The following is a 70000-nucleotide window of genomic DNA, read 5'->3' as shown; positions in this document are numbered from 1 at the left end:
AGTGAATAAAACCCATCCCCTATCCCCCCTCCCCCCACCCTCAATCCCCAGGACGGTTGAACTGTCAAAACAAAGTAAATAAATAATCAAAACAGTAAAGCAGAATAAATAATCAAAGCTTGCTGCGCACTGGGTTGGTCAAACAGGTAAGCGCCACACTACACCGTTTGAGTATTATGGTAGAACATCATAAAAGGGCTCCAGGTTTTATAAAATTTCTTTTCAGAGCCGGCAATTGAGAACCTCAACATTTCCAATTCCAGACGCATTCATGCATTTTGATGTTTTCTGTGCCAGTCCTTTATAGAGCACAGGCTTAGATTTTGATGATGGTGATGATGATGATGATGATGATGATGATGATGATGATGATGATGATGATGATGGAGAAGATGGACACAATCTAGGTGAATTATTTCTCTCTCAAGACCCTGAAATTGTTTCAAATGGATGGTTGAACTGCACACAGAACTCATCTGTTGAGTTCTTGTTTTCACCATGTTGCCGAGCTGCCTAGCAACATAGTGAAAAAGTTAATTGTGGAACATTCAAAATGGTCATCCTGTACAACCAACCATCCAATAATAATTTGTTACATTTATTTTTACATTGGAATATGGAATGTTCTCCAGGGGCCACAAGAAAGCTCTGCTGGGGCCACATTTGGCCCGCGGGCCGCCAGTTGAATATCACTGCTCTAGAGGATGTAATGACACAAAGAGAGAGAGAGCGACATTGGATTTTTCCACTGGCACAAATACTTTCCCCGGTAGATGTACATTTGTACTAATGGACAAACAGCATCTTATCACTTGTATGGACACACACACTCACACACACACACACACGCACGCACGCACGCACGCACACACACACACGCGCGCACACACACACAAAGCTCGGTATACCCTAAAGGTGTAATAAACAGTCCTTTTTCACAAACATTGCTGACATACTTCCGCTAGGACTTAATAGCATAAACATTGCCAGCAATATTGAGAAGCCAGTGTTCTATAATATTAGCTGATTGTGTCTGAGATCACTTAATGTGTGTTTCAGCATAGTGTTTGTATGCTCAGCGTTCGGTCAGTGTTCCAGAATCAGAGGCATGAAATAACAGCAGCAACTGTTATATAATACTATTTAAGATTACAGCAGTCGTCTCGTCAGTAGATTCTATACATTACAGCAGGGGTGGGCAATTATTTTTTCCATGGGGCCACATGAACAACAGAAAATATTATGGAGGGCCGGGCCAAAAGGCAGTGCTCCCCGCAAGATGTCCACCCCGCAAACTATACACACAGCTTTACCTCCGACTTCAGTTCAATTTTTGTTGAAAAGCCAGCTTTCGGCATCAACTTTTCTTTTTTGGCCACTTTGGCCATTTTTGATTGGTAAAGGTAAGGCAAGTCGTCTTGACGTGTGACCAGTCTGACCACCTGCTTGTTATTGAGACAACGATCCAGTGATCACACACATATGCTGATGTACGCTTTGCGTCCATATGTACGTGGATAAAAATCTTCAAAATAAACTAAATGCAGCTTTAGTCTATGCATGAGGTAAAATTTGAAAATGTGTTTATTTTGTAATTTGCCATTAACCCTACAAGGGCCGGTCAGAGTCAACCAAAGGGCCGCATATACGGCCCCTGGGCCGCACAATGCCCAGGTCTTCATTACAGTAAGAGCAATAGCTTAGGCATTTTCTCACAAAATAGGCCTACCAGTACAAAAGGGAATGACAATGTCACAGAAGCTCCAGTACTTTTCTTCACTGAGTAACGTAAAGGCTGTTTTTCCAAATAATTACAGCATGCTTAAGTTGTATAAGTTATAAGTTCAGTTGTTGTCATCAAAAGTTACATAACTCACTTTATAACGAAACTTCACTCCCTCTCTGTCACAGTCACATACGCACGCACGCACGCACGCACGCACGCACGCACGCACGCACTCTCTCTCTGTCTCCCTTCAGTGTATCATTTTTACAACAGATACAACAGACATAATCAATAGATATTGCATACTTTAGGAGGGTGCTTTTATTGTGCAATTTATGGCACCATGGGATGTGGATTAAATACATGTAATTTTGGCTATTGATATTATATATCAAAAAGCCTAATGGTCATTTACACTTACTGAAATAGCGAATTCAGGATACTCTGCACAGCATCTCACAACTCTGTACTGACGACTCCATTCGGGTTGTGCTGCCTGGAGGTGTCAGGTTCTTTCATCAGAACTGGCTTATTAGACCGTGATTGGCGGTCGAATTGAGCAAGATTGCTCTAGGCCTAGGTTACCCTTGCTCGCTCCTCAAAGCAGAAATCTGGGACGATCGTTGAATACTGAACTATAGTCTGCAAAATGTCTTTGACCAAAGTCAGATTAAACTGGTCTGTAAAGTTGTTGGCCTTGCTATGGTACACTACAGCCAAACTCCTCTTAGCACCAAATTGGCTCAAGGGTAGGTTTTATCAAAACTGCAAACATAATGGTGAAAATTACTTTTCAGTCAAAGCGATAATGTAGCTACAGTGCCACACATTTTCCATTTAAACATTTAGTTAGGCAGAGAGAGAGTCTTTTCTTACCACCGTTTGTGTAATGTAATAACATTGTGATGGACTATGTCAAACATTTAACACTTTTAACCACATTATATTGATGGCTGTTTATACTGTTAGCGCCTTGTAGAGCTGTGAGCAAATTGCTCTACGTATTGACTGACAGCATTAGGCAGGTAATTGGGTGGATTCCTACAGCCCACAAGCATTGTGTAATTTGTTCAATCTTTGCTGACAGGCATTCCAGCCACTTCGAGCATCAGAGAATAGCTGTTATAATTAATCCAAGGGGGATTCAGACGAGTCCTTTCAATCGTTCACCACTTATCCGGAATCAGGTCGCGGGGGTAGCAGTTCCCACTGAGATTTTCAGAGTTCCTTATCCTGAGCAACTTCCTCCACTCCCTCTGGGAGTATACAGAGGCGTTCCCAGGCCAGTTTGGAGATACAATCCTTCCATCTGGTCTTTGGTCTGCCACGAGGTCTCCTCCTAGTGGGACGTGCATCGAGAACCTTCCTATAGGAAGGCGCTCGGGGGGCATCCGTTCTAGATGCCCGAACCACCTAAGCTAGACTCATTTCCAAGTGTAGAAGCAACGGTTCTACTCCAAGTCTCTCACAGGTGACTGAACTTTTCACCCTATCTCTAAGAGAGATACCAGCCACCCGTCAGAGAAAACACATTTCGGCAGCTTGTAACTGCGACCTTATACAGCACCACCCATTAAAAACCCCAGTGTTCATTTAAAGAGGTGGTACCATAGTTTTGTACTTTTTAGTTAACATTACTCTAATAGACCCCCAGGTGTGGTTATAATATGCAAATATGTCTTCCCTTTGTATTTTTCGTTTCTTCCTGAAAGCTGAAGGCCCAATTAATAATGTTAATCTGCTTATTTCTCTTGCTCAAAATTATATATTTTTTTCAGTACATACCGTATCCATACATGGCAAAAAAATATATGAGCATAGGCCTATACTGATGACATCAGCGATCTCACAATTACAGTGTGTATGTTGTACATGTACCCACAGTCGCTTGATCAATATCTTTGTGTGACGCTCCCACATGCAAAGCAGTTAATTAATGTGTTAGGATCTAACTGGGCTTGCAAGAGGGAGAGGTGGTGATGACAGCTAAAACGAGTCCAGCCTCCTCGCCCCAGACTCCCTGGTGGACCAACGCTCCGTCACTCCGCCGACAGACACTCCATAACGTTGTTGTCGGGTGGAAACCTTGCATGTCCAAAACCGTTCGTTTTGTATTTATCATTTTGAAAAAGGATTTAAGGTAGTGAAAATAGCCGATCTACAAGCACACAACGCCTCGCGGCGCGAGCCGTTGTGTGCTTGTAGATCTGCTATTCTCACTAGTCTTGTGCGACAGTCTTGCATGATGAAGCAGGGCTTTACTTTCCGGAAAAAACGTACAAATTAGAAACTTGGAGATACAAGGTTTCTGTCCCCGACAGTGACAATCCCCACGGCATGGCTGCCTCGCTGCTCCCCTTACCCGCCTTGTCTGCTGCCTCCTCCCTCCCACCTGGAAGATTAGCCCTGCATCTCTAATTAGTTTCAATTTTTAATTTCCGAGTGGAAACATTTTTCACGGTGAGTTGCATCAACGCAACACTTGACCAGGCCATAGCTGAGCGCATGTCCTCCTCAAGTAGATTCTATCTGCCAAATTGCATAACGAATCAATTAAATGGAATTCAGGTGAAGGACTTCAAACCTTTATTTGAGAAGCAATTCACTTCTCACTTTTCTTAATTGCCTTGCCTTTATGTCACCAGCTGTTTTAATGTAAATACATTTATAATGGCAATATGGAGTCAATTTCCTCAAAGTATTCTAAATGTCTTTAGAGTGGAGACCAGCGCAGAATGGCTTTGCATGTACTGTAAGACAATTACAAAGCTGTATTATACGTATAAAGCAAAACAAACTGTTTTATGGGAATTCATTAGTCTCGCATGGCCAGCCCTCCATCTCTCGCTCCCCTTTCTTTCCAAGAAAGCAAGCCTGTGATCCGAAGTTAGTGATTAATAGACTCTTCTACCTCCCAAGCTGTTAAATGGCATCCCTCCTCTCAGTCAGGACTGCAGTGCATGCTCAGTCACCGCCCATTTTCTGCCGCAGTCTGAAAGGTTGCGTATTTTTGATAGATTCTAGTTAATAGTTAATAATATATGCCGAAGTATGTTGGTTACTTGTCCACAAACTTCCCACATATTTCACAACTTTCCGCATATATTTCACAATTTCGCAACTTTTCACATAATTTCACAAATTTCGGTATATTTTTCTAAACTTCCCGCAATTTCACAGCCTAAAATCACATAAAACCAATGAATTTTAGCCAGCATAATCAATGTAAAGGAAGTATTCGCACATCCACTTGATTTGGATGCAGTGAAAACTGAAGCAATCATGAAAAATTATTCCATGAACAAAGATCCCGCACACCGCTCTTGCTCAGCAGCTCCTTTTTATTTAAGTTGACAGACGTGTCACGTTTCGGTCCCACTGGACCTTCATCAAGAGTGACCTTCAGCATGACACTCTTGATGAAGTCAGTCTCAGAGCCACTGGCAACGGACTGCTAAAAAGGCTTCTTTCCCCATAGAATCTGGCACATGAACGATCTGAAAAAAATATAATAATAATAAAGTATTTAATATCAAATAAATAAATAAATCTCCACCATCACAAAGTTCACCTTAAAGTTTATGTCCTACATTTGTTCAAATTGACAACTTAAACCACACAGAACAAACAACTTACGTAGCTCTGCGTGAAGCCTTCATCAGCGCTGTGTATCACAGGAAACGGAAGTGTCTTTATATACAGTAGAGTCCGTGGACACTAACGAACTTGTAAGTTGCGTCAGAGTGATGTCAGAGTGAAAGGCCAAGGAATTAGATAAGGTTGAATTTAGGAAAGAGAGCTGGAGGATATGTTGACATCTCAGGGGAGGTATTTGTTGGGGGGAAGGGGGGGAATTAGTAGTTTATTACGGTGTCAGGCTGGTGTACTTTCCTTTTTTGTGGGAGACGAGTGTAGCCATGGAAACCACTGAGGGGATGAGTCATGTCGAAAGCAGCGGTGGTGGATGGTGATGAGGGGGAGAGAGAGAGATTTATTTTTTTATTTTTTATGTCAATACTTTATTGAAATAATGGTCATCATTCCCCCACCAACATAACCAAAACAAAAGATATAGATTGCATTCATGAATTGGGCCTGCGAAGAAAACACATTGCAAGAAGAAAATACCATTATAAATCGTCTATCATTGCTAATGAATGCATTGTTTTCTTAAAGTACCAATTGTTGTATAAGTCCAGGTCACTTGTGTAGTGTTCGTATTAACACTCTGGTCCTTACCAGGTCAACATGAGAACAACATCCTCTCCCCAACATGTTATTTTCCCATCTTTTGTAAACTTTAGTCCTCCAAAAATGAAACCAGAAATCACTTTGTCACATCACAGGATTACAGGCATGAATGATGAATGTGTGGGTGAAATGATACTTTTTCATGCTAGCTCCATGATTCATATAGTTTTCCTTTGAATCCAAAAATAAAAGTAGGCTTAGATTGTGGAGCTACAGTATACTCCCCAAACTAGTGAAACTACGTAAGATAAACCTTTATTGATCCCCATAGGGAAATACAGGTGTCACAGCAGCAATAGCAACAAAGTTGAAACACAGGAGAGGCACAAGTAAGAACAAGAGTTAAAAAAAAAAAGAAAAGAAAAGTAAAGCAAAGATAAAGAAAGAATATAGTAGATTCTGGCTCTAAATATCTGCCCTGCAATGGGTCTCTGAACGGCTGCATGCTCAGTCTATTCTTAAATGTCTATCAATATGAATATTTCTTACTGGGTAATAGGAGGCAATTAAAATGGTCTAAATAAGAATTTACAAAAACACCACTTTTGCCATATGTCAGTAATTGTATAAGCCTACATTTTATGTATGCTAGATTTGAAGATGTATCGTTTCCTTTGATCTATCTCAGGACTCTGAAGTCCAGGGGTGCCTCAGAATACTTTGATAATATTTGGAATTCATCAATATCACTTAGTAACACGGACCTACTGTACACCGAGTCTCTCCACCAAAAATAGCAGATCTACAAGCTCGTAGCTTGAAGCTCGCTTGGAGATCGGCTATTTTTGGTGAATGTGCCCCCCAGAATAGGCATGCTGGGGTTTAAGTAGTTAAACGCCAAGCATAAAAGTTATTTTCGATCTGTCCTAAAGGAAACAGATATTCTCTCAAGTTTTCCTCGTGACACATACTGCATTAGGGGGAAAGATTTACATATTTGACACAAATGTAAGGTAATGTAAAGTAACAAAACCAAAAAATGTTTGAGAACCACTGATCTATCTATCATCTTTCTTTTTATGCGGCATCTATCATTTGTATATGTACCAATTGTATGTCTGTCTGTACAGTATGTCTGTATATATATATGTCTTTCTGTTCTTCATATCTATCTATAGCTACAGTATCTTATTAGGTGCTTGGACCCCATTCTGCTGCTACTGTATATTTCTGAATATACCTACAGTATATGAACAACAGTATTTTGGAGTTTCAAAACATTTCAGTAACCTGGACCTATAGGCTACTATAACCTCGCATCACAAGACTTTACACGCGGCAGAGCCTATATTTTGTTCCAAACTGACCGGTGTGATCCAGTCTAGAGCCTGCTTTCCTGAATCTGGTCATTTTGTCCACACACATGCACACACCATTTCTACATCCGCTCTAGACTGTAAAGTGGCTTGATCCCATACCTGGTGCTGGAAGTGTTATGTGGTTCCACTTGGTCGTCGGGGTGTCATGCAGTGTTTTGTAGCACATAGAGTAAGCGTGGATAAAGCCACTAAGCCACTTTGAAAAGAGAGGGAAAGTCAGGACTTACAGTAAAGGAAAAGACACATGTCTACTGTATATCTTAACCATTTGAAAAATGTCTCCTTGTTTGAAGAAATATGCTGCGTTGAAAGTGTTGTTTGAAAAAGGATGCTGCGTTGAAAATGACAATTCTTTCCACATGTGCCTGCCCCCTCCTCCTCTCTCTCTCTCTCTCTCAGTGGCAGTAGCCTACTCTTTCTTTTTATGCATGCCAGAGGCGGTATGTGCTGTACGTGAGAGGCACATTTATAATACATGAAATATTCTGTATAGATATGCAAACAAAGATACGCAGAGAGAGTATAAAATAGCCATGTTTTTCTCCAAGCTTTGACATCTCTCTAAAAAACAAACAGCCTTGAGTCCTGGCTCAAGGACACAATGCTCATCTCCATTTTCATGGGGAGTCGTGGATGTAGAAACTACACAGAGAGGACAGTCAGATAATGGTTCTGTTCTATTAAATCCATTCACACCAAGGTCTCTTTTTCAGTGGTGCCCAAAAGTGGACATGAAAATGTGAAGTGAAATACCTCATCAAACATATAATTTTCCGAATGTCTGTCTGTCTGTCTGTATGTCTGTCTGAGTGTCTGTCTGTCACAGAGTTTCTCCTCAGTGGCTGGAGCAATTGATCTGAAATCGCATCAGCATTAGCATATGAACACACCTGACATAACTGTGAAGCCCGTTTGTCACTTTCACAAATCATATGCTGTATATTAGCATTTTTATGGTGTATCTACTATCTATTCTGCATCTAGCATGAGGCAACATGTTTAACCAGCTGTGTGTGTGTGTGTGTGTGTGTGTGTGTGTGTGTGTGTGTGTGTGTGTGTGTGTGTGTGTGTGTGTGTGTGTGTGTGTGTGTGTGTGTGCGTGCGCGCGCGCGGGGCGGGCGGGGGGGAGGGGGGGGGGGGGGGTTGTCTGGCCCTGTTACAGATGTTGTCCAAAAATCATGCAGATCGGTACACAGTATCTCTGTAGCCATTAAATGAAAAAGGTATTTCTTACATTGATGCTCCTACATATTATCATGCAAGCACCAGTTAAAGTTATACTTTCCATCCCTCATATACTGTGTGCACAGTGCACATCCCATAACCCACACACTGCACATCATTTCGGAGCTCATATCTTTGAACGGGTAAGGGCTAGTTAACATAATGGACCCCAGCAATAACTTTACCCCAGCAATCTGATTTGTGAGAGTTACAGTACTTTTATCAAACTCTCAGATCATTAGTGCTTTTCAGTACTTCTCAGCTCAAGGTCGTTTTAATTTTCGACTGCCTGAATGTCTAAATAGTGTTCCTGATCTGTGGCAGAAGGTTAATTGCTTGATCTTCTTGACAATCTATTTTGATTTGATTTATTAAGACATCATACATGGTTAAAAAAAACACATGTTCCATGCACAAACGTCAAGGATAAAAGACAGTGACTTATTTCCATTCTGGTCCTTGGTCTGAGATGAACAAAAGATAACAACATAAAACAGGCAATGCAACAATAAATAAAACACTCTAGAACTATAATGCTAAACATTGATTGCGGCATAAATAAAAGATCTGATAATAAATAGACGTGTCCGTGCTATTCTGTTTTCTAAAAGCCATGCTTTGACCCTTTGTTTGAAAATAAGATGAATTTATTGCCGGTGGTAGCAAGTTCCATTTTGCTGCTCCTGCATCTAAATGAGCATTTTCCCATATCAGTTTTGAACTTGGGAAAGTACAGTTCTGCAATGCTGGCTCTGGTGGGAATGAACTTCACCAATCGCACTTCTTCTGAAAAAGATTGATAAGGTGCACGGGGTGCTGCTGCTGAATCAATCAATCAAAACATATAAAGAGCAGTCCTCTGACCCTCATGTAGTGTAATGAGAGCAGGGGCGTCAATTGGGTATGGCAGGGGTATGCAGCTGCCATACCCTGGGTCCAGGGGGGGAGAATACAAGTTACTTTAAAATATAAATCCATGAATGTCTCATTGTCTATCTGTGCTGGTTATCTATCTATAAATGCGAGAAGTCTCTGCGTGTGTGTCTGTCTGCGTGTCTGTAATCCGCGTATCTCGAGAACCGTTCGTCCCACCGGCTTCAGATTCGGCAGTGCAGTGCCGGGTCTCGACTCGACCCGACGCGCGGTTTTCCCGAACCGGCGCGAAACGTTCGGAATCTCCTTATGCGGGGTTGATTGTTGACATCAGGCTGTTCCGGAGGAAATCGGCGCAAGCGCTGACTCATTGTGACATCACTTCATAAAAGGCTCTGACATCACGTACGCCACATGAGTCAACAAAAAATGCCATGGTTACGTATTCTATGATGTTCCTATATGGGCATAAAAGGACACAGGCAAACATGTGGTCAAAACGGCTCTTATGACAACAGGTATAATGGGGTTTGCATTAAAGAGTGGGGCATTCATTCCCTATTTCAAATTCGGCACGCGCGTTCCCCGCCGCAGCAGGTAGTGCAGTGCCCGGCCTCGACCCGATCCGATACGCGATTTTCTGGAACCAGCACGAAAGGTTTGGATTCTGATGTCTGACATCAGGGTTTTCCGGAACCGGCACTGTGTCTGCATAGATCTCCATTTATGGGCATGAAATGGATGCAGACAGACAGATACGGATATCTCCATATATGAGCATAAATGGACACAGGCAAACAGATGGTCAAAGATCTCCATATATGGGCATAAAATGGACGCAAAAAGACAGATACAGATATCTCCATATATGGGCATAAATGGACACAGGCAAACAGATGGTCAAAACGGGTCCTATGACAACAGGTATAATGGGGTTTGCATTAAAGGGGGAACCAGCACTGTGTCTGCAACACAGTCGGAGGCACAGACAGATACAGAGATCTCCATAATGGGCATAAAGGGACACAGACAAACAGATAGAGATCTCCATATATGGGCATGAAATGGATGCAGACAGACAGATACAGATATCTCCATATATGAGCATAAATGGACACAGGCAAACAGATGGTCAATACAGGTCCTACAGAGATCTCCATATATGGGCATAAAATGGACGCAGACAGACAGATAACTCCATATATGGGCATAAATGGACACAGGCAAACAGATGGTCAAAACGGGTCCTACAGAGATCTCCATATATGGACATAAAATGGACGTAGACAGATAGATATCTCCATATATGGGCATAAATGGACACACGCAAACAGATGGTCAAAACAGATCCTATGACAACAGGTATAATGGGGTTTGCATTAAAGGGCGGGGCATTCATCCCCTATTTACATTGTTCCCGAGTTGGCCAGGGCGCCGACTAGATGCTCGGCCGCCCTTGTGTTGTTAAATTACAGTAAAATAACTACAAATGCAAAATTAATTAATTATAATTATATTCACACTTTTATTCTCCCCATCTTGACAGAATATTATATTCCCAGGTTCCGCAGGTCAGCTGCATGCACAGGTGCAATTCATTATCGTTAATTGTGGCACGTTTACTATGTTATGTCAACTGTTCCAGACTGCCATATCCAGCCCAATAAACCATAGAAATGTTTGGGGAAAAAAATAGAATATACTTAAAATAAATGTATCATGCCTGTTGCTAAGGTAAGACACCAGTCATGTTGCCATACCTTACCTTTTTCTGAACTGACGCCACTGAATGAGAGCCTCCTCTTCAATAACTTCAAAGCTGGTCAAAGATATTACTGTTCAATGCTGAAATCCGCCTTACTTAAAAGGGGGAATATGAATTGTATAAAGTCATTTATTTTCTGTACTTTGGCTTGGTTTATTGTGAGTCAGATAATCTTGTGTTTCAATAACTTTGGCAATAAACAGTCAATACCTTGCCCAGAAGACAGCTTGGACATTTTGCAGATAAATACACAGATTTAGCAGGCTTATCCACAACGCTGGTGCCAACTCACCCAGGAGGCACTGTTGTCTGTCTGGCAATAAACTCACCTCAGTGTCTGAAAAACATCAACAACACAATGGGGACAAGAAAAACATACTGTACAGTAAACACAGCTGTCCAACTCAATGTTCCATCTAAAATGAATACGCGTGTGTGTGTGTGTGTGTGTGTGTGTGTGTGTGTGTGTGTGTGTGCGTGCGTGCGTGCGTGCGTGCGTGCGTGCGTGCGTGCGTGCGTGCGTGCGTGCGTGCGTGCGTGCGTGCGTGCGTGCGTGCGTGTGTGTGTGTGTGTGTGTGTGTGTGACCTGTACAGGCCTGTACAGTAGGAAGTGTTTACTCCTGGAATCATTAAATTATTCAGAGTTGTTGAGTTGGCACTGGCCATAGACAAAATAATATTTTGCCTGGCTAAATAATACACTAGTGAGATCTCAGTTTTAGTTTTTCTCATTCCTATCCAAGATTGTGAAGACTGTGTTTTACGAAGGTGTGTGCTCATAAATATAATAATTGTGTTATGCTGAAATGTACATACAGTACAGTACAAGTGCATCATCATCATCATCATAATAAATATTTATAAAATATAAGATTTGCCACTTCAAAATGTTCACATCAGCCTCATCGTGGCGATATAACAGTCCGATTTGTGTTTTTACCTATAGCTCCACCGATCGGGAGAGTGTTTTTTTGCAGGTGTTTCAGTCCGAGTGTAACAAAAAAGCACCTTGGTTAAGGTGTAGACGACCTCCCGTTGGTCCGACCAGATTAACATTTCTCCAGGTTAGCATTCACCAGTGTTAGTTTTACTGAGGTTGTGTATCTCCGTCCCCCCGACTTTCGGCACCTCTGTGCAGCCAATCACAAGCTTCCGCTGCCTTAACCCAATTGCATTTTTGATACAGTCGGACTGAAAGACCTGTAAAACTGTATGCGCACTCCCTAGAGGCCAAGGAAAAACCTTTTCCCTGCATTTTTCATATCTGCCTGTTATAGCGCCACCAAGAGACCGACTTTATGTAAAACATATTTTTTTATATTACTCCTTCAGATTTGATCCAAAAATCACACAAATTCGTACACAGATCTCGATGGTCATGTGATCAAGACGGATCTGTCTGATATTTCATATTCCATCCTAATTGGCTAACACTGGCTTCTGAATCCGAAGTTTGCAGGATTGTTGTGTTTTGAACAAAATGCCTCAAATTATGAACGCAGCATGTGCTTTCCGTGAAATTTTGCAAGCACATTCCCACTAGGGCGAGGAACAAATGTACCCTTTTCACTGTTGCGAGGCTATTTCACAAACCCTTTTGTAAAACACATTTTTTGAACAAAATGCCTCGAAGAAGAGATGGCACCATTTTCACATTGGCCTATTATAGCGCCACCAGGAGGCCACAATAACCTACCTGACCTTATCACTCCCAGCAGAATGAGGTAGATTGGATCAATCACACAGATGTACACGCACGCGCAGAGTAACCCCAGGGTGATGGATAACTCAACAGATAGAACACAAATCACTCCTGCTTTCAGGATTTGCAGGAGACAAATGAATAAAGAGCTACTCATCATCATCTTTCTCTCTCTCTCTATTTCTCTCTCTATTTCTCTCTCTCTCTCTCTCTCTCTCTCTCTCTCTCTCTCTCTCTCTCTCTCTCTCTCTCTCTCTCTCTCTCTTGCACATAAAGCTGTTCACACATTCCCTTACAAACACACACACATGCGTGCACATATACTGTAGGTGAGGAGGAAATGCCACCTCAAAATCTTCACATCAGCCTCATGTTGGCGCTATTACAGGCTAATTTGTGTTTTTACCTATAACACCACCAATAAGTGTAAAACACGGGTATTCAAATAGAAAATCACTTGAAGTCAGGGGCCACAAGAGTGTGACAACAGAAATTAACAAAATGTTCATGGTTAACTGTTTGACCGTTTGTTGTGTGCTATATGTCCGATAAGACACAACAATGGGCATGTACAGTATGTCCAATATGCTAACTTATAAGGGCCTATACTGCATTCATGCATTTTGATGTTTTCTGTGCCAGTCCTTTATAGTGCATAGGCTTAGATTTTGATATTAAGAAAGGAGGAAGTAGATATTTCTGCATGGAGCATTGTCATATAAGCTTTTTATATGGAGAAGATGGTAATGGATATAGTCCAGGTGAATTATTTCTTTGATGAAAATGGACAACATCCACTCGAGACACAAATTGTTTCAAATGGATGGATGGACTGCACTCAGAACTCGTCTGTTGAGCTCTTGTTTGTTGCCAAGCTACAGTACTCAGCTCCATGGTGATTTTTTCCCCTTCTAGCCTGCATTTTATTCTTATCGGTTAATGGTTCGTTAACCATAAACGAGCTTCAGTCAACAGTTATGAAAAACATTCAAAATGGTCATCCTGTACAACCAACGTTCCAATAATAATTTGTTAAATTTATTTTTACATTGGAATATGGAATCTTCTCCAGGGGCCACAAGAAAGCTCTGTTGGGGTCGAATTTGACCCGTGGGCTGCCAGTTGGATATCACTGGAAAAACGTGTAGGCTATGCGCATTCCCTAGAGGCTAAGGAAAAACCTTTGCCCTGCATTTTTCATATCTGAGCGTATGATTTCCGTGAAATTTTACACACACTTTTGCAAAAATGCCACAAATCACGAATGCAGCGTCCGATTTTTGTATGGGATGATATGTGCTAATTAGAGCCCAATCTATGGGATGATAACTTGGGGATCGGGTGGTCTGATTGTCTGACGTGAAAGGCAGCAGAAGACATGGCACCCTTTTCACATAGGCCTATTATAGCGCCACCAGGAGGCCACAATAACCTTCCTGACCTTATCATTCCCAGCAGAATGAGGTAGATTGGATCAATCACACAGATTTCAGGCACACGTACAGGTACACGCATGTGCAGAGTAACCCCAGGGTGAAGGATAACTCAACAGATAGAACACAAATCACACCTGCTTTCAGGATTTGCAGGAGACAAATTAATAAAGAGCTACTCATTATCATCATCATCTCTCTCTCTCCCTCTCTTTCTATTTCTCTCTCTCTCTCTCTCTCTCTCTCTCTCTCTCTCTCTCTCTCTCTCTCTCTCCCTCTCTTTCTATTTCTCTCTCTCTCACACACACGCACATAAAGCTGTTCACACATTCCCTTACACACATAATCTTACACTCACTTGTTCACAATAACCACTCAGTGACATGGCATCAAGCATGCTGTAATGATTTGCAAGATCTCCTTCATCTGTGTTTTTTTCTCCCCCAGAGCTAATATTGTGTGTCAGAGAGCCATGTGTGATGGGAGAGAGAAGGGCTACTTTTGACTATAGGCCCAGTCAGTGCATAATGAAGTTCGACTGACCAAGTTGAAAAGATAGGGATCAGATTTTCCGGGCCCATCCCAGAGCAATGTCTGCATTTTAGGGATACTCAGTGATGCTCTTATTCAGATATACTTACAATTAGCGAGCAGCTACAGATTCTGTGCCTCTTAAGGACACTTTACAGTTGTGGGATAACCACTCTAGTTACTAATTGTAATTTTAGAGAGACAGAGAGAGAGAGAGAGAGAGAGAGAGAGAAAGAGAGAGAGAGAGAGAGAGAGAGAGAGAGAGAGAGAGAGAGAGAGAGAGAGAGAGAGAGAGAGAGAGAGCAGAGCCGTGGTGCCCCCCGGTGGTAAAGATAGGAAACACATTGCTGCGCTGCACATCCACAAGCTCCATGAGGTGGCTATAAAAGTGTCCTGCAGTGCTTTCTCTCAATTTAATGTTCTTTGAGAGAATATGTTTGCTCTGATTCTACACACTTACTGTATAGTGTTCAGTTTAGTCCAGTAAAGTTCGGAAGCTAAAATACATTATATATATAAAAATATATAAAACATTTCATGTTTTCTAAACATCGCTTAGTTGACCTCACACAATGATTTTAAGGGAGAGAAAACATAACAGTTGTGGATTAAAGCAACAATCCTGATATTTCACGTTTTCAGGAAATACTAAATAGGCTACATAAATTGAAACAAGAAACATTGTTAGCCTCCAAACTGCCATACATTTGATGGAGCAATGCATATTGTCTATATTCCGTGTTATTTTACATAGTGGGGCAACATTTTTATGAATGGGTTCTGTAGGCCTACATTTTTCGTCTATGAAAATGTGTTACGAAATATGTTGGTTATACTTTCTTGACTACAATTTACATTATATTATTCTCTATACTTTAAGGACAGCTAGAATTGTAAGTAAAAAAGAGATCCCCCAAATCTCCCATCCCCCATATCCCCTTGTGATGGCCCCTGTGGCCTTATAGGGTTCCATGGGTGTGTTTGTGCTTACTCCCTTTCTTTTCAAATCTTTTTTTATTCAATTTTCAAATGAGCAAAGCCCAGAGGCGGGTAAACAATCTCAAAAAGATGGATACATCACATGTAGAAAAACAGAGTACATTATTATGAGAGTGAATAAAACCCATCCCCTATCCCCCCCTCCCCCCACCCTCAATCCCCAGGACGGTTGAACTGTCAAAACAAAGTAAATAAATAATCAAAACAGTAAAGCAGAATAAATAATCAAAGCTTGCTGCGCACTGGGTTGGTCAAACAGGTAAGCGCCACACTACACCGTTTGAGTATTATGGTAGAACATCATAAAAGGGCTCCAGGTTTTATAAAATTTCTTTTCAGAGCCGGCAATTGAGAACCTCAACATTTCCAATTCCAGACAGGACATTATAGCGCGAAGCCACAGGTCGAGCACAGGCGGGGCAGCATCCTTCCACTTAAGCAGAATGGCGCGCCTAGCGATCAGTTTGTGCTTACTCCCTAACCACTTAAGTCTTATTTAGGGACTGTAAAATATGCCAAACAGAAATCTATGCTACTGGCAAAATTACCCTGGGATCAACTGTTTGTATGACGATTGCTTAGTAGCCTATATAGAGTGATAACTGTCATTAAGCTAAAACATTGGCAGGGCTGGTGTGGCGATATGGATCATATATCCTGCCACATGCCAATGGGAGAGTGAACGTGAACACATCAGCTTCTGAACCATTCTTTAGCCCCATGGTCACTGAACTAAATATTGGATCGTCACAAGCCACACAATATTACCAACATTTTCAAAATGGCTCACTGTAATTCAGAGAGACATCAATAGAAAATCTATCAATCCCAGCACCACACTCTCAGCTATAGGAGACCAAATATGATTTGTGCAATGTACCATGCAGTGGTGGGAAAAGTACTCAAATGTTTTACTATCACTACTGCAATGTAGAAACACTCACATTGCTGCCAACATTCAAATGTATTTGAGTAAAAGTACAAAAGTATTGGTATCAAAATGTGCTTCAAATAAAAGTACAAAATGTTTGAAAATAGCCGATCTACAAGCTCACTTGTGAACTTGTAGATCTTGAGAATGCTGCCTTGTCCAAACTCTCCTGAACTTGATTGCAGCATTGCCCTCTCTGTGTAGAAATCCATGCCCTTATGCCACATCTCCAGAATTGACTTCTGATTATGCTTAGCTCAGTGTGGTATCAGTATCACGCACCGAAAATAGGTGACCTCCAAGCTCACAACGTGTCACGCTGCGATGCATCGTGAGCTTGGAGTTCGCCTATTTTCAATATTTCCACCAAAAGGCCCTTTTAGAAACGTCCCTGGTTACTTTACACCACTGGTAGGATACCATGATGCCTCTACAGTGACTCCACTTGGGATGGTGTATCTTCCTGTAGGTATTAAAAATCTTTGCCACAACCGTGATGAGAAAAGCATAGAGACCCTAGCTGCTAGTATAGATATACCAACCCCCAATAGCGTCTGTCTGCAGGTGTGTGAGGAAACAGCTGATCAACCAGAGCCAAGCATAAACTCTACACACTCAAGATACAACACAGTCTGAGATAGCCTACCAAGTCAAAGAAAGCACTGCCTGGGATCTTGTCAGTTTGAACTTTTATAGTCTACCAATGTTTTTCTTTAGCCTAATATTTGCAGGGACACAGCAGTGATATATAACAGTGATATAATATAATATTTGCAGGGACACAGCAGTGATATAATAGTGATATAATATAATATTTGCAGGGACACAGCAGTGATATAATAGTGATATAATATAATATTTGCAGTGGCACACCATGTGATATAATAGTGATATAATATAATATTTGCAGGGACACAGCAGTGATATAATAGTGATATAATATAACATTTGCAGGGACACAGCAGTGATATAATAGTGATAGTTGCAGGGACACAGCAGTGATATAATAGTGATAGTTGCAGGGACACAGCAGTGATATAATAGTGATAATATTTGCAGGGCCACAGCAGTGATATAATAGTGATAATATTTGCAGGGACACAGCAGTGATATAATAGTGATATAATATAACATTTGCAGGGACACAGCAGTAATATAATAGTGATTTGATATAATATAATATTTGCAGTGGCACACCAGTGATATAATAGTGATATAATATAACATAACATTTGCAGGGACACACCAGTGATATAATAGTGATATAATATAATATTTGCAGGGACACAGCAGTGATATAATAGTGATATAATATAATATTTGCAGGGACGCAGCAGTGATATAATAGTGATATAATATAACATTTGCAGGGACACAGCAGTGATATAATAGCACTTGATATAATATAATAGTTGCAGGGACACAGCAGTGCATCATGACACTGCAGCCCTAACCATCAGCCTGGAGCTGACAGTGGTGACAGCGCGCCTGCGCAGTGCATCCAGGGGCTCGGCAGCGTTCGTTCGGTGCTGAAGTTGGGCGGATGGCAGAAAAAAAAAAGAAAAAACACAGCGGCGATGGACATTATTACACCGCGGGATCACCACCTACGATGACGTTAAATGAGCATCGGGACGACGCGCATTCCGAGCTATCATCCTAGGACGCTGACAGTCTAAAACAAAGGGGTGAGATTGTGATTGTTAACGTGCAACGGCTCCATACATGGCAGGCTCGCTAGCTGCCGTTAGCACGGTGCTAGCTGCTGCTCAGCTGCTGCTGCCACCGCCTCCTCTCTCTCTCTCTCTCTCTGCTGCCACAGATAGATAGCGGATCTAAGGCTGTTGGCTAGGCTAGCTCCAAGAAAGTGGGTGGTGTTTGATTTTCAAAAAATATATATTTATATATTTGGGGAAATTGTCGATGCGAGAGCAGTGTACGGTGTACCATGCATGCAGCCCTCTTCTCTTGTGTGTATCGGTCGTCAGTGTCATTTATACTGCAGGTAAGCGACAAGAAGATTCCTCGCCTGTCTTGTCGTTTGCCAGCCTTACCTGCAGTGGCTGTGATTCGGATGCTTGGGATCAGACAGCTGCTGCAAGAGAAACCATGCAAAACAGTACAGACAAGCCAGCTGCGGCTATAGCCTGCATAGCTACTTGTACATTTGGTTCTCAAAGTGGGGTCCGGGGACCCCCAGGGTTCCTTGAGGGAGTTCCATGAGGTCCCCTGCTAAATGGTAGTTAGTAACCAAATGGTTCCAGGGGGTCCCCAGCTAAATGGTAGTTAGTAACCAAATGGTTCCAGGGGGTCCCATCTAAACCAAATGTTTCCAGGGGGTCCCCGGCTAAATGGTAGTTAGGATTAGGAACCAAATGGACCCTTATGGGTCTGTAACTCGGGAGAGTGTAGTACAAATGGAACCAAATATTTTGTGGTCCGTCCGTAGCCTATTGCATGTCAAACTGAGGCTCCATGAAATTAAAATGTTTGGGAATCACTGCTAGAGCCGTAAAAATCTTCTCTTATGGAACCAGAGGGGCATCACTCCCCATGGGTTTTTCTCAGCAGTGTTGTCTTTCCTGAGGTCCTGACAATATAAATGTATATCACATTTCAGGCCTTTGGTCTGAAAAAGAGATATGGGCATAAAGGGACACAGACAGACAGATACAGAGATCTCCATATACGGGCATAAAGGGACACAGACAGACAGATACAGAGATCTCCATATACAGGCATAAAAGGGACACAGACAGACAGATACAGAGATCTCCATATATGGGCATAAAATGTATGCAGACAGACATATCTCCATATATGGGCATAAATGGACACAGGCAAACAGATGGTCAAAACGGGTCCTATGACAACAGGTATAATGGGGCTTGCATTTGCATTAAAGGGAGGGGAATTCATTCCCTATTTACTGTACATCGTTCCAGAGTAGGCTGGTCCCCGGACCCCGACTAGATGCTCGGCAGCCGAGCTTCTAGTAAGTGTCAATTTGGGGGTCCTTGACATGAAAAAGTTTGAGAACCACTGACTTAAGCCCTCTCCATACTTCGACCGAAATGTTCGGTGAGTTGTGTTTTCCGACGTGCAAATTTCCGAAACTCTCGTTCGGTCCAATGCTTTTCAGAAGTCCCGAGGGATATAATTTTATGGTAGAAAAGGACCTTTTGACCGAAAACGGCGGTTTCGGTCGAAGTATGGAGAGGCCTTTATAGTACACATTGAGCTGGAGCCGATGAGCCATTCAGCAGCATACATGTGTTATCTGAAATCATGCATGGGCCCTCAAGCAGATGCATCAGATTACAAGCTGCAGCAACACCATGACCATTCGTTCATTCATCACTAACCGTAGAGCTTATACTCGCTTTGCTTTAATGTTCATTTTGTTTGCACCGCGTCTTCATTTCGCCTGTTCCTCTTCGCAGCCGTGCGCAATGTATTGCACTGGTGAATGACCATGCAGTCCAACGCTGAGAGAACGCCCACATAGCATTGCAGTCCCCTGTGGACAGGTTTCTGTTTAACCAGTGGTTCCTAAGTTGTGTAGTTAGAGCATCTTTAAAGTGACTTAATTCCATCCTATGAAGAATAACCCTAACCCTTGACTATCACATGTATACGTCGTTGATCGGATCGCTGAATTTACCTTTGATCGGAATGTCTCTCTCGATCACATTAATTACATTCACATCGAGCCGATCCGATCCATGGCCGATAAGTTGGTCCATTTCTAGTTCCAAATGGACCCTTACAGGTCTGTAACTCTGAGAGACTACTAATGGAACCAAATGGACCGGTTCTATTTGTGATGATGGTCCTTGAAATGTAAAAGTTTCAGAACCACTAGTATTGTAAATGTATAGCAGACATGAAGTCCACATACAAGCTCTGACAGTGTGATGAAACCGGTCCCTAAAATAGATCCAGATGTGATGGAACCAATTCCTGTTCCTCAATGTTGAATCCGTGTTTTCTGATTCCTCCGGTGCCAGATCCCAACCCTACTCAGTCAGGACTCAGGAGCACAACTTTCTTAGATGTTTGGTTTTGTATGTGGTGTGTGATTGTGATACTCTTTGACATAACATTCCCTCAGAGCTATGGATACATCAATGCAATAGCCAAATATTGGTGTTGGTGTATTGGTCTATAAAAGTGACATTTTAAGTTTTAACAATTGGACAGCATATCTTTGTCAGGCTCATAATAAAATTTTGTGATAATAATAATTTGCTAGTTTGCTTTGTGTAGTAGTTACAGCACAGGTGCGAATGATTGATTGAACCATATTGATATACAGTACTGGGCTCTTATTTTTTATGGGTACTGTTCAATATACCATATCAATGCACACTATAGTGTCCAAACGTAGTAGGGCTGACCGAAAACCAATATTTAGTACCAGCAACCGACTTAATCTTGTTCATGTACCGTAGACTAATCGAATAACCGAATAACCGAGAAGCAGGTGTTTTTATTTATATATATATATATATATATATATATATATACGTGTGTGTGTGTGTGTGTGTGTGTGTGTGTGTGTGTGTGTGTGTGTGTGTGTGTGTGTGTGTGTGTGTGTGTATATACTGTATGTGTATATGTATATACTGTATATATATATATATATATATATATATATATATATATATATATATATATATAGTAAGACGCCGACAAGCGCCAGTCTGGCCAGTGATGTAAATCGGACCAGTTACCCATATATGGAGACTCCTGGTACCCATATATGGAGAGAGATCCATGTACTGTATATGATAGATATGGGCTTAATATTGATGACATCAGGGATCTCCATATATGGGCATAAAAGAGATTCTGTTAGAGTGGTTCCCATGACATGATTGACATCACAACATAGAATCCCTTTTATGCCCATACTGTACATGGAGATCCCTGTCTGAACCAGCCACACCACTGTGATGTCACCTGTTTTTGCCTGTATATGCATGGAGATCCCTGCTCTGAGTATCTGACATCACTGTGATGTCACCTGTGATGTCACAGTGATGTGTCAGGGGAACCACAGTGTCAGGCATTATCCCTGCTCTGAGTATCTGATGTCACTTGTGATGTCACCTGTGATGTCACAGTGATGTGTCTGGGGAACCACAGTGTCAGACGTTACATGTATAGGGACAAGCAGTGCCGGTTCTGACAGTAAACTGCGACCTATGGTCGCAATTAGAATAAATCAATTAGCCTGATTAACAACTTAACCCTGTATTATCCTTCCTTTCACAATGGTGGTGCACAAATTGCCGATCCACAAGCTCACAAAGCGTCGCACATTGTGACACATGTTGTGAGCTTGTAGATCTGCTGTTTTCACAATTTGTCATTCGTTCATTAATCGTAATCGAGGCAAAAGTTTGAAATAATCATGAATTGATTGATTTGAAGTCATATCGCCCAACCCTGACCATCAGTTTGCCTTTGTTACGCTTTCAGTCCACATCCCTCAAGATAGAGTAGAATAGCGGACGCTAGACTTGGCTGGAACACTGCGCTACAAACCTGATTACCTCATTTGTCTATTCATTACTGTACAGTAGACTTCAGTAGAAGTTCCAGGAAATCCCAGGAAACTTGTTTCTTCTTCTCTTAATTTGTTTTACAATAATCCCGTCTATTCTAATGCAGCCCTCCTCCCGACACACACGCACGCATGCGCACACACGCATGCACACACATCTTTTCCTGATCATATCTGTGGAGGAGAGGCTAGAGCAGCTCATTGGCCCACAGGCACTAAGTGGATGTGTGCTGCTCAGTGGAAGTGAATAATGAAGCCTATGTCTTTGTCTGGCCTCTGTGTTTCAGATGCTGTGCTTTTTGCTGCATCCTGTACACTCAAGTCTGCAAATGACATGTCTGCTGAGTCCCGTCCTGAGATCTACAGAAGCCTAGCCTTCTAGGCAGAGTGAGCGAGGCAAAGGAGCCAGTCCAAGAGGGGGAAAAAAAAACAAGGAGAGGAATTAGTTGCAGTTCGGCCTCATACCTTCCATCCCTCTCTATGACAGTCGGTCAGGGATGGTGAAACCAATAAGCCCTCTTCCTGTACTGAGAAGAATCTTGACTGCTTGCCGCCCTGCAACTCAGACAAGCCAAACGGACGATCAGACGGACAGACAGCCACCTAGTCAGTCAGTCAGTCAGTCAGTCAGTCCAGCAGCCGTTTATCAACCTGCAACGTATTACCTCATGGCCATGACTGCACCATCTGACTTGTCTTTAGTAATCCACTAATTCTCATGGTAGGTTTGATTTTATGCTAATCCATTCCTTGTTGTTTTACATCAGATCAGTGACCTGCAGCTGTTCATTATTTTCCTAGTGATGATTCTATCAATACGTTTTTCGATTGATTGAATAATTGAGAAGTGCGTCTGGGGAAAATATGAATAAGTAAAACAAGAAAATCTAACAAGCTCACAATGTGTTGCTCAGAAGCGTTCTGAGCTTAATAGATCTGCGATTCTCGTTACTTTGGAAAATTATATGCTTAAAATCAATACATTGTGATAAAATCAATTTGTTTGATTAACTGTTCGACCGCTAATATTGAGCTCAAATTAAACCTCATGAGAAAATGTGTCTTGGCAGAGTTAACCCATTTAGGCCTGAACACATTATGACGCAATATTCTATGCTTTAACTATTGAAAAATAGGAGATATACAAGCTCACAGCGCGGCACCGAGTGCCGCGCTGCGAGCTTGTAGATCTGCTATTTTTTGAAAAATCGTGAAAATCTGAATTTTGACCCGATTCTATAAGTGTCTTTTGAATCCTTCTAAGATTTTTGAAAAAAAAACTATGTTTCTATGTCAGCAATCTGGCCAGCCATCGTCAAAGAAAAGGTCCTTTTCACTTGACTGGAGCTCAGTTAGTCTGTTCTTGAGAGACTACTATGTCAGTGGTTCTCAAACCTTTTCATGTGAAGGACCCCCAAAATGATATTTATTTGGCCACGGACCCGCATCTCAAAATATTTAGTTCCAGGGACCACCCAGAAGCAAAATTTGAGTTACAAACGTTCGCTTTGAAAATACATATATTCAAAGATTTGCACACATTTTCACGACTTTTTCAAAAATAGCAGATCTACAAGCTCGCAGTGCGGCACTCGGTGCCGCGCTGTGAGCTTGTATATCTGCTATTTTTCAATAGTTAAAGCAGTCAATGTGCCCAGGCCTAAATGGGTTAAAAAAGGAAGTTCTTGTCTTGCGAAAGCCCTGACATTGGCACATTGCACATTAAGGTCGGTTTCATAGCGCCCTGTCTTGCATGCTGGCCTCTCCATTCTGTCATTACACTGAACACCGGATACACTAAGTCAAACTTAGTATTGCCTGTGTTAACTTCCTGGTCATCAAGCGTTTACATTATCTGAGAAATTAAGCCAAACCATTCAAATTTTCAATATTAGCTCAACACTAGTTGAGCAATTCATTTGATTCTACAGGCTTTTGTTTTTTAGATACAGTTCCATCACAAAGGATAACAATTATCACTCTTCCTTTTCATGTTTATAATTAAAGATATGTATATTTTTCCTTGTTGGATCTCCTTACCCATCATGGGTAAGTTGCACGGCAGGTTTATTTGTTTTTGTACAGCCAACCTCACAGTTGCAACCTCAACGTGCTTCTTTAGGCACCACTCTGTGCAGCTGTTAAATACAATGTGATTAAGGAAAGCCAGATAAACCTAATAACATGTCCTTTCAACACAATAACTCACACAAGTTTACATTTCTTTCCGAACATGATCAGTTGTTGCACAACAGCCCATTTGGTACTTCTTGTTACACTGCAAAGTCAGGCTACTGCCTTTTTTCACTCTGCTTGCTGCTGCCTAGTGCATACTGTCTTCATGCATCTAAAGATTAGTCTACCTCTACCTGAAGTTTTAGAAGGAAAACCTGTAGACTGGAGAACATGTTACAGCATGCTTACGCTGATTAAAGTAGTGCACGTCACAGTGATGTCATTACGTGCGCATCCCGCATCAAAAACTCATTCAAGTCGCCCAGGGACTCATTCATGTCATGTTCCTGGGGTCCCGGGGATGCGCCTCCATTGGAGTCCATGTTAAAATAATTTACCGGGTTGCGGTAAAAGAAAAACATTTTAAAATTCCACAGACACCACCATTGTTCATGGGTGAAAGCATCCTACTTTACCCTACGTTAACACAAATAAAATCCACGTAGAAAGTCTTAAACAGGCGATAGAAACGTCAATGTTTTGATTCCACCGACGTCCGACGACATTTTGCGCGCCCAAATTCATTAGGGGCACATGTTTTAGTAGTTTTAGTAGTTCTAAGTTCAAATATTATCCAAATTGTAAAATAAATATAAGAAATAGGCAAACATTTTGAAAATAGCCGATCTACAAGCTCACAGCGCTCGAAAACATTGTATTGAGGACTCATAAAACTTTTCTGGGACCCATTTGAATGACCACCTGTGGGTCCCGGGACCCATTACATTGAAAACCTAGTAACATCACTGCGTCATCAAATAATGAGTACCAGCCGATGCTATAATTTCAGATCATGGAGAATCTGAAACTGCATATCTATTACTGTATGCATGTCTACTTTAGTGTACAGTGTTTAGTGTTATTGCATTGAAAGGACATGCTTTATTTTATAGGATGGCCATGTAGGATTGTATTTAACAATTGCATGGAGTGGACATTAGTCTACCGTATATCGGATCAAACCCAAAAGATGACTTAAATTCAGGCAGGTGTTTAAAAATTGGCAATATGTGTGTTACTGTATACTGTACAGTATTTAACCTTTTTTATTTCTGTGAATGCAACGGTTATGTTATATCTCTGTTTCCTATGGTCTATTTATGGTCTATGTAAAATGCTGAATATTGCTCTCAGTTCCTCAAGTGTGTGTGTGTGTGTGTGTGTGTGTGTGTGTGTGTGTGTGTGTGTGTGTGTGTGTGTGTGTGTGTGTGTGTGTGTGTGTGTGTGTGTGTGTGTGTGTGTGTGTGTGTGTGTGTGTGTGTGTGTGTGTGTGTGTGTGTGTGTGTGTGTGTGTGTGTGCGTGCACGCACGTGTGCGGCGTGCATGCGTGTGTGAGATGTGATGACCATCACTTCGCTTTCTGAAGACGTTTTAAGTTCAATACCTGCAGGGACTTGGCCTGAGGAGAAGATCTAACCTGATTTATTGCTACCGTCCACAATACTGTAGATGCCACAAGGGGGGGCAGATCTTTTCATATTCCATTCCAATTGGCTATGACTGACTTCCATTATTTTCTCTCCCTGGGTTAGGCAACCCAGCCCGGTATTTATCTCTGGAAAAAAACTAGGCTATTCCAGTAATGGTAGATGGAACATATATACTGTATTACTGTATTTACGGTATGCTTTGTTGTATGTAGGTTGGAGCAGAAGGTATTAGAGAAGTGGAAGCAAAGGTAGACACAGGCAATGTAGACGTAATTCACGGTAGGCTGAATACAGGCTGAGGCAGTGATGGGGTGACTATCGCCCCTTCCAGAACAGTGGTTGTGCTGGCCTGGGTGTGGTGCACATTGGAGCAACAGTGCACCACAATGTGTGGCCCATGGGGCCTGCCTTGCATAAGGGTTGTACATCGGGCCCCTGTTGAGACTATTCTCATGGCAGACCCTTGAACAGTGTTGCTGCCAAGTTTAAAGGAATAGTTCACCTCCAAAATGACTTTTTTTCCATTGATTAGTAACGCCATGGAGACTAGAGTTCAATAATATTTTTGGGTTTTTGTCACATTCCTGAGACAAAAATTTGATTCGAGTAAATTTACCCCCATTGATTCCGGATGGGGACCCGTTTCGAAACGGGTCCCCATCCGGAACGAATGGGGGTAAATTTATAGTTATCACATTTTTGTCTTAGAAATGCGACAAGAAACTAAAAATATTATTGAACTCTAGTCTCCATGGCGTGACTACCTGTAATCAATGGAAAAAAAGTCATTTTGGGGGTGAACTACTCCTTTAATGTGGAACGAAATGTCAACCAAAATGGCATGTTCAAAGTTGTCCAGTAAAAGACTTGCTTTGGCAATGTAAACGTATGTTTTCTCATGCCAATAAAGCTCATTTGAATTGAATTGAAATTGAAATTTGAATTGAAAAGAAAGGTTGACAGTGAAAATCACCAATTCAAAGAGGTGTGGGCTGACAAATATACATTCACCTCCCTCCAGCGAACACCATGAAGAGTTATGACACAAAACTATTGACTCGAGCTATTTTGAAGTTCCTAAGAATTCTGAAAGCTCCTAAAGAAATTATGACTGAAGTGATGGAAATCATGTTAGAAGGCAAAAAGGATTTTGTCAGTAGAACTGAAAGACTGGCTGGTGATTTGATTGAACAGCTATGTGATGGAAAGAAAAAACAGCTGTGGATGAGTCCCGCTGACACCACTGAGGTTGCTCAGTTCAAGGTGGGTTTTATTGTTACAGTACATTGTGTCCAGTCAGGACCAGGTACATAAGAGTAAAACTTGTTTTTGTGTGGCTTCTTCAGACATTGTTGCAACATAATAATATTAACAAACTAGAAGCAGTGCTCTTCCGAGCACATGTCTCCACCAGGTCAGCTCTGTTATTTATTTGAAATGTCAATTTCGAGTTAGGCCACTTGAAAATGCTGTTAGTTTAATTAATAATTCCAGTTAGATTTTAATGTATGTCAAATAACCCTGTAGCTCTAGTTAACATGACCTATTTGTTAATTACGTAAAAAAACTATTCATCTGACTAACAATTTAGGCCCTATTGCATTGTGAGCTTGTAGAGCTGCTCAATTAAAAAAAATATATACATATTTTTGTTTAATTGTGAATGGATTAAATAGCTCCTAAACATATACAGAGCACAATGTGACATGTCAGTGTATTGGAGTATGAGCTCTCAGCCACCTGGTAATAATAATTACCACTGATGAATGGATGAATGGCTAAGCCAGCGTAGGTTGCTGGATGAGCAGTGGATGAGCATTGGAAACTAAACGAATAAACGATATATCAAAACGATGAAAGTGAAAACTAAAAATGTGTGCTCAGAACTGCTCACTGCTCTGGCTAAAAAGCGATGTTGGGGCCTAACAACTTTTAGCGTGTGGTGACTGATTTACTAATCTATCATGCAGGTCTCATCTCTCGCTCTGTGCCTCTCTGCTGTGCAGGTTATTTGTGTTTCCATGCCATATTTGCATGTCTTTTCATTGCGACCTCCTCCTGCGGTGCTAGAACAAAGCTGTACCTCATTGTCGTTTGCATCACTGGCACCTTTTTTCCTCCATGGTCTGCTATACCGTTGCTGAATAACTGATGGCCACTGAAGTGGTCAGGCGACAGCGTTTGCATATCAGGCAGGTCGCCCCTGCACAACCTGTCGTGTATCACTGTAGTAGTAAACCCTTTGCGAAAAAGTAGAGCTGAGCTAAAAAGATAGCAGGGGCAAGGCGCCCATGTTTGCACTTACATTTCGGGAGTATAGTCATTTTGGGGCATTGCTAGAGTTCAGTGAGGATGTCAGTTTTAGACATGACTTTACAGGTAAGCGTTTTGTTTAATTAAGCCTTATAGGTCATAACTGAAAGCCTGATTAATTATGTATTTTCCCTACCAGCTCATTCAGTCATATTAATAATTTTAAATGCATGTGACCTTCAGTGATAAGGGGAATTGCTCTATTGTGAAGAGGATTTATGTGGGAAGAGGACTTCCCAGTGCATTTGGAGTCAGAAGCTTGCACTGGAAAATCACGGGCAGCTACAGTAGCCTACATGAAATTAATCAAAATGCGCATTACGTACAAAAGGCTCGGAACAATTTACCAGTGCAGGGAGAGTGAGCTCTCGTCACATAATGCTTCGGGAAATGTTATGTCAGATTTTCACGTCCTCCTCAGTAAAACAACGATATAAATATATTCATAGATGTGTTATTCTGTTATGCCATGAACATAATATTTACAAAATTACTGTCTCCCATGTGCTCACAAAGAAAGAGGTAGGCAAAAGCTGCAGTTGGTTTTGGCACAGAAATCTTGTATGATGACCATAGCTGGTTTCATGCCATGGACTAAGTTAAGTGAGGAAGCACGCTGTATGGTATCTGTTACAGTTTTGACTATAGCACCAGACAGTCAAAGGCGACTAGTCAGTTATACTGTAATCTGATTTAGCAGAACTCATGATTTTTGTACACATTAGAAGAGATGAATAACTCAGTCTGCACTGTGTGCACTATGAATAGCAGGAGGTGGGACTGTTGGACAGTAGCGCGCGTACGTGTGCGTGAGTGGCCCCAGCCTAGTAGATACTGTCACTGTAGAGATCTTTATATATAAATTCTGATATAATTCTGCATATTGTGTACATGAACTGCTCTACTGGAGCTGCTCTGTGACCAAGTCCATAGCAATACTACCTTATTTTTTCTGGACTTAAGTCAGCATGAAAAAACGTCAATTTGTTGCATTATATTCAAACCAACTTCAGTGGCCACATCTGAGCAACTGTAACGTTCACATAGCACACTCTCTGGAACTGCCTAAAATCTTCCGGTTACTTCATTTTCTTAAAGCCATGATTTATTTTCAAAACTAAAATATTTCACCACAAAGCAAAAAACAAACAACGGTTCAACAATTTGATAAATGCAGACGGTGCACGAGGTACCGTCTGCATTTTTTTTTTTAAGATATCATTTTTGGGTCCCGATTGATAGGACAGTAGTTTGACAGGAATGGGGAGTGACACACGGCAAAGGCTGTCGGGATCGGGACCCGCAACGCTCTGTCAGGCTACATTGAGCCTAGTCGCTTACCCGAACCGTTACACCAGCCTTCCGGGCCACCATCTGGTTTCAACTTGAACACAGTTATGTCAACGTGTGTAGGTCTCAAGAAATACTGTTGATGTAGTAGCAGTAATTACCTTCACAATTTGACAAAGCACCAGTATCACAGGTGTATCACAAAATAATGTGAACTTGTGAAGTTATGTTTATTTTTAAGGCAGTGTTTTAACTGACCAAAACTGGCTATTGGAACGTGCAGAATAATCAAGAATAGGAGTCTCAAAGGAGTAGTTCACCCAAAAAAATACTTATTTCCTATAAAAGATAAAATAAATAAATTTGTCACATCCCTAAATCAATTTATTTTTGTATTTTTATTTATTCTATTCCGGGTGCAGGGTGTTAGACAGACCACATATATATTTGTAAAAGGATGCACTAGATCATACATGGGCATGCAGCCCCCACCTTCACTTAATGCGGCCCGCAGGTTAATATCAGAATACTGCTAATATCGGACCCGCATTAATTACTTCAGTCCTATTTATGTCCAATGTATTTATGTTATCATTGAGTTTACTTAAGTATAACTAAATGCATTTGAAATAAAAAGGATAAAAAAAAAGGATCAGGATTATTCAGAATAATTCAGAATTCAAAAATTGCAGTCCCACAAGTTGTTGATCAGCTACTTTTGCTACTTTTGTGTGACAGTGGCAGATAGATACTTTCATTATCCGAAGGGGGAAAATCAGTTGCCCAGAGGCGGAGTAGGACATTAATTACGAAGAAAAAAATACATGGATCAGAGATTTGTGCCAGACAGTATTATGCAATGTGGCCCTCTGGACTGAGTGTGGAAATATAGTTATAGTTATATATATATAGTTCTTCATCATCAAAGTTGCCCAGCCCTGCACTAGAAAATCCATGTTGTCACCAGAATCAGTAGGGTTAATTCTCTGCATGTACTGTAGGGCCAGGGCACAGCAAATATCATGGCAATAATGATATTTGAGATCAAATTTGGACTGACCAACCCACCCACAGACATAAGCCTGAGTTACAGTATACTTGCTCACAAGTCACAATGTGTCGCAGAACAAATATGATGTGAGCTTGTATATCATATGCCATTTTCGTTGTGTGACACCGGTGCGGTGAAAATCAAGCTAGTAGCATCTTTAGAGACCTAAACAAAAAAGACCCAAAAAACACTTTACCCTACGAAATGCCAAAACCAAATCTCCTTGGGAAAAACAGATGTGTCTTGCAGGTTGTGATGATGATGATGATGATGATGATGATGAACATTCCTCATAGAAATTGTGTCCAAAAGTTAAATGAACGGAATGGAGGTTTAGTAGAAAATAGAAATTGTTTATTTCATGACTATGAGTGAATATGCATACAGTTAGTATGAGTGCCTTTGTTGTACTCTTAATTAAAAGCTTATTGCATTCCCTCCAAACTAGAGCTGTTTTTTGCTACCCAGTCTATCCTTGGCTCACTCCTTTTTTCCCTCTACATCAAATGTCATTGCCAAATATAGTTGCAACTCTTTGAGCTTAGTTATAGATCCGCCATTTTTTTTCTTTTTTTTTTAATATTATTTATTGAATAGATCTGCTATTTACACAGAATGTTCACTTATTTTCACAGAATGTTAGCCTATTATGAGATGCCCAGAATAGGGACGCTAGGGGGTAAGTGGAGAACATGTACATTTTGGTTCCTTCTGGCTCCTCCTTGTTCATTAGTTAACAAACTGTATTGTATTCTCTTTTCTGTTGGATGTTCTGTCGGCTTGTTGGTCTGTCTGGAATGTCGACTGAAGCATACTTGGCTGTCATCACTGAATGTTGGCTGCGAAACATAACAAATTAGTCACTTAAAACAACTAGCAAGGCTAGAATCGCAGCCAGTCTTTCTTATTGAATGATAACAGTCCCCAGTGACATTCTGGATATTTTGCAGCCAGTATTTTGTGACAACAAATGTTTGTATCCACAAAATGCTCCAGTAATAATGGACCAAAATAATCTTCCATCATGTAGTATTCTTCTTTCTTTCTTTCTTTCTTTCTTTCTTTCTTTCTTTCTTTCTTTCTTTCTTTCTTTCTTTCTCTCTTTCTTTCTTTCTTTCTTTCTTTCTTTCTTTCTTAAAGAGGTGGTGCCATAGTTTGTACTTTTTTTTTTGTATGTGTCTATGAAGTTAGACAGTGGTTATAATGTGCAAATGTGCCTTCCCTGTGTATTTTTGGTTACTTCCTGAAAGCTGAAAGCCCCTGAATCAAAAGGCCCAGTCGAAAAACACAGATTTAATGACATCATACAATCATCCCCTCCCCATTTACCATTCACCCAACACTGTGGGTGTGGCTAACTTCAGCTGGGTTACCACCCACCTGACAACCAGGCATACTTAATGAACTGGTGGGTGTTGTGGCCACATAAAACATAATTCTAACACTTTCTGCATGCTTTTTTTTTTTAAAGATCTTCCTCCTAGTTCAAGCATAATACCTGATCATAATTTTTTATGGAATGGAAAAAAAGTCTATAGGACTAGGATCTATTAAGATCCTAGCCCCATACAGAACCTCACCCTCCAATGGCGGTCTGTTGTTGGCTCCGAGATGAGGTCCTAGGAACTTGTCTACTTGTTGCAGAGGACTTTCTTCCACTGCTGTTTAAATCACTTATTTAGTCTCATTCAGATTCAACCCGGAAAAGCCCACGGCGGCAGGTGCCAGTACTGCTCCCTTCCCATTGTAGCAGAATAGGGAGCAGCACTGGCAACTGCCGCAGGGGCAGTTCTGGGTTGAATGGGAAAACATGGCACAGGCTGACTAAATAAGCGATTTAAACCGTTTTCCCAACCCCGACGTAAACCTTTTATGTGCCGGTGTTCGGAAAATCATACTCTGGGAGCGTGGAACTACCTTTACTTTTTGGATGCAATGCCGCGAAAAGGGTGATCCCCTCTGCTGTGGGGCTATTAAGATCCCAAATGCGTTCTCAATCAGTTGAAGGACAGTATGTTTATATCAACCGTGTGTGTGTGTGTGTGTGTGTGTGTGGTGCACAGCCCCGAAGTGTGAGCGGCGTGGAGATGAGAAAAAGGCAGGCGGCGCACATCGAGGGCCCCCCACAGGCCCCTGGTCAGCCTCGACCCAACACCTGCTGTCTCTGCTGGTGTGGCTGCTGCAAGTGTCTCTGGTAAGCCGCTCTCAGGGAATCCCTTCTCCCACTCAAACAGCCTCGTCTGCCTCTGAACAGTCGACCAGCTGGGTTGTAATGACATTTTCAATCTCTTGAATTAAGATTATGATTTATGACAGAACAATTTTGCTACTGCTGGACTTGAGTACTAGACAGCATTTCCACACTTAATTTCTTTCTTTCTTTCTTCCTTTATTCCTCCCTCATTTCTTCTTTTGGGACTATTGTGACTCTTCCAGATCATTACTAATTCAAACTCTGGTAAGAGTGCATAGCATACCACATCAATTAGGATATACCTGTACTCCTGTAGTCCTTCTCACAGCTGGCCCAACTTTGAATCCGATCCAAGGCTTCTTGCTGCATGTCATGCCCCCTCTCTCCTGCCTTTCTTGTCTCTCGCTCTCTCACTGTCACTATCAAATAAAGCACAAATGCTCTAAAGAAGGGGAGGCTAAATCTAAATCTGTCTTTAAAGTTGTGCAATCTATCCTCAGCTTAAAGGAGAATTCTGGGCTTAGAATGTAATCTTACCTTTAGAAGTTGTTATTATTTCCCCAAAAGTTGGTCCCTGTGTTTTTGTTCCATAACAGGCAATCTTGTCCATTCGCCCTACACAACCACAGCTAGAAACTAGCTATAAACAATTCTGCTGTTCATTATGCCACAGTGTCTATTCCCAACGAGCCGCCATTATTGTCGTGAATGTCACGAGAAGCCGTGAACTTCTCGTGAGACTTTCGGTGCGCACTGGGTCAGTAGCACCCAAACGTGTCGCAAGACAAACGAGAGTTCAAAGTTCCCGGCTTCATGACAATAATGGCGGCGCCCGGTGGGAATAGACGCTGTGTAGCGACTAGTGGCATTATGCACAGTACGAGAAATAAGCGATTAACCATATAATCCAGTGGTTCTCAACCTGTTATCCCCAAAATTATTTTGGGGGGTCCCCAGATGATTAACTTTATCTCAACAGTAAACAAACCAACATAAAGTGTAAGTGTATAGAGGGTATCTACACATTTCTAAAGGGAACATTTAAGGACTTTTTATTACCTCTAAAATGACAAATTAAACATTAGCCAAATTGTCAAATATTAGAGGCAGATATTGTGAAAATAGCCGATTTACATGCTCGCCTCACAGCGCCTCGAGTTGCGAGGCGTTGTGAGCATGTAGATCGGCTATTTTCACAATAGAACCTTGATATACAAAATGTAATACCTCAACTCTTAGTGTTCGTCAGGGTGGGCGGTCCCCAGTTAAAATATGATTATTTTGGGGGCCGAGGCCTGAAAAGGTTGAGAACCACTGATATAATCAGTTGAATAGAAAAGATTGCCTGTTAAGCGATAAAAGCACCTGGACTACTTTTTGGGGAGATGAAAACAACTTCTAAAGGTAAGATTTCCTTCTAGGCCAAAATTCTCCTTTAAAGGACCATGCTGGCATTAATTCATGTTGTCATTGTCTATTAACAGCTTTGGCTATACTGTATATTGTAAATAAACGTAGACATTTTCCTGTTAACAGACTTATCTGAATGATCGTTGGCTAAAGTTCACTGTGCAGTTTTTGAACAAATGTATGTTTTGTCCACTATTTTAAGTGAGAATCTTCTTGTCAATGTGCTTGAAACAAACTGGGTTTAAAAATAACCACGCAAATAGCCATCTTAACACTTATGTTGCTATGATTTTTTCTCTTCAATGTCCCACGTTGCCATGGTTACCATAGACTTCCATGTAATTGCGCAATTGTGTAAAAAGTGCCTAGATGATGCACCACGTGTGTTCACACTGTTCACAGCTTTCAAATAAAAAAATCCGCTTGGAAATCCGTTCAGGCATTCATGATTTATCAGCCATTATGTTTTCTTCAGATGTAAACAAACATGGCTGCCATGTTTGAAAGAATGGGTTGTTATGGGGGTTAAACATAAAATTTCGCGATCGCGATCATGCCTAATACATTTCTAGAGGTCCAAAAAAAAAATTTGAAAAAAAAATAATGTTTTTTTTTTTTTTTTCAAAAACGGCCCAAACTCGGGAAACTCGGGGTTGGCACAGCACTAGTACCTTTTCAAACTCGGGAAACCCGGGGTTGGCACCAGATGTGTTAAGCAAGTTTGAGGTATCTGCAAGTTGATTTTCATACCTTACTGGAAGAAGCAACTGCATCTCCAGGCTGTGTTGACCTTTATGGTGTCACTTTTACTGTACTAGCCCTTACCCGTTCAAAGATATGAGCTCCAAAATGATGTGCAGTGTGTGGGTTATGGGATGTGCACTGTGCACACAGTATATGAGGGATGGAAAGTAACTTTAACTGGTGCTTGCATGATGTAGGAGCATCAATGTAAGAAACCTGTTTCGTTTAATGGCTACAGAGATACTGTCCCCCCCCCCCCCCCCCCCCCCCCCCCCAGCCCGCCCGCCCACCCGCCTGCACACACACCCGCCTGCCTGCACACACACACACACACACAGAGCTGGTTAAACATTTTGCCTCAAGCTAGATGCAGAATAGATGTGCCTCATGCTAGATGCAGAATAGATAGTAGATACACCATAAAAATGCTAATATACAGCATACGATTTGTGAAAGTGACAAACGGGCTTCACAGTTATGTCAGGTGTGTTCATATGCTTATGGTGATGCGATTTCAGATCAATTGCTCCAGCCACCGAGGAGAAACGCTGTGACAGACAGACACTCACTCACTCACTCACTCACTCACTCACTCAGACATTCGCAAAATTATAGTATAGATGTCATGCCTGTTCCGGCTTTTCTGATGCAAATATAAATCATGCAAAAACATGTATCATTTAGAGTGCTGTTTCCACACAGTAGTGTTATTGCATGTGATAAGGTTTGATTTGGTTGTGAGTAGGCCTGGGGCGGTATCGACATTTTGTTACCGCGATTACCGTCTTCCCATTTACCGCCGGTACTGCGGTAATTACCGCACCCCCGTATCTATTAATTAAGGTTCGGCGATAAGCCAAAATATTGAAATCATCTTCCCAAAAGTCGCCTCTCTAGTCTCCACAGCCTGACTGCCCGAGTTATACTTCTCCGTACAGCACAGCGGGTATGGCTTTGAAAGGAGCAGATCTACAAGCTCACAACACATCACATCCGCGACGCGTTCTGAGCTTTTAGATCTGCACTGTCGGGTTACCATAGTAACGTAGGCTAGCTACTTAGCTTTTCAGACACAAACAGCTGTGTGAACAAACCAGAAGAGGACGGGTAGTCAGATCGTGTACAGTGATTCTGTAAACTCACGTCACGTCACGTCTCAACTCTCAAATCGCAGTGATTGAGTGCTGCTATATACAGGTTTAGTTACAAGACTTGACAGAAAAGGTTATAAAATCTCCGACGCGCCGCCGGGCACAACGTGCGACGGAGTGGAAAAAGTAAAACAGTTTCATTTTCGCTTTTAGTCCACGCGGCCCGCGCTCCGCCAGTAATCCGTATGAATAAAAAAAGATATGCCACAACACAAGGTATGTATTAACATCCTTGTGTCGTGTGGATTACAAAGAAAGTTTACGCTGCTCTGTACTCCTCTACGCAGGCTCCCCTGTGTAGGTCTGACTGTCTGTGTCTCTGAGAGTGAGAGTGACGTATGTGGCTTCCAAACTGTGGTACACGGCCCAGAGCAGAGCGGCATGGAGCGCATGCGGTCCTCGCTTCTCCCCTGTTTTAAAACTCGCTGGTTTTCCAATAAAAAATAGACTTTTTTTTTGTCTTTTTTTACCGCGGTAAGCACACTGACACCACGGTAGACCTCGGTTTACCGCGGTACGGCGGTACGGCGGTTACCGTGTCCAACCCTAGTTGTGAGGGCAAAGTTTACAGCAACAGAGCTGACATTTTGGAGTGTCATTAGGGCCTTTGCATGATATGACAGCCGTGTGAAGTAACTAAGAACATGTACTCAAGCACTGTACTTAAAGGGGCACTCCACCACTTTTCAACCTATCTTCATATAATAGGTCCTCACTAATGTTCATGATAAAATATTTAAAAAAAAAATCTACTCAGTTTGGGTCTCATAGGAGAGCTGTGGGTGGGTCAAATCCTTCCTACCGGTGACATCATCAATGGGAAATGCAAGCTAATAGAAACTGCAGGCTTTCTATTCCTGAAAAAGTTGCAATGTTAAAGTGGAAGCCATTGTTCTCGTGATAATAAACAAACGATTCAAACGATGATGTCACCGGTAGGAAGGATTTGACAGCTCTCCTGTGAGACCCAGACTGAATAGAAAAAAATTGTGCTATTTTATTATGAACATTAGTGAGGACCTATTATATGAAGACAGGTTGAAAAGTGGTGAACTACTCCTTTAAGTACAATTTTGACATATATTTACTTTACTTGAGTATTTCCAATTGTCTGTACTTTTGCGGAAGTGGAAAGTGGAATTGACACTTGACAGCCTTGTCAAATCACTAAGGAATGGATGGTTTGTGTGTAAGAGTAATGTGTGACTGAGGTCAGTTATGAATTATGTGGCTGAATGTTGACTTGTTCATGATGATATACATCATTTGGTTGGCCACTCAAAGTGCTTCATTAAAATGTGCAGCAATGTGTGCAATGCAATCTAATAAAGATCTATCTTTCTGATGTGGCGGTGTTATGACAAATCAACCATTACAATGTTTATTATATTCAAACCATACTGCTGTCTCTCATTCATGAATGTGATTCAGGAGGATATGCATATGCAGAGAGAGAGAGAGAGAGAGGGAGAGAGGGAGAGAGGGAGAGAGGGAGAGAGGGGGGAGGGAGAGGGAGAGGGAGAGGGAGAGAGAGAGAGAGAGACTAAACACATAATAAAACAACTCCCCATGATGACTTGGCGCCGTTCACACTGCGTTTTTGCGACGAGAATTCCGCAAAAGGAAAAGTCAGATAGGCCTTCCGTTCAGACGACAACGGCATTTTCGGGGGTTAAAAACGGAACAATCTTGAAACGCAGAGTTGGGTGGAAAAGCTGACTCTTCCCTCCCCTTGCGTCCCCGTGTGAACAACAGAAACGCAAAAAGCAACAACACATGTGGGCAAAATTGCTCTCACACACCAGGCTGTTGCCGCATGGTTTGCCGCTGTCCGTCGCCTCCTCCCCCAATAGACAAACCTGTTTGTAAACGACTGTGATGGTTTTGACTATCGACATCTAGATCTCGAAAACATTCCTTGAGCAAAAAACTGCCCCCACAAAACTATGGTTTAGTGATGAGTCATCACTTTTCACATTTTTGTGTGGGCTGTTTTTAGCCCAAGGAATGTTTTTTCGAGCAAGACAAATGCTTGCATTGGATTCAGAATCATGAAAAAAACCCTAGTTTGACCACTTGCATGCTTAAAACAGATTTATTTGTTGTATTATTTTACTGTATAGTAAAGTCAATGAGACCCCAACTTTGATTGGCTCTCCACAAAGTTTCCCAAGGGAGTTGGGTTTGAAAAAGTTCAGAGGTGATAGTACACACCTTTATGAACACATTTGTGAAGAAAGCTATTGGTAAGCATTTAGTTCCCAGATTGGTCAAAAACTCGGCTAACTTTCCCTAACTATCTATATGTATCAGAATTTCCTCAATTGTAAGGTTTATTGTTTGGCACCATTTGGTTTAAAACCAGTGGTAGCTGGATATCATCATAATTGTCTCCACCAGCCGAAGGCATGGGGGAGAGTATGTTTTCCCCTTCGTCCGTCCGTGTGTCCGTGCGTGCGTGCGTCCGTCCGTCCGTGTGTGCGTCCGTGTGTCCTCGCAGTTTGTGTGCAGCTAATCTCAGTCGCCGTTGGCCCGGTCGCTGCCAAAGTGAGCACACACATTCCCTGGATGCCAATCTAGAATCTCTGCCCTAAATTTTTCAAATGGGCCTTTTCTAGCGCCACCTAGTGGCCGATGTTCGCAAGACACATTTCTGTGCACTACTCTTACAGATTTTGTCCAAAAATCCTACAAATCGGTAGGCAGTATCTCGACAGTCATGTGATCGATATGGATTTGTCCGATTTTTCATATTCCATCCTGATTGGCTAAGATTGGCTTCCAAAGTTTGTAGGATTGAGTCGTTTTGATCAAAATGCCTCAAATCCCAAACGCAAAGTGCAATTATCACGAAATCGCGCACACACGTTCCCACTAGGTCGAGGAAGAAATGCCACTTCAAATTTTTGAAATCAGCCTCATGATGGCGCTATAACAGGCCCATTTGTGATTTTACCTATAACTCCACCGATCAGTTTCAAACTTTGTAAGCGCACTCCCTAGAGGCTAAGGATAAACCTTTGCCCTGCATTTTTCACATCAGCCTTTTATAGCGCCACCTTTGGGCCGACTTATGTAAAACACATCTTTGGATATTACTCCTTGAGATTTTATCCAAAAATCTCGCAAATTGGTACACAGTATCTCTATAGTCATGTGATCAAGTCCGATCTGTCTGATATTTCATATTCCATCCTGATTGGCTAATATTAGCTTCCAAAGTTTGCAGTATTGCTCAGTTTTTGAACAAAATGCCTCAAATCATCAACGCAGCTTGCGATTACCGTGGAATTTGCCACACATATTCCCACTAGGTCAAGGAACAAATGCTACCTTTTTCCACATTGGGCTGTTATAGCGCCACCAGCAGGTAGACTTTAGCAAAACACATTTCTGGAACACAATGCTTCAAATCATGCATGCAGTGTCCGATTGCCATGAAAGATCTAAGGTGACGAACATATGCCACCCTTTTTACATTGGCCTATTATACAGTAGTACCACCAGGACGCACACCCTGGTGGAGACCTGTGCTCGGAAGAGCACTGCTTCTAGTTTTCATTATTATACATCTGGTTCAAAGTAGTGCAGAGATTATGCTACATTCGTTTTGTTAGCAGCCTTTCCTTGTTAATTCGCATTAAGTGTGAGTTATTTCCAAACGCCACTGGTACAAAATCATTCACAGGGGCTCTTCGCACTTGTCTTCTTTAGCAAGCGAACTACCGCAAACTATAACACCATGACTATGCTATTTTCATGTGAATCAAATGAGACAAGTGCGGAGAGATGTGTGCTGCACTAGGACCCTGAGGCAGGGCTGCTACAGTACATGTGGGCAACAGTATGAGTGTTTATTTGTAGCCTGTATCGCCGAAAATAACCACAGCGCGAGGCGTTGTGAGTTTGTAGATCTGCTATTTTTGGCTAAAGTTCTCAGGATATGGACACTAGGGTTCAAGTGCATACATATAAAAAAGGAGGAAAAGTTTCTATCACACAAAGATTTGGAGGACCCCCTGTAGTAACTCTGAGGACCCCCCGTTGAAGACCCTTGGCCTAATACCTCTGTATAGCCTCTGTCCGTGATGCGTCACTACACTGACCGTGCTGGAACACTCTAAATCTCCTATGCACAACTAAACTTAAACATATCGCCATAGCAACGCCTAACTCACTTACTGGACTTTTTTTCCCCACGGACCCTGAGGAGCCCGAGGACCCTGTAAGAGGAAGGCGTTCTTGACAAGCCCAGACCTTGAAGCCAGATACACAATGGAGATGAGGAATTGCTTTCAGTTGCTGAATGCTAAGGGTGAGCGAGCCTAATGCAAGGTCCGTGTGGTTTGTCACTGCAAATGTGGAGGCTACTGGGCTCTGTATACAGGTGACGGACAAGATCAGATCATCTCCCCAAGGTCCAAGCACCTGGAGGTCGTATATTAGATAGAATTTGTTTCCCAAACTGAAAATACATTTTCTGTTTGCTTTAAAGTTAACCTTATCTTCATATAATTAGTCCTCCTCACTAATGCTCATTATATGATGGCACCATTTCTATCTAGTTTTCTACCACTTTTTGTGGTCACATGTTCAGATACTGGATTCTGATTGGCTTAAAACAGTGGTAAATCAGTCAACAACCTTGAGTTGTGGGTGGTGGACCCCACCCACTGTTGTGTTGCAGTTGTAACATTTCCAAGATCAATGCAAGTTACAACTGTGTTTTCTTTCATTTATATGGTAGAAGTGGTAGAAAAGCAATTTACCATTCGAAGGTTGTGGGTTGTTGCCTGATTTACCACTGTTTCAGGGTGGTTTGGCAACCCTGAAACAGTGGTAAATCAGCCAACAACCCACAACCCTCGAATGGTAAATTGCTTACATTCTGCTTCTCATTAATGGGCTATGGACAGTTCAGAAACCTACCTACCAATGACATCAACAATGTGGATTCCAAGCTGATAGAAACGACAGATTGTCTCTGCCTGGAAAGTCAGCATGCTGAAATATAGAATGCATTGTTTTTGCATCAATTAAAAAAAAGTTCTTGTTTGAAATGACCAAACGTGCCTACGGATGACATCACTGGTAGGCAGGTTTCTGAACTGTCCACAGCCCTCCTCTGAGACACAGAGCAAGTAGACAGAAATAGTGCCATCCTTATGAGCATTAGTGACGACCAATTATATGAAGGTAAGATTGAATAAGTGGTTCTTTAAGAGCCAGATAGGAATAATTTAGAATGTATTTCAGAATAATAATCAGCATACAGTATTACTAGTAAGACGCCTCAGGGCGACAAGCGAGGTCGCGCCATGTCTTGGCCATCTGGCCAGTGTACATCGGACCAGTTACTCATACGTATATGGAGACCCCTGGTAGCCATATATGGAGATCCATGAAATATGCTGTGAGACCCCAAACATGCTTACTCGGTTATTCGTTGTGTGAAAATCCTAACGTCTATCACATCTGACATCATACATACAATCCCTTTTATGCCCATACATGGAGATCTGTGTACATGGAGATCTGGGGAATACCCATATATGGACTTTTACATATGGTGATGGTAGTCAGCTCCACATATTGAGAGAGAGAATAAAATAAAATAAAAGTCCATATATGGGCATTCCACTTTTACACCTGCAAATGGGCATTCCACTTTTACAACTGCAAACAGTGTGATGATTTGACAATTAACCTCAAGTGAAGTTGAATAAGGCAAAGTCACTTGCTAAGTAGCTTTGGACTGTGGTGTTCATCTTCAAGCTGTGAGACGTAGTAACATGTGATGTCACAGTGATCTGTCAGGGGAACCACAGTGTCAGGCGTGACGTGTGATGTCACAGTGATGTGTCAGGGGAACCACAGGCCTGACAGAGATACGGTCAAGCTGTGACCGTTCACATACTAAACTGCGACCTTAAAATGTAAGAGCCTGTAGTGGGTAGACACAGTAAATGAGTAACAGAATCTACCAGCTTCCTTGTGCTTGTGGAACTTGTGTACAGTAAAGTTTAGTTCCCCTTTAAGATAGTGTTGCCTGTGTTGGTTTAGCATGGATAGAGGCTTACTCAGTCAAGAAACTGTAGTTTGCATTTGTAAACACTACATTGGTGACCCAATGCTCTCACACACCAGGCTGTTGCCGCATGGTTTGCCCAAGCCAAGGCTCATTTCACACGCTATTTATTTACATGGAGTCAAGCTGAAGCTAATCTCTCTAGACAAACTTTAAAAATATTGAAAATCTGAAACCTGTGCTTCTAAGTGGATTTCAGGGACTCTCTAGGTTCATTTATGGGGGTCTAAATTGACCCTTACAGGTCTGTAACTTTGACAGTGTACAAATGGAACCAAATGGACCCTAATGGGTCCATTTGTACTCTGTCAAAGTTAAGGGGTGGCCTTCAAATTTCAAAGTTTGAGAACCACTGCTCAAAGGAAAGATGCATACTTCACTATTAGAGAGAAATTCATTTTGGTTCGGCTCTTGTCTAAACTACAGTATGACGTCATTGGGGTGGGTCAGAGGTTCATTAATTCGGCTGTTCGGCGCTGCCGAGATTTAGCGACTCCCCGAACCGAACCGAAATAAATTCGGCTCTAAAAGTGGAGTATGCATCGCCCCTTAGACTTACTGCCAGCCACCACTAGGGATGGGACGATAAGTGATATTATCATTTATCGTGATAAAAAACACTCAAGATAATCGTATTGTGGAGATTTAATTTATCGTGATATCGTCCTCCATCATGCACTGGGATCAATTCACCTTTTATTTGCCGAGCTGCATATCCGGTACCACTTGAACCCTCTATAATTGGTAAAAGGTACTTCTAATATACCTACTTGATACAGTCTTTTTTTCACTCTCTATCAAATGTCTTTGCCAAAAAATAGCCGATCTACAAGCTCACACCGCATCGCAACATGACACGTTGTGAGCTTGTAGATCGGCAATTTTTTGGCAAATGTTCCGCCCCAGAATTATGGATTTTGATTATCGCGATAATATTGTAAATCACGATTTCATTTTGTCACAATCGTGATATGAAATGTTCATATCGTCCCACCTCGTAGCCACCACCTCGTAGCTGCAACAGTGGCCTCACTGTGGCTGCCCTCAAGCTGCAAGAGACCAGTGAATGAAACATTGTTCTTCCAATGAATGGCAAGTGTTCTGCATCTTACACCCCACTTCATCTCAAGTGGTGGCGGCAGCTTGTAAACGGGACCTGCAACCAGTAGTCTGTGACTTCTGCCCTGTGCTCTTAAATCAAACAGATTCAGACTGCCTGCTGCAGTCTGAATCTGCCTTGGTCTGAAGCTCCCTAGGTCAGCGGCCCACTGGTGGTCTGTGAGGATATTGCACGTGGGCCCCCAAAATGACTGGCAAAACACTAGTATTTTAATGACGATAAAATAACATTGATATAAAAAAAAAGATATGTATATTTTTACCTTGAAAAAAAAGTTCTCATTGTGATGCAAATAAATTGGAACTTAAAGTATACTATGTTAGTTCCATTGATCAAAGGCAAAGCTGTAACACAGTCGATTGATTGATCATTAAAGTATGCATGTATGCTCTGAACTAGGGATGGGACGATAAGCGATATTATCGTTTATCGTGATAAAAAACACTCACGATAATCTTATCGTGGAGATTTAATTTATCGTGGAATCGTCCTCTGTCATGCACTTAGGGATGGGTATCGTTAAGATTTTAGCGATTTCCGATTCCGGTTCTGCTTATCGATCCGATTCCTTATCGGTTCTCTTATCGATTCTCAGCCTCTCGCCATGCTGGCGGCTGGTCAGAAATAGTGGCCAATGGTCTTTTCTACCTCCTCCACTCCTTATTCTCCTCCTGTTATTTTCTTCTTTTTCTAGTTTTTATTTATATTTTTCACCCCAAAAAGTTTATTTTTTACAGTACGCTCAATCCAAGTCGTCCACCGGCATGAACAGGTTAATGTTCACCAGCACGCAGCATTAGGAAGTGCAATGGAGGTGGGACGTTCGTGAACGAATCTAATCTTTTGAACGGCTCTTTGAAGTGAACGATGAGATCCGGTTCCCGCAGTAGAGAGCCGTTCATCTCCTTGCTACTCCACTGAGTACTGAATGCAGTTATTGAACGGTGCTTTTAAGTGAGCCAGATCCATTCAAATAAGCCATAATTCCCACCAAACTGCGAGAGGCTGAGCCGACTCTGCTAGCACATTGTAGCCGTGTGCTCCAAACCAGCGCTCCTCGCCCTCCTATTTTCTTCTACTGAAGACGATTGCATCGCACATGTACAAATTAAAGCGAGACTCAATGGAAACAGATATTTGCACGCACAGAACTGTCACCTATCAGTAATGTTCTACAACATAGGACATTTTACACCTCTGCTTAGATAACATGTTGGCTGCATCTAAACAAGGCAGCGCGTCGTGTGTGTGATGTCATCGCGCATATGCAGGGATCGATAGCAGAATCGTTAAGGACTTTGGCTAACGATTCCATGGAATCGATCCACGGGGAACCGGTTCTCAACAAGAACCGACTTGAGTCTTTTTTTTTCACTCTCTACCAAATCTCTTTGCCAAAACATAGCCGATCTACAAGCTCACAATGTGAGCTTGTAGATCTGCAATTTTTTGTCAAATGTTCCCCCCCAGGATAATGGGTGTTGGGGATATTTTGATTATCGCGATAATATCGTCTTTGGTCACAATAATCGTGATATGAAATTTTCGTATCGTCTCATCCCTACTCTGAACCCATCTTACCCTGGCCTTAAAACGGCCCAACCCATCAGATTCTCAAGTGGTTCCTGATCCATAAAAGTTTGGGAACTGCTGCCATACAGTATGTACTGTAGATTCTTCTGCACGGGGCAGGGAATGTAAGACATTGTCATTGATCAGTTAGAAGCGGAGTGGAATAGCTTGCTGCTGCTCACTGCGAGTGCAACTAAACTAGCTGATTCCTCTCTGTCCAATGGTTAGATTCATGACATTAGTGTGAAGTTGAGTAGTTTGATAAAGTTGTGTGTTTGCAGTTCGAATCCTCATTGCAAAGTGGTCAGCTGAGGTCAAAGACAATTGGAGGACGAGATTACATCTGGACCCCTCAATAATATACTGCAGTAATATACAACCTGTGCGTGGGGACCCCCAGGTGGGTCCGCAGATGATTAACTTAATGTGCAACAATGTTTTCTCACTCAACAGTAAACAAACAAACACAAAGTTTAAGTGTATCTAGGGTATCTGTACATTTCTAAAGTGACAATTTAAGGACTTTTTAATACCTCTAAAATGACAAATGAAACATTTAAATTTGTCTTATACATGCTCACAACGCCTCGCAACGCCAGGCGTTGTGAGCTTGTAGATCAGCTATTTTCACAATCGAACCGTGTTATACAAAATGTAATGGCTCAACTCTTAGTGCTCGTCAGGGTGGGGGGTCCCCAGTTCAAATATGATTATTTTGGGGTCGCGGCCTGGAAAGGTAGAGAACCACTGAAATACAGAACTGGACAGAGTAATAGGTGTGTGTGTGTGTGTGTGTGTGTGTGTGTGTGTGTGTGTGTGTGTGTGTGTGTGTGTGTGTGTGTGTGTGTGTGTGTGTGTGTGTGTGTGTGTGTGTGTGTGTGTGTGTGTGTGCGCGCGCGCGGCCACGTGCGCATGCGTGCGTCTTTCTCAGGTAGAGCATGACAAGTCAAGGTGATCCGTTTTCCCCGCTCCACCCATTATTTGTTTTCTCCCAATCTTCCTCTGCCCGTGCCCCTCTAACCCCACCGCGCCCCCGGCCCACCCAACCCCACTCCACACACAGTGGCCTTATCTGGTCTCTGCACTTTCTATTTCTATCAACACATCACATGCAAAACAGCTGTGAAGAACAGCCTGTATATTTAGCTGTATTGTGAGCACGCCCGGGGGTCGTGGATAGCTTGGCCCATTACAGCTGCACAATGGGGACTTTGACAAGACACGGCGAAAAGGAAGGAAAGATCCTCCATGGTGAAATAAAAATAGAGCGCTCAGTGTGTATTGTCGCGGGGACTCATCATGTGTGTCCATTGAGCGAGTTGGTGTTTTTCATAAACGAGTGTACCTGTTTGGGTTACGCATGTTTATGTACTGTAGGCTAACTCAAGCTTTTATTTTGGTAATGATTTTTGAATGTGAGGTGACAAACGTGACTAGATTATCGTCAACTGAAGTTACTGAGCCATATGGAAGAGGCTCTTCCCAGCTACTAGCCCTGGCTAATAATAAAAGATACATGTCGTATGAGTGTATGTATAGAACAGTGTTTAACTCTTTTACTGCTTTATTTATTATTTATTTATTTGTGCTACTGCCATCAAAGTAGCTTAAAAGTTAGCTTACCTTTGCGATGTTATAGAACATTATCCATGCATTATTTCCAAACGAATTATTTTGTAAAACACATGCATAGCTGTAATCGAGCCAAACTGACTGCAGGGGGCAGCCATATGCAATGAATGAGGCTGCAATTGTCCCTCGCTTTCCCCAGTAGGTCAGAGCATAGAAATGCATATTCTAGACCAAGTCTTTAGAAAACGGCCAGGAAGTGATTTTCAGGACGTTTATTTGTAGTCGAGATTTGAGAGCAGCGTTACGGGAGCTGTTTCTACTGTACACACCCGCGCGACCACTCATCAGCTTACAGTGCTCAAACAAGGTAAAGAATGAACGAACGGCCGTTCGTACTTGGTGGAGCGAACCTTGACGAGTGGGGCGAGCGTTAACGTACATAGCAGTAAAAGAGTTAATACAGGTGGAACAATTTAAAAAATATATATTTCGTTTTTGCCAATTTGATGTTGAAATCACATGGATATTACTGGATATTATATAACTATGTGATCGAAACATCAAATCATTGATTGGTCATTTTCGTCTATTTCCCTCAACAAAAAAATCTAGTTATTGGTGAGGGGAAAATGGAGAGGACTAGTTTAGGGTCCTTGGGACCCACAACTTTCTTTTTTTTTTTCTTTTTTGCCTCAAAGTATGTAATAAGATTAGGGGACGTTTATCATTTATCATTTCCACATGTGAGGGTTTTACTTTTCGCTCATGCTTCCACAACATGGCCGCAGTAATCTGACTTCATCACGGCAGTCACCACCACAGCTGTTCATCAGTTCCAGTTAATGGGCCACAGATTTTGTGCTAAGGAATTCTGTTACCGCCATGTTTTATGAACAGTCTATTGCATAAGAGTTAAAAAGGCAAGAAACTGCATTTACATAAGGATGACCTTGTATGAGAGGGGGCTGTGTCATGAAGGTGGCCTGTAGTTGTTACCAGAGTCTGGGTAATGAGGCTATATGAAGCAGAACTGAGGGTGTATACCTCTGTTTCCCAAACAGTGCGTCGGGACCCATTTGTGGGTCGTGAGTGAAAATCCCTTTATTTTTTGTTTCCTATATTTAGTCAAGATTTTCTAAATTCCACAAATATTTACACATTTTCATGAGTTAAAAAGAAATTACAGCATTTTTTTATGAATAAACAAAGAATTATCAAAGAAATTGCCTAAATTAGAACGTTTAAGTAGTGAAAATAGAAGATCTGCAAGCTCGCAATGCTTGAGCCAAAAGGTTTGGGAACCACTGGTGCCTGACTCGCAACTGGCTGTTGGGCTCACGATAATCGTATCGTGGAGATTTAATTTATTTCATTTATCGTGATATCATCCTCCGTCATGCACTGGGATCAATTCACCTTTTATTTGCCGAGCTGCATATCCGGTACCACTTAAACCCTTTATAATTGGTAAAGGTACTTATAAGACACGTACTTGATACAGTCTTTTTTTTCACTCTCTATCAAATGTCTTTGCCAAAGGATAGCCGATCTGTTGTGAGCTTGTAGATCGGCTATTTTTTGGCAAATGTTCCGCGCCAGGATAATGGATTTAGATTATCGCGATAATATCGTAAATCGCGATTTCTTTTGTCACAATAATCGTGATGTGAAATGTTCATATCGCCCCATCCCTAGTCCAGAGAGGTAAATAAACATGTGAAAAGGAGATTCCTTGTGTGCTTAGGGCTGTCACGATATGACATTTTACATGACGATTAATTATTGTCACTCAAATAATTGGCGATTAACGATTTAATTGTGTTTTTGTCGTTGATAATTACATTTCTGTTTGGCTTTTAGGCTTTGAAGTTGTACATGGTAGATATGACACATAACCTAAATATACAAAGAAATTACTGACATATTTGACAATTTACTACTTAAAAAATAACTTTGATAGTGGAAATAGCCGATCTACAAGCTCACAACGCGTCGCGATGCGACGCGTTGTGAGCTTGTAGATCTGCTATTTCCACTATTTCGGACATTTTTCAACATCCACGATTATGACGATTATGACAAAATAATTGCGATAATGTCAAATAATCAGCCCTATGTGTGCTGGCAACTCCTTCATTGTTTCACCATAACAGATGGCCCATTTCGGCTTGATCCGAACGTATTTTCACTCTAATTGAGACAATAAGGCATTTTGGTGTGAAACAAATAAAAGATGCAATTAATTAACAGGTTGCAGAGCACATGGATGCAATTAAGGGGGCACTAGACAACGTTCAGCCACTAGATGTCACTAAGCACCACAGTTTCCCTGCCTCAAGGCAGCAAATGCATGGCAGTTATATGTAGAATGCAACATTGTATGTGGTGGCTTCCTTATAAGAAGATAATGGTAAAAAGTACCATACCCATTGAAAACGGATAGATATTGGCTGCCCCTAGTTTACAGCTTACGGTAAAACAAAACAACAACAAAAATGTAATTGTAGACTTTTTTTTGTAGATGTCCCAACCAAATTATATAAATGTAGGCCCTATATATTTTATAATGTGTGTTGATGCTACTGTGGCAGCATCAGTCATGACTTGAGTGAAATGATAGATATGGCAGCATAGGAACAACTAAGGATAGTTTGTAGCAGAACATGATGCTTAAAATGTGTTTTGTGCGTGTTGTGTCAAATAATTGGAAATGTTTTTGTTAACTGACCCCATTTGCTGCTATTAATTTATGTCTGCAGTCATATCTCCAAACAGGGGACTTTCTGCATAATTTGACGTCTCGTTTGATTGACGTCCATACGTCAATCACTACAAGTGAGCAACTCATACCACCTAGTGAACAAGAAAAAAAAAAAGAAAACTATCCCTGAGTCAGTTGCAAGCCAAAATCAAATTGAGGCTTGTTGCTCTACTCATTTTGTTTGAAACAAAACATTGTGTGCATATACAGTAATACAGTAGGTACACTATTGCAATTTCCATGGAGGGTGTGTGTGTGTGTGTACTTTTAAAAGTGTCAATAAAAATATTAAATTCAATTAAAAAAATCAAAATAAATCTGATGAAACAGTCTGACTCCTTTGAACCTTCATGCAGTTTCTGTGGAGACCCACATATCTTCCATTGGTCCCCATGGGAAGGTGGTACCCTGCGTCTTGGGAGTTGTAGAACTGTAGAAGATTGACAGATGGTTTACATTTTGAAGAAAAACAGACCCTGAATATGTTTATATGATAGGTCAGGGGTCTTCAACGTTTTCAGGCCAAGGTCCCCTTAGTTGAGAGGGAGACGAAGCAGGGACCCCCACAACCTTTTCATAGATTCCATATACAGTAGTTTCATCGTTTGACAGCACAATCATCAGTGCATTTCGGATTCATGTCAATTTTATGTGTTATCAGATATTTAACCACTTGAGCCGTCATTACCTAATAAACTCGACCTTTCACTCTGTACTTGGTCTGCTCTTTTCCCCTATACAACAAACCTCTTTGCCAAAAATAGTCGATCTACAAGCTCCGGCGTTGGAGCTTGTAGTAACTCTGAGGACCCCCTGTTGAAGACCCCTGTGTTAAGTGATTAATAAGGAACATAAAAGCCCACAATCTCTCTGAAACATCCCTAACTGTACATGCCCTGTCCCTTTGTTGTTGTAAACATAATATAAATAGATTATTTATAACTCATCTTTCTATTCCAGGAACGACGACAGGATGGAGAGAAGTGACCGACAAACCTGCACCAAGCTGGACAGTATTGAAGCTACAGACGAGCTGTAAGTTGTCTACCTGTTCATGCATGACATTCTAGTACAGTGGTTCTCAACCTGTGGCTCGGTATTTTGGGGGGTCCCCAGATGAGTAACTTAATGTTAACTTTATTCTCACTCAACAGTAAACAAACCAACCAAGTTTAGTGAGTATCTACACATTTCTAAAGTGACAATTTAAGGACTTTTTAATACCTCTAAAATGACAAATTAAACATTGTGGCCAAATTGTCAAATATTAGAGGCAGAAATCGTGAAAATAGCAGATCTACAAGCTCATGATTCGGAGTGATGTACAAACTGTAATGCCTCGACTCTTTGTGCTCGTCAGGGTGGGGTTGGGGGGTCCCCAGTTCCCCAGCCTGACAAGGTTGAGAACCACTGCACTACAGTAGTGTTCATGTGTCCTTCCTATGACTCCAGACACCCCAACCTAGAGGAACTACTGTCGTGGGCCAGGAGCTTTGAGATGATGATGCGTTCGCTGGAGGGCCGGGAGATTTTCCGCGAGTTCCTGCGCTCAGAGTACAGCGAGGAGAACCTCCTGTTCTGGATGGCGTGCGAGGAGCTGAAGAAAGAGACCGACCCGGCGGCCGTGGACGAGAAGGCCAGGATCATATATGAAGACTACGTGTCCATATTGTCACCCAAAGAGGTACTGTATAGGCCATATTTATAGTCATTACAGCAGTGGTTCTCAACTTGTGGGGGGGGGGGGGGAGTTCTATTTTGGGGGGTCCCCAGATGAGGAACTCAATGTGCAACATTGAGTTCAAAAAAGTTCAAAAAAGTATTTTATACTGTGAAAAAAAAGAAGGAAAAAAAAAGATAAGATACTATCCTGGTATCTTTGTATTTCAAATATTGTTTTGTATTTTGTGCCCATCTCTGCCTCCGGTTCCTGTCTCAATGTTCAGTTGTGCAACAACTGAACATTATGTGTAGTGTTTAGACAACACGGTGATGTGCAAATTGACATCAGACTTGAATGTGTAGAGTTTTGAATAGTTGTGTGTTGATACTTTGAGATTTTACTTGAGAAGTGTGGGCAACAACTGAACATTGTGTGTGCATTTCGAAAAGATGATGTGTAATTGACATCCGAGTGTGTTGTAGGTTGATGCTTTGAGATTTTACGTGAGAAGTGTGTGCAACAACTGAACATTGTGTGTAGTGTATTGTATAGAAGTAGACAATAAGGTGATGTGTAATTGACATCAGAGTGTGAAGAAGGAAAATCCAAGTCTAATGAGTGTGAAGTAGTGCCAAATCGGGTCAAGCTATAGGTACATGAAGTTAAGGTTTTGAGAATTGTGCAGAATTTTAGATTTTTGTGTGTCAATCGTGAAAAACTGTAATGAAAATTTAAATCGTCTTACCCAGGGGTGTCGCACCAAATTCTTGGTCCCTGGGTACAAGGATTCACTATTGAAAAATAGCCGATATACAAGCGCAGATATACACAGCGCGGCACCGAGTGCCACGCTGCGAGCTTGTATCAAAATGTGAGTTACAAATGTTCGCTTAAAAAAATACATATATTCAAAGATTTGCATACATTTTCAAAATAGCAGATATATCTGCTATTTTTCAATAGCTAAAGTATAAAATAATTAAAGGCCCCACCTCCACCTTGGGCCCTAGTAACTCAGTCCCACTATATCTGCTATTTCTCAATAGCTAAAGTATAAAATAATTAAAGGCCCCACCTCCACCTTGGGCCCTAGTAACTCAGTCCCACTCCCCCCCCATTATGACGCCCCTGCTCTTACCGGTTCTCTAGGTGAGTCTGGACTCGCGGGTGAGGGAAGGCATCAACATGAGCCTGGCGGAGCCCAGCAACGTGATGTACGAGGAGGCCCAGCTTCAGATCTACACGCTGATGCACCGCGACTCCTTCCCCCGTTTCCTCAACTCCTCCGTTTACAGAGACCTCCTGGCCAGCAGGAGGCGCACCTGCCTTGACACCTAGGCTCCTCCCACCAACCTCCCACCACCACCATCTTTAAACGCCAACTGAGACTACTACTTCTACTTCAAATACTACTATGGTGCCAGCAGCAGTCGGGTTTGGAAAATCTCTCCCTTTTTTTTGATTGAAAAGACTGAGTGACATACAGGATAGTTTTTTTTTTGTTTTTATTTATATTTTTTAAGCAATTTCTCTCCAGTTCTCCTGCTGGAGCCAGGTGGGCCTTTTGCTGGTTCGTTATTGGTCACTGAAGCTGCTCATGGAGGCCAGCGATTGGTTGATTGGTGATTTTCTTGCTGGTTGTTATTTGGTAGATTGGCCAACCCGCATGTCAACAAGTAGTTGAATGGCCAACCTCGTGGCCAGCTTTCGGTTGACTGTGGACAAGGACTCCTCAGGCCATGGGGACGGACAAGGAGAGAGGAAGACAAAAAAAAAAAGACATTTCCACTATTCTTGTACTCTACTGTACTGTTTAGAACTCTTCTTCTCTCCCCTCTCTTTCTCTATTCTCCTCTTCTTTTTTTTTGGGTCACATTCTGTCCCTTGCCTCAGATGTTTTTATAGTCCAAATATGAAGCCCAATTTGGGCTTTGGTGTTGAGGCTGCTCTGCCCACTTAACCAGTAGAAGCACTGGCTCTGCATGAAAAACAAGGTTCTGGAACTCTCTATCTGTCTCTCCCTCTCCCTCTCTCTCTCTCTCTCTTTCTCTCTCTCTCTCTCTCTCTAGAGTAGCTTGACATTGTTGGCCGCGGACTGCAACGGTTCTTGAATATTGAGACATATTTATCTCCTGAAACACAGGTGGACCTGTTTCTCTGTCTGGCTGCCCATGTTCAGTGAAGGGGGGTAAAATGTAGAATTTTGCCAAGTTTGAGCTTAATGCTTTTTTTTTTGTTAATGAAGCGGTTTGATGGATTCTACAGCAGCAGCAGCAGCATCACATACCCAGCCATCCGTCCATCCGTTTGTTCATTCATTCGTCCAAGCACTTTCCTTCTTTACAATTCTGTAACTGGGAGAAGTAAGGGCTAGAATTGTGGTTGGGCAGCTACATGTATTAATACTCGTATAATGAACTTTTCAACAACAAGAAATCACAATGCCTTTTACATGTGAGACAAGGCAGCACAAGCGCTGCCAGAGTTTTCTGGAAAGTAACCACAGTTTGTCAGACGTTCCCTACCTCCCTTGTGTCCCCTTCCCATTGTTCCTCCCTGTTCCTTCGGTCCCACCAATCCTCCAAGTTAAAATCATCACAGCCTGCCAAGCACAGGTGCCCCATGTTGGGAAAAGCATTGCTGGAAATATAGAAAATATATTGAAACAAACAATGATTCTAAAATGTTATGTACCATTTTTGGATTGTTTGAGCTGAAAAAGAGAAGGCTTAATGTTTTCACGTTCTATTACAGATTATATAAAAGATAGCCCTAGAACATATTGACCATTCACATGGCGGTGATTCTGTTCTTACATCACACTCGGTGGATAATTGTTTCCAATCCCTGAGTATGATGTAAGAGCAAAATGGCTAGCTAAGTATGTGAATATGGTTTATAGCAATTGCCAGCAGCTGCAACATCATGGATACATTTGGAAGGATTCCTTGTTGAACAGGACTAGCCTTGGGCATGTGAGGTTTTAACTAGCTGCTAAAGTTAGATTGAGTATTGCTGCAGTATTCAGTAACAGCTGGTACAGTCAACTGTAAATAACATCAGATATGCTGGTAGCGGACATTGAATATGGCACTGCAGATGTGTTGTTGGAGGCAATTGCTGAACATGATGTCATAGGTGCTGTGAAGAAGACGTATTAGATGTGACTTAGAGGTTGTTTAGTCTAGTTCATTCAGGTGCATGTCTGTGAAGTCAGCGGATAAGGCTGGAAGGGATGTGTGGTCGTCCTTTACTTAGCCCAGTTGCATTCTTTTTTTACCAAGGCCTAGTGAAGAGAGTTGGCATCAAAATGCTAACACATTAGACATTGTACAAAAGTTTTTTAGTTTTTTTTTTTAGCTAAGCCATGCTACGTGATAGACTTTTCAACAAGGCTGACTAGCTTTCAGCATGCAGTAGGCTAGTGGTTAGCATGCTTGTGCTAGCCATGGTAATCCTTCATTCCCACAGACAGCCCGCAGAGACCGTAACAAAGTTAACGTTTTCTTTATTTTTTCCTTCTAATCTGACATTGCCAGCATGCATTGATAGTGTGTGTGTGTGTGTGTGTGTGTGTGTGTGTGTGTGTGTGTGTGTGTGTGTGTGTGTGTGTGTGTGTGTGTGTGTGTGTGTGGTACAGTAACATACACAAAAACATAATATTTAAGAGGGTCTTGCCAAATATTCCATTAACATTTGTAGTACCTATTAGAGGACAATTTGTTGTTTTGAAGATGTGAACATTTGAAGATAAACTTTGTTCCTGGCCTGTGGATGTGCAGTAGACAGTGCATGAGTGCAGTATATTATATTTTTGTGAAAGAGTCATAGATTCATCATGCTATTTGATGAATAGCTAACCTCTTTGTCTGGTGGTTAGTGCAGTCTTAACAAAGTGTCAATGAAACAGTGCCACTCCTCAATGAGCATAGTGTCAATGTTGCCACCACCTTTAACTACCTGAAGTTTATGTGCCAAGCCTGTTTTAAATTAAAAGTATATCGGGCACAGAACACCCAGTGGACAGTCATGTGCAATTGGATACATTTCAGTGATATTGGATTGGGGTATTTGCTTTTGTCTCACAATGCTGGTTGTGTTCTGGACTTAAAGAAACCTGCATTTATAAAGATTTCTAACCACACAACCATGAAAGATATCTTAATAATTAGGTATATTTGAGGCACAGATTTGCCAAACCATTTCTCTTTAAACTAGCATTACAGAGTTAAATAGAAAATACCATGAAATCTAAAGAGAAATGTTGCCCTCCCCCACCCCCAAATAATTTGCTCTAGCATTGATAATATGCAGTAACAAGAGGCTTTTGATTTGAAATACTTAACATAAAAGCCTTTTAACCTGGTTACAATAATATAGACTATGAGTATGTAAAGACCAAGTTTCATGTTTGGAATGTTCCTTATCTTTTAAAAATCTATTTAACTGGCCATATAACCTTTGGCAATACAATACTTAAATGCGCCATACATTGTAAGGCCAGAAGGGCTTGATTGGTAATGCTTAGCTGCATTAATGAAGAACTGTGCATGCATGCAGCCAGTCAGTTAGAATCAGAAATATACAGTACAGCGTTGTTTAAAAATAATGATATTAAAGGGTCAACCTTCCAATTTACTTGGTGGAACAGTTTTTGTTGCCAGGCAACATAAGATAGATAGATGGATCCCAAGAGGGAAATTCACAGCACAGCAGTTAAGATTACAAGTAAGAAAAAGAAAAAGGCCTGTTGTGTACAGGCGAGTGACAAAAACAAACAAGAAAGAAGAATCAACAGTACAGGAGAATCGACCATACAGAGCAAGCTAAGTTAAAAATGTATAAAGTGTCGAGAACACAACAAAAATAGTAGTACTTAAAGTTTCTATAATGGATTGCAATTTTATAGCACTTTTCTAAGCATATTGCAAACTCGAAGCACTTACAATGGTCCATTCATTCAAACATTGGGAACTACTTATCAACGCAGTGCCAAAAGATATACACAGATTATATATACATAAGTGTCAGTAAATAGTCAGTGCAAAAAAGAAGTGACTGGTGCTGTGTCCCAGCAAAGAAAAAAGCAATCTCAAGAAGGGGGGGGGGAGTCTTTGGATGGCACATAAGCATAATATTGAACCATGTATTTGGAATGTATTTTTCCTGTGAGGCGACGCTGTGCTTCTTTGACTTCATAGAGTAACGTCTGTGGCTCACGTAGCTCTAGTGCAGACAAATCCCTCTTCTGTGCAGACCGGCTATATTTGCTTTTTTTTGCTGGGTCTACACGGTAACTATATAACACGAGAATGTTTCACCAACAACCAGACAATGAAATCATGGTGCAATTAAACCAAGTTTACATTTATAAATGGTGAGGTGTGTGTATAGCTCAAAGAATATCCATCAGAAGAATGGGGAGCAGACAGACAGTCCCCGGTGTGAGCGGGGGAACCAGTGGAGTTTTACGTCCAGTCAGTGCTGACGGGCAGTCCTCCTGAAAGCAGCCAGGGAGTGTTTTAAGCAGGGCACAGAGACAGTAGAGTTCCAGCTCTCTGCTGCTGTCCCTCTTCTCACTTGTGATTTTTACACAATGAATGAAAAAAATAAACACTGTTTATTTTTCAATAACGTGCATTTGAAACATGGATTCTACAAGCAATGATGATTATGTGTGTGGACATAGCGCCATCGCAGAGTGCAGAGGTATGGACTTTTTTTGTTTCCTTAAATTTCCCATGGTTCAGAGTGAACGGGTGTTTTGAAACACTGCTGACACGACTGTCATGATTTATACTTCGCTGGGCGCCGTCGTTGCTCACAGAAAATGTTAAGTAAAGTGCGACAGATGCGCAACCAAGTATAACTCAGGCTTAAGAGGTTGACAGCTGACTATGTACTGATGGAATGAAGGAGGTCTGCAAAGCTTTAGCCTTTATTGACATTTATTTTTTTCCCTTCTTTTAAAAAGAAATCAAACCATCGGTTCGAAATGGAGCGGCGAATTTGAGCATCTATACCCTTTGTGCAACAGTGCCCTTCTCAATCTGTTCCTGACAGTACAGTACTGGTGTGTCTACTGTAGGCTGCGCAACACCCAGGTCACCCAGCGGTATTGCAGCTATTTATGCTGAGCGGGACAGGGGGACAGGGCATGACGGAGACACACAGCGCTATCCATTGGGAGCGCTGTTCCACCGCTCCAAAAAAAAAAAATGTCCCGTAGGCTTTTCACTACCTCTCATGTTGTTTAGGTGACATCCCCTGTGACTCCACCAGCTGATTGTGTTTGTTTGTGTTGCTTTCCTGTCCTGTTTTTGTCTTATTAGCAGGTAGGAGGCAGGGATCATCAGTGTTAATGGGATTCACCTGGGCCCAGTGCATCCCATAGCACGTATAAGCTTGTCCACGCAGTCATCCTCGTATCTCTCTCATCCAGCATGTCTTTTGGTTAGTTTGCTGTTGGTTTAGTTCTTCATCCTGGCTACAACACCCCATACATGTCATTACAGCCACACACATGCACCCACTGAAAAACTGGCCGGTACACTCTACAATACACTCTTGTTATTTCTTGGATTATTAATTAAATGCTTGAGTTGGATCTATTCAGTTGCTGTGTCTCCCTTATTGTTAATGCTTCTAAGCCTGGTTGTAACAAATGGGGGCTCTTCTATTTTTCCAAGTAGTTTGTCTGACAAATGGAAGTATATCTGGGTTTGGCTTTCTAAGCAGTTTTCTTTTCATCGGTCTTGTTTTTAACTACCTACATTTTTTTCTTTCTCCCCAGTTTAGTTTTTGCAAATTCCCTCATTCAGTCCTGTCCTTTTTGGTGTTGGGTGGGTGGGGTAGAAAATCACGTGTTGCCGGACAGATTTTTGTTGAGCGGGTGTAACGCATGCTCCTCATACCTTGCTGAATAGACCAGCCGTGCACACAACACCGTTTTCACGAGAAAACCCAAATAAAATGTCAGACATGCCCTCTGTTTTGACGACAACAGCATTTTCGCGTGTTGAAAACGCAACAAAGTATTGGTTAACCCAAAACCCATAAACATATTTTTGCCATTTCCTTCTGGCAGTAATTGATGGGGAATACAGTAATAGTATATGGCAACAATTGTTTTTTTTTAAATGCTGCCATAGAGCCCATTCGTTTTGAAAGTATAGCTAAAACATGTTTCCAAAGTCAGCAGGCCATCTTCGGAATGTGGGAGGTGACCATTGACTCAACTGCTACACGAGCTTGTAGATCTGCTATTTTTGAAAAATGATTGTCTTGTGAATCCTTTTAAGGTTTTTTGAAAAACCTATGTTTCTATGTCAGCAATCTGGCTAGCCATCGTCAAAGAAAAGGTCCTTTTCACTTAACTGGAGCTCAGTTAGTCTGTTCTTGAGAGACTACTATGTCAGTGGTGCTCAAACCTTTTCATGTGAAGGACCCCCAAAATGATATTTATTTGGCCACGGACCCGCATCTCAAAATATTTAGTTCCAGGGACCCCCCAGAAGCAAAATTTTAGTTACAAACGTTCGCTTTGAAAATACATAATATTCAAAGATTTGCACACATTTTCACGACTTTTTTCCAAAAATAGCAGATCTACGAGTGCCGCGCTGCGAGCTTGTATATCTGCTATTTTTCAATAGTCAAAGCGTTACATAATGTTAGGCCTAAATGGGTTAATTTATGTTTTTGTTGCTAGATCTACCTGGCAAATCCCCTACTCTCCTGTCTACAGTTGAATAGGGGAGGAGGGGCACAGAGTGGAATTGACCATACTCTGTGTCCTCCAAGAAGCTCTCCAGGCTGTGTCCTGGCACTCCAGCCATGCTTTGGCAATGACAGCAGTGTGGTTTCAAAGTGCTGCTGTTGGGCAGACGCCTTGTATCTAAATACTTATTGTAAATTAATGACCTACTTCGCAGGGCGGTGTGTCTCGCAAAAGTAACAAAAATAGCAGATCTAAACGCTCACAATGTGTCACATCCCAAATTCTTCACAATGTGTTTTTTGCACATTTTGTAAAACATTTTGAAGTGAAAGTGGTTAAGTCTGTCTGTGGGTTTTTTAACCAATACAAAGTATTAAAGAGCTTGTGACTAAATAATAACTACTATTGGGACAAAGATATTTTTTTCCATATTCTAATAAGTAACGGTTTTGGACATACAATGCTGCCTTCTACTCGGCCGTGATGAAATGCATATGCAGTAATGCATGTTCAAAAGTAAGACTGCAATTCAACAACCATTCAGGGGACAAAGAGGGTATCACAAACACTGGATATTGTTAACAAGAAATCCTAAATCCTAAAATTACTGTGCATGAATAAATAGACCCAAGAGACAAGTAGGTTCGATAGACCCACGCACCCATCATGTATACAATTACATAGGCTAGCATACAACCAACCTCATTAGAAAAAGTATAACGACTGCAAACACTTACCAGCTGAACTTGCAGAATGTCACAAAGCACCACGAACACCAAATGGCTGAAGTCCTTCAGTAGATCAGCTTATCAATACTAAGCAAAGTAGTGATTGTCACCTACTGTACATCATATGTAGCTGATCATGATTTACCTTGTTTAGTGTGTTCTCCATGTGGATCAGCACTGGAGTGTAGTATCGCATCAAAGTATTGAGAGCGTTCTCAATGTGGGGGAGCCATCTGGTCCATCCAATATCGGCTCTGATGTTCAGGATCTCTGCCAATTCACAGAGCTGTCCCTTTAGGCCTACAGTGAATAGCGGTGCAGTCAGTCACCTGTACAGGAATGACCGAATACATTAACTTATTACTAACCATTATATATAATGTATTCTCATGGATTTCATTTACTTTGTTCGTGTTGTTATGCTGGCTGGTGGTATCCATGGCTGCAATTGGAACAGGGCGTTAATCAGATGCTGAATCTCTTGCCACAGAAGTGGTGAAACTCTTCTATGTCGCCCCGCGATCACAGCGGAATAATCGAGAAAGAAAAAACAAAGCCCGTTATTGTTGGTACTTGACTGAAGTTAACAGGTTTTACTTACCTGCACTTTTTTCTATTTTATTCTTTCGTCCCGGGCAACAATTAGTATCAAACCTATCCTCTGAAAGCATCAAAAAGGAAACTGGATTTCTTTTGTTCACCTTTGACTGACTTGCCAACTTCTATTTCAACTTGATCAAAGCGCAGTGTGCTGTTCCATCACTGAAAGCACTGGCCTCAATTCCTTTGCAGTTGTATTGTCTGGATACCCACCATATCAAGGGGTCTGAATATGTAGTTGCGGGGGCTTTGCCTCTTTCTCCATCTCAGTTTATTTAGTTTTAGCTGCTGTTCTTACCTTTGCTCTACCTGTTGCCTTCGTTGCCTTTGTTCTTGCACTCCTTTTTCCTCTCTTAAAATGCTTCTTCAGTCAACAAAGTTGCGGAGGGGGATGGGGAAAAACAGAGTACAGGAAGGGAGTCAGACCTGGAACAGGTTGTTTTCTCTAACGATTATGTTCATCATATTTGTTGTGCGTTTGGTTAATTGTTGTTTGCTTGGGTGCCACATTTTGAGATATCTATTGGTAGTTGTACCCATTTTTATGACTGTGGGCGTGGGGTCAGTGGAGGCAAAACATTACCTGAACACAGTAGCTGCTCAATACATCCATGCCAACACTGCCTATCAGTTTTGTTTGCTTTTATATTTTGCCAACCTGCATTCAATAACAAAATGAGAGACAAAGCCTTCTTGAACACACACCTGACACAGATCATGCATTATGGGCTGAGTTATTTAAAATCTCCCATGTTTCTCCTAGTCCTCCAATCGTTTTTCTTTTTTTTTAATAATGGGCATGACAAACCTTTTAGAAAGTCATCCATACTTACAACAGACAATACTTTATTTACCCTGATTTGAAGTGTGTGCTAGAAATACAAGCATTTCTGATGATCGCCTCAGTCCAATCCTTTAATTTATTTTAACATATTTATTTAACCATAGTGGTCTTCGATCATTTTAGCGGCTTTTATGTGGTTGGACTGTGATCGATTCACTTTGCAGGTTGCTGATCCGGTCGTGCTCTAGAATGGAAACGAAAATGGTGCATGCATGTGTGCACAAAGACCGGATAAGACTGGTTTGCTAGGAACGATGCAGGCTTTCCACACGTACTGTCGAAAGCCTGGCGACGCGAGTTTATATGCAATCATTTTTCAAGTTGAAGCCATTTACTCCAATCCGATGTCCCTTTGTATTGCCTCCAGCTAATGCCATGATGTAATCATGTATGTAGACACAAAATCTGTCTATTAGCAGGTTGGAGGCAGGTATGGTCAGTGCTTATGGGATTCACCTGGGCCCAGTGTATCCCATAACACATAATCTGGTCCACTCAGCCATACTGTACATATCTCTCTCATCCAGCAGACCAGCAGTGCATGTCTTTTTGCTGTTTGTTTGGTTCTGAATCCTACAACACCCATACATCATGCATGTCATTACAGCCACTCACACCACTGATACTGGCTAGCACACGCCACACTATCCTGTTTTGTCAGCCTATTTCTTGGATGATTTGTTAAATTCTTTGAGTTGGGTCTATTCAGTTGCTGTCTCTCCCTTATTGTTACTGCCTCTGAGCCTGGTTGTAACAGTTAATTTATTTAACATCTAGTTGTCAATGTTCAAATTGTTTTTTAGATCTACTTGAAGCCTAACACTGTAAACAAAAACAAAAAAAAACATGTGCACAGAAAAATGAATATGTATTTGATGAGAGGGGTTGAAGAGAGATTAGCCTAGTCAACATTCTTTTCTTTTCCTTTTTTTTCTTCTTCTTTTTGAGTTGAACTAGATTTTTAGATCTATATAAAGAATTCAGGAAATCCACTGTCTAAGGGCTAATCCCATTTTTGCCTATGCAAATCTGTTACTGTGGGCGAGTTGGGAACGGGTGAGCTACCGTACCTTTCACATGTACTAGATGGACCATGGTTTACATTGCCCTTTGCTGATATTCTTCAGTCTTATTCAGCAAAAATGTATGCTTATTTTTGTTTCTATATTAAATATATAAATATATATAACAAGTAACATACAGAGAAAATAGTATATGCCTTTGTGATGATAAAAAAAAGAAACCTTGCTGAAAAGAAATAAATGTGTTGTCTGACATGTGGCTGTGTGCTGGAGTCTTGGTAAAGTGATGACTGAAATTCAAAGAGAACAGAAAAGCTTAATCATGTCAGGCCACACTTTCTTTACCCAGGCTACATAACTAGTAGCTCTCCATGTAGTGTTTCCTAACTTAAGGGAACATTTTATTTCTTTAAGGAGCCACTGTATGACATGAATTGCTGTAAACAATATTGTTGTCCACTCCCTCCATGTGGAAGATAAACTATTTGCACCATCCACTACGACTTTCCTTTCTTGTCATTTTTCACGGGGAGCTTTTGGTCAGCGTTAACCAGGTTGAAGGGCTATGTCAGAGCATACATACAGGAGAAGAGATGCTAATAGTATCTACTTCTCGCAAGTGAAGGGTACATCATGGTATAGGACAGATTTGATAGCTAGTGGGAGTCACACTGTAACCATACTGTAATTTGCAAGTAAAACAACAGTTTTATTTTTTCACAGTCAAATGTGCAAAAAAAAAGAAAGGAAAAACAACGAACATCTGGAGCTAATATCAATAATGTCCAGAGGTTTATTTTTTAAACATTCCTTCACAACACTGCATGCTCCCTAAGCCATGGACTGAATGAACGAAACATACTGTTTTATCTTGCTGAAACCTTTTAAACTGTTTTACAATTTATATTGCACAGCCATGTCCACATCCATGACACAGCCATGGGTCTGAATAGCATAATGTCATCAGCATACAACTTTTTTGTTTGATTCGTTATTGTTATTATATCAATGTTTCTTCTTGGGGCCAAATCTAGTCAAACTATCACTGTGTAAATGCAATTGCATCGGAACTACAGAACACACACAGACATAATTCAGTTTTCTTTGTTTGAAATTGGAAAGCCAAACTTCTGTCAAAAGGCCATTCACTCAACTAAAACACCTAAAAGTGTTTTAGTTTTATTAACTCAGTATTTTTTCTTTTTCCTTTTTTCCCTGAATATACTGTAAATGGGATTGAGCCTAACAGTGGTGACTGATGATGTGTTCAGTGTGTGTTCAGTGATACTGAACACACTTTTCCCACCAATGCCTACAGGTCATCATGGATCAGCTGGTGCCTCTTATTAATCCTATGTTATGCTTTGGTGAATAGGTGTTGTGTGGCACGTCACATCTGAACATTTTTCTTTCCTTTTTTTAATCCCTTTTTCTCCACAATTTAGTTATAACGCTAATTGATTCCTCCCCACGCACATTTCTCTGTCGTCACTGCTGTTGTATCCTACTGACTCACCTACCAGTGAGGAGCCCCCACCGGGAGGACGTAGAGCCTTTGTCCTACTCCTCCCACCCAACACTCCCTGCTGACAGATGCCACCCCAGTTCATACGAGTATGTGCAGTGACTATTTTCACTCTCCCCGACCAGCTTCCCTCCACCAAGCACGGGCCAATTGTGTTTGTGTGTAGACCAGAGGTCTTCAACAGGGGGTCCGGGACCCCTAGGTGGTCCTCAGAGTTACTACAGGGGGGCCGCCATATCTTTGTGTGATGGGATAATTTTTTTAAATGAACAACTTGAACCCTCGCGTCCCTATTCTGAGGAGAACTTTTGACGAAAATAGCCGATCAGAGCTTGCAGATCTGCTTGTAGGTTTGGTAAAAAAAAGAGCAGACCAAGTACAGAAGGAAAGGTCAAGTTTACTAAGTATCGACGATTTAAGTGGTTAAATATCTGAAAAACACTAACACAAATCCAACATAGACTCATCACAGTGCAGTCAAACAAGTCTATGAATCTATCAGTGAACATCACACATTTATACAATATGTAGAGGGGGTCCCTGCTTCATCTCTCTCTCTCAGCTAAGGGGTCCTTGGCCTGAAAACATTGAAGACCCCTGGTGTAGACGTTCGACAGAGCCGGATGCACCACGGTGGATTCGAACCTTTACCAGTGCATCACCTGAGCGCCCCTCAGCACATCTTTCTGTTGCAAATACTTCATTTTTGTTGGGCCAAAAGTCACACCGCACTTTTTCGTCAAAGCATGAATTAGCCTTTACACGTCAAACCTCAAGCCACTCTCTCTCTCGCTCTCTCATCCTTCCTCTCCCATACTGTATTACACAGATGATACACTTAATAGCACATAGGAACAGCAAAAGACAACACGTTCAGTTTTTGGTACCTTATTACAGACCCTCATAGTCTGTCATGCCTCCACCAGAGGGGTTTCTGGTCTTTTAGGAGAGTGGTCGGGTATTTGTACAGATATTGGTTTGAAGTTTATTCAAAGTATTCAACAGTTTTAGGTAATCACACTTCTCTTTATTGATTTAGATGCCTAAGCCAGTTTTTTGCAATGCCTTTGTAGATAGATCACAGACATTAAAGGGTGATTTATACTTAGTTGCACGCCGGTCACAACGCATCACGCTGCAAGGTGTTGTGAGCTTGTAGATCGGCTAATTCCAGTGCACAACACAGCACACAACCAAGTATAAATCAGGCATTAAAGTTGATCCACAGACAATTTTTTTATTGTCACTTAGGTAACTTAATTAAAGTGACATGTTTTCTATCAGCATGCTTTTTGCTACGTAAATGACATAGTAATTCAGTTATTTACTATAAACAATACTGTATGAGTATGTATTAAAGTACTGCAGTATGCAGACAGAAATATCTGAAACTCTTGAGAGATTCCTATTTTACTTCTAGTATATTTCACTAGTATTATGAATACTGAAGACTGACTTTCATAGTTTGTCAGAATGACTTGTATGACACTTTATATTGACGACAATAATTCTAGAGAATAATTGTCTCCAAAAGCATGAATGGAAACAATTTGGAGCCTAGTACTGCAGAGCTTTTAATCAAACTAGAGTTTTGTAGTTGAGTTAAACTTTCTCTATGTTCAGAGATTGCTGGCGACTTCTGACGATGATTGAGACGCTGACCAGAGTCATTCATTTGGATCAACGTGCAGTTGCTGAATCTATAGTTGATGCCTAGTGGTTGACAGACATGTGATATGTAATGCAGTGTGAGATTTATTTCTCTTTACAGTTCTGCTCTCACCACAAGATGGGCCCAATTTTCACAAAGCAAATCGTTGAGATGATCCATGTACATAAGTAGTGGTACTGTAAATAATGAGCTAACGTCTTGCTAAACCTCAAGTTAGTGCTGTCTGAGGAGTTGATTTTTTTATTTTTTATTTTATCGAGTTGTAATATGATCACAAAAAAACAATGTATCCTTTATCAGCACTACGTTTCTGGGAACACCCTTGGAACACAACTATCCCTCACTGTAGCTGTGTAGCATTCTAAAGACCATATTCACACGTCAGCCATGTGGGTTTGGCCAATGGACATTAGCTGTCCCATTGTGTCTGTTCTGTCAGCTTTCACCCAACCTAGCCTTGTTTCAAGACAGAACTGATAGACTAAATCAGCACAGAGCAGTAGGGACTATAGTCAGAGAAACATTTTAATGATCTTGTTTGCTCGTCTCAATTCTCTGCATGACAGTAGGATAGGTGACAATACGTTCTACCAGGGACAGTAGAATCATTATGGAGAAAGAAAAATGCACATTTTATTTTTAGATCAGAAAAGGTGCAAAATGTTTTGGTATTTATTTATACTTAGCCATGAATGATTGTGATTGTTGTCGGGAGTGCAGAGCTGGGTATATAAAAGACTCATACAGTATCTCTTCAAAAAGAAATACGGTAATGCAGATAAATTTGTTACAGTTTGAATTTTCCCAGCACAAGTGTCAATGCAACTATCCTATAAAAAAAAAAAAAAAGAAGGAAATAAATCAGCCTGTTTTGTGGTTTGAATGTCTCAAAATGTGTTTGTTTCCATGTAATGAAGCCTGAGGAAGCTGAGTTGTGTTGCAACAAAATAAAAAAAAGAAACCTGTTCAGTTAATCTCAATGGTTTTTCTTTTTTCCCCCCTGAAACATAAGCTGTTGTTTCATTTGGTTTGCCTGTTCACTTCGCTGTTGATGATGGCATGGATAACAAGCTGTAAATGAACAGTGAACCGGTCCATCTAACTGATGAAAAACATGTTTCTCCCAAGGGGACTTACATTTACAGGATGACGTTTACATGTATGTACATTACACATTCAGAGGAGCTAATGGTTCTGACTAGGGATGGGACGATACACGGTTTTATCGTTTATCGTGATAAAAAACACTCACGACAATCGTATCGTGGACATTCGTCCTCCGTCATGCACTGGGATCAATTCAGCCTTTATTTGCCGAGCTGCATATCCGGTACCACTTAAACCCTCTATAATTGGTAAATGGTACTTATAATATACGTACTTGATACAGTCTTTTTTCACTCTATCAGATGTCTTTGCCAAAAAATAGCCGATCTACAAGCTCACAACGCGTCACGTTGTGACGCGTTGTGAGCTTGTAAATCGGCTATTTTTTGGCAAATGTTCTGCCCCAAGATAATGGATTTTGATTATCGTGATAATATCGTAAATCACGATTTCTTTTGTCACAATAATCGTGATATAAAATGTTCATATGGTCCCATCCCTAGTTCTGACAGACACTGAACATTTTTGAGGTGTGCGACAGAACATCATGCTTGCAACACACCTTGCAGGCTATAGAATATCAGCTTCGAATGAAGTTGTACCTTAATGGGGAAGACCACCCATTTTCAATATTGAACTGTGTAATTAATTAACCTTAGAGGAGTTGTGTGGAAATAGAAAAAAGTTCCCCCCCTTCTGTGTTGCCTAGAACTGGAGGATTGATTTTAGGGTTTGTATTGTAAAGTACAACTTGATGACATCACACATTGTACTTTACAATACAAACCCCAAAATCAATCCTCCAGTTCTAGGCAACACATAAGGGGGGGAACCTTTTTTCTATTTCCACACAACTCCTCTAAGGTATATTAATGACATATTTCAATATTGAAAATGAGTGGTCTTCCCCTTTAATGTAAAAACAGTTCAAATCACTTAAATTGTTTTGATTTGTTTTATTTAATTTATTTTAACATTTGTATTTTTCATTCATTGTTTTTTATTATCAAAACACAAAGGTGTTTTAAGTCAGTGTTTAAATTATATTTGGATGTACAATTAATTCAGTCTATCTTTGTTTACATGACAGCGTATTTCAGAAGATCTCCAATCTATGGTTACTGCCCTTGAATATCTGTAATTTAAATAGTGCTGCTAGAGAAAGAAATCTAAATGTAACCTCTTACAATAAATACTTAATAGATTTTTTTTCTTCCCCAATTGTGATTGTGTCTTTCTTTCAATATGGAGATTGGAAATACTATCACCCAGGCAATCTGTAGCTCTTGGAAAAGGGTTCTAGATTGGTTAATTATTGTGCAATGTCAATTTAGTATTAGTAATGATAGTAATAATTATTATTTCTAAAGCTGACTCATAAGTGCAAAGTGATGAAATAACAAAGGCGATAACAAACAGATAATATCTGCATTGATTCATATGAGAAAATATACTTAGACCTTAGTATGCTATGCATTTTAAACAGAATGGTACTTTTAGGCTTTTTGGTCAGGGCTTTGTGCACAAAATAAGCCTTTTCAGTTAACTGAATACCTGACCTAATTTCTTTATGATCAACAGTATCATCGCACCGCATCTTGCATCAACTCTTGTCACAGTGTTGCCACAGTCTTAAAGTGGTTTAATTCGTTTTTTATTCTGATTCTGCGTCCTACAATAGGCTCTGTGCATACCTGTAGTCCCGGCTATTCACAATTATTACCTCATATACTCTCATCCCCTTAACTCATTTGTAGCCAATCCCGAGAATACTCGTGAAAAATACTCGAGTATTTAGAGTGCCGATCCCGAGTATACTCGCGAAAAGTACTGTATATGGAGTAACTCCGGTTATCCTACCCTGTAGCCGGGCGGAAGGTCCTGGCACGATCGGCCTCGCCGATTCATCATCATCACGGATCCACGTGCACAAAATAGTAATCCCATATTATGGAGGCAGACGGGGAATCGCATCTTTAATGTCCATTTTCTCCAAACAACACTTTTAAAGCCAAGGATGGCATTAGATTCTCGCTAATAAAACACATGTTGAAAAGCAGCGATCCACCATTACACAACCGCATGTTGATGACGATCGCTTCCGGTGAATGACGTCATGACGTCAAACCGGAAGTGTTTACGCAATGGACTTCTGGCCTTCAAAATAAGACAATGGAAGCGTATGGGAGCCTGCGGGCGGCACGCTGGACATTTAACCCGTTCATGTCTGGAGCACTAAATGGGTTAATATATTAACATAAGAAAGTATTTTAAAAAATAATAACAAGTGTGGTAAAGTGGTACTTTAAAAAATATATATAAAATCAGCTCACGTTACCAATGCGTCCAATGCAGGGTGGCCAAGACAGACGGAGAGGGAAGAAATGTGTTTTTAAAAAGTCTTTATTCGATCAGTGGATCAGAGACCCTTTTTTTTTTTAAGTTTCTTTACATTCAGACAACAGGGTGAGACCATGCTGAGGACAGGAGAGGCGGCAGGTTCGTGTGCATGGGTGTTCTCTCATACAATCGTCCGCATGTGTCTATACATGTAGTGCGAAGTCTCACATGTGATCGTTCATACAGTCTTTTCTGTTTACTGTATGTATGGACGTGTCCGTGCACTCTCAGTCGTCGCACGGGCGCACACGCGTGTGTTTTCTGTTTTCTTTCTCTTAGTCCAGGGGTCTTCAACGTTTTCAGGCCAAGGACCCCTTAGTTGAGAGAGAGATGAAGCAGGGACCCCCGCAACCCTTTCATAGATTCCATATAGTTGCATTGTTTGACAGCACGATCATCAGTGTATTTTGGATTCATGTCAATTTGTGTTTTCAGATATTCAACCACTTGAACCGTCAATACTTAATAAACTTTACCTTTCACTCTGTACTTAGTCTGCTCTTTTCCCCCTCTACACCAAACCTCTTTGCCAAAAAATAGCGGATCTACAAGCTCACAACGCCTCGCACGAGGCGTTGTGAGCTTGTAGATCTGCTATTTTTGGCTAAAGTTCTCCGAATACGGACACTAGGATTCAAGTGGTTAATATAAAAAAGGAGAAAAAAGTTTCTATCACACAAAGATTTGGAGGACCCCCTGTAGTAACTCTGAGGTCCCCCTAGGGGTCCCGGACCCCCTGTTGAAGACCCTTGTCTTAGTCCGTTTTTTGATCCGTGGCCTCTGGGGCAGTCGACGCCGAGGCGGTGTCTTCCTGTGTATTCTCCAATAGCTGGCCTCGGCTTCGGTCACCTGACTGCGTGCTGTCTTTTGGACCAATGGCGGCATTAGAGTACGTTGCGTCAATACTCTCATACGCTTCCGATGTCCACTAAGTCAGCAAAAGACAAGAAGAGTGAGATGGAGAGAGATGTATTAGACTGAAAAGTAAATACAAATACAAATTCATCTTCATCTTCACTTATGTCAGTGGTTCTCAGCATGTGGGTCGGGACCCCCAGGGGGCTCCCCAAATTATTTTGGGGGGTCCCCAGACGATTAACTAAAGCAGTAGTTCACCCCCAAAATGACTTTTTTTCTATTGATTAGTCACACCATGGAAATTGAGTTGAGAATATTTTTTTGTATTTGTAATACATCTCTCTATCATATTTATATTTTCTTTTTCGTCTTAGGAAATCGACAAATAAAAAATTGTTTTAATTGAACTCAAGTCTCCATGGGCATGGTGTGACTAATTAATAGAAACAAAAAGTCATTTTGGGGGTGAACTACTCCTTTAATGTGCAACATTGTTTTCTCATTCAACATTAAACAAACCAGCATAAAGTTAAAGTGTATAGAGGGTATCTGCACATTTCTAAAGTGACAATTTAAGTACTTTTTAAACCTCTAAAATGACAAA

The 70000-nt window shown here is 41.3% G+C and overlaps 2 protein-coding genes across 2 annotated transcripts in view; one reads left to right on the top strand and one right to left on the bottom strand.

Moving 5' to 3' along the window:
* Window positions 1-22980: 22980 nt before the first annotated feature.
* Window positions 22981-52258, top strand: rgs17 (regulator of G protein signaling 17; the record flags this gene model as incomplete). The annotated part of the gene is made up of 5 exons (XM_080740442.1): window positions 22981-23047; window positions 32709-32839; window positions 50218-50292; window positions 50710-50941; window positions 52070-52258. The coding sequence occupies exons 1-5, from the start codon at window positions 23045-23047 to the stop codon at window positions 52256-52258; spliced, it is 630 nt and encodes a 209-aa protein (XP_080596568.1). The 5' UTR covers window positions 22981-23044.
* Window positions 52259-69292: 17034 nt separating this feature from the next.
* Window positions 69293-70000, bottom strand: part of pcnx2 (pecanex 2) — a gene marked incomplete at both ends in the record, with an annotated part of 53434 nt that continues 52726 nt past the window's right edge. The window contains one exon of the mRNA XM_080740693.1: window positions 69293-69466. Within this exon, the coding sequence (XP_080596819.1) occupies window positions 69293-69466 (174 nt within the window). The remainder of the gene's footprint in view (window positions 69467-70000) is intronic.

This window comes from Nannobrachium achirus (genome assembly GCF_963921795.1).
Source record: "Nannobrachium achirus genome assembly, chromosome: 13".
In the NCBI taxonomy this organism is placed as follows: Eukaryota; Metazoa; Chordata; class Actinopteri; order Myctophiformes; family Myctophidae; genus Nannobrachium; species Nannobrachium achirus.
The sequence above is the reverse complement of the archived record's forward strand: the minus strand, read 5'-3'. Positions and strand labels throughout refer to the sequence as shown.